The sequence below is a fragment of the Megascapheus bottae genome, chromosome 7 (genome assembly GCF_031878675.1).
Source record: "Megascapheus bottae isolate mThoBot1 chromosome 7, mThoBot2.hap1, whole genome shotgun sequence".
NCBI lineage: Eukaryota > Metazoa > Chordata > Mammalia > Rodentia > Geomyidae > Megascapheus > Megascapheus bottae.
This window is the reverse complement of record NC_143515.1, coordinates 1,496,420-1,568,508: the sequence shown is the minus strand read 5'-3', so window position 1 is coordinate 1,568,508 and position 72,089 is coordinate 1,496,420. Positions and strand designations below refer to the sequence as shown.

Genomic DNA, 72,089 nt, shown 5'->3' with positions numbered 1-72,089 from the left:
CCACCAACAGTGTAGTAGTGATCCCTCCTGGCCACATCCCTGCCAACATCTGTTGTTATTAGATGTCTTGATACTGGCACATGAACAGGCCTGAGGACCAATGGAATAGAACTGAGGACCCAGAAATCAACCCACAAACCTGTGGCCACCTAATCTTTGATAAGGGAACCAAAAAAATATAAGATGGAGGAAAGACAGCCTCTTCAACAAATGGTGCTGGCAGAATTGGTTAAGCACCTGCAGAAAACTAAAGTTGGATCCTTCTATGTCATCCTGAACCAAAATTAATTCCAAATGGATCAAAGACCTTGAGGTAAAAGCAAATACTCTGAAAACTTCACAAAAAGGAATAGGAGATACACTAGGACTCTTTGGCACAGGTCAAAACTTTCTTAATAAGAATCAAGAAACAGAAAAAATTAAAGAAAAGTTTGGAAAAATGGGATTGTATTAAACTGAAAAGTTTCTGTATGGCAAAGGACATAGCTAGCAAGTTAAATAGAAAGCCCACAGAGTGAGAAAATAACTTCACTAGCCATACATCAGAGGAAGGCCTCATATCTAAAATATACCTACAGCTCAAAAAATTGAATCTCTCAAAAACAAATCCTCAAAGAAACAATCATCCTATTAAAAGGTGGGCCAAAGACTTAAAGAGAAACTTCTCTGAAGAGGAAATAAAAATAACCTATAGACACATAAAGAAATGCAAATCAAGGGATTCCACCTCACTCCAGTTAGAATGGCCATTATCAAGAAATCTAACATCTTACCCATTTTATGCTTGTTGGTTTGTCAAGACAGGGTTTTAGTACAAGGTCTTGAACTTGAGGTGCTCCTGTCTCAGCCTTCCAGGCGACAGGATTACAGACATGTATTACCATGGCTCCTGCCTTTATGCCTTTTTACACATGTGGCTGTGTACATAGGAAGCACTGGGCTGGCGGTGGGAAAGGTTAGTGTAACATACATAACACATAACGAATATCATGTAGATCATTCGACCATCAGGTCAAGTCTGTCTTCATAAGAGATGAGTGCAGATTGAGTCAGAGGGGCTAGCTTGTTACAATTTCAAAGTCGAAATGTTTCACATTAATATTTCAGCTATTTCTCTTTTTTCTAACTGACACTACTGTCTGGCACCCAAGGCCTCTCATGCTCACTCAGTTTTATTATTCAGCTGGCACGCTGCTGCTTGAGCCACATCTCAAGCCCCACATTTTACTGAGTAATTGGAGACAGAGTCTCTTGAGCTTTTTCTGCCTAAGCTGCCTTTGAGCCATAATTCTCCAAGTCTTAGCCTCCTGAATCGCTATTAGTACAGGTATGAGTCATTGGCATTAGCTTATGTTTCATATTTTATATTAATGTTTATGTACTGCTTTTATATTTCCCTCTAATGGCAGATGGAAAACTTTAGCTGTAGAGATAATTTGGGGTTAAGATCACTTGGGTCACTTATAGCTTGGTGCAGGCCCTGTCCTGAGCAAAGATGTCCACATTTCCATTGTGCTGATACCGACAGGTCTCTGAGTGGCTGCGACATGATTTGTGTCTGACTCAACCACTTAGTGATCCATTCAAGTTTGGGGAAGAAGTTAATCACTCTGGGTTACAGTCTCCTTGTCTATAGTAGGGGGCTAGTGATTCCTGCCTCCAAAATTTTTTCCCAAAGATGAAATGAGACCACATACATTGAAGAGCAAATGCAAAGCTGTATGTAAGTGTTCGTTTCCTGGAAACACAAAGGGAGTCTTAGAAAATACTGCTGAGGCCGGGAGTTTGGCTTAGTGGTAGAGTGCTTGCCTAGCATGCATGAAGACCCAGGTTCGATTCCTCGGTACCACATACACAGAAAAAAAGCTGGAAGTGGTGCTGAGGTTCAAGTGGTAGAGCTCTAGCCTTGAGAAAGTCCAACGACAGTGCTCAGGCCCTGAGCTCAAGCCCAGGACTGGCAAAAAAAAAATACTGCTGAATATGAAGAAGAAGCTAAATACATCTGTAGAGAATTATCCGATGGGTGAGTTGACACTCGTTATGTTATTCACGAGAGAAGTAATGGATATTGTGCTGTAGTATTTCTCCTCATCAGCCACCTGCGTAACTTTTGATTGGGAATGATTCCATAAAGCAGACCGTGTGTTTAATCTTCTGTTGCATTTTAAATTTCAATTTTAGGTTTTTTTATTAAGAGGAAGGGAGAAAGAGGGCTCTTTCCAATGTATTCTAGTTTCATCAACCTAGACAAGGCCTATAAAACCACAAACCTAGCAAAGCAAACATTTTCCTTTATGAGAGCATAAAAATAAAATACCGATTACCGTGAACAGTAGTTTAAATTAACTGACGGTGATAGCTTTAATCACATTTCATGATTATATGAATGATCATTTATGGTCTCTTTGACTGCGAGGTTTCCTTCACTTGAGAGCCATGCATTTTTAAGTCTGCATGTATGATTTCTACACAGAAATTGTTGTGCCTGTATTTCGAATGATCCCCCGGTGAGTTTGTATAAGAAACATAACAACATATTAAACCATCCATACCTCACAAAAGCATAACTTCAACAAACTACCCAGAAGAGCAAAAACAAGCATAAATGGAGAGCCAGTGTTTGGAGTGTAGATCTGATTCAGTTCTGGGTGTGTGTGTGTGTGTGTGTGTGTGTGTGTGTGTGTGTGTGTGTGTGTGTGTTGGTACTAGGACTCAAACTTGAAGCTTTGCATGGTGATTTTGTTAAAAGTTGACAATCCCTTGAGCCACACCTTCAACTTTTGGGTGGTTAACTGGAGATAAGAGTATCACAGTCTTCTCTGCATGGGCTGGCTTCAAACTGTCACCCTACATCTCAGTCTCCTAAGTGGCTAGGGTTACACATGTGAGTCTTCAGCGCTCAGGGTGGCTATCTGTGATCCCTTCCGATCCTTACTCATTCTTTTTGCGATATAATGGGCTTGCTGATTTGGGGGGTTGAAATATAGGTATGTTTCACAGATTACAATGAAATAATGTGAAACATCTTAGAGTCTTTGGGATCTAGACATTGGTTTTCTGGATCACAAAACCAACACAAATAATTTAGGTCAGATTAGAAAGACTGTAACTCACAGTTCACCAGCAAGGCCCATGGCTGATTTATATTTTATGGAATATACATGTTTAATGAAAGAAAAGCATACTTCATTTCAAAATGGGGAGACATGCTGGGTGTTCTGTAATTAAAGGGAAAGGAGACCCCTTGCCTTTCACACACGGGCTTCCTGCAAGTAACCCTGACCCCAGAGGAAAGCCTCCCATTGCTTCCAACTTCCCAGTCACTTCTTCCTCTTAGAGCTGCAGGGAGAGGGTGGGACAGTTCACAGGCATCCTTTCAACATGCCTGCCAGCAGGTGTGGAGATCAGGGAAGAAGTCCTGACGGCCTTCTCTCTATGGGCTCATTTTCTATTCTTTTGTATTAGGCTTTGGCATTTCACTGAGGTAGAGTGGGGCAAGGCTTGGCCAGTACCAGATGTGAGACTAAACAAAGGTTATTTCAATCATAGCCTCTCATTTGTCATCTCCTAGGGAGAGATGCACTGAGCCAATGGGCAGAGACTGGGGCTCTTAGCACAGGGACACTGCTCACTGACGTTTCCATTAGAGGGGCTTTGCCCAAAATGTTGCAAAATGAAGCTCTCCACCTTCTGGGTACCAACATCCCCCAAATATACAGAGTCCCATAAATGCATAGATCAAAGCCTGAGGAATCCTTTATACACTGATGTGAATTAGTGAGCCAGTCACTCACTGGTTTCTGCTGGATGGAGCAACAGAACATGTGGGTGTTTCTGGAGAAGCCTGCACAGTGGAGGGATGCTTCTCTGCAAAGAGTCTGTGGGTGGGGCATGTGGTCAGTATGCAGTCCCTACAAATCAGCATGGAGACACAGACTCTTGGGATGGGGTGGAAAGAGTTCTATGAATGCAAAATCAATTCACCTACCCTCCCTACTGGATGGCCTTCCTGTTGCAATGCAAGGCATTAAACAAAGAGGTCTAAGTGATACAAGTCCAAATTTAAGTGATTTATTGGAGATGGAAAACTCATTAGAGAGAAAACAAGAGAGACACACAGAGCATTCAGTGAATTCAAGTGACAAAGACGTAATCCCTAACTATTCAGCTGATGCGCCAGAGACGTTACCAGAAAATTGAGGGCAGCTCACTATGTCTGACAACAGAAGGATTCAGGCAAAACAACATCATGAGTAAATATGATAGAAAAGTTTTTTTGATGAGGCCGGGAGTTTGGCCTAGTGGTTAAAGTGCTTGCCTAGCATGCATGAAGACCCGGGTTCAATTCCTCGGTACCACATACATAGAAAAAAGCCAGAAGTGGTGCTGAGGCTCAAGTGGTAGAGCTCTAGCCTTGAGAAAGTCCAAGGACAGTGCTCAAGCCCTGAGCTCAAGCCCAGGACTGGCAAAAAAAAAAGAAAAGTTTTTTTGAAGAGAAATAGGACAGAGACTCAGAGCACATGGCATACACACATCACAGAAAGGATGAGCTATTTAGCCCATGTCTGTCCTCTTGTCCTTGGGTTAAATAGTGAGAAGTGGATGGCTTTCTGATTGTTGGGTCTCCTTTCTGTTTCCTATACGATTCAGTTCCCAGTCTTTACTTACTTATTATTTTAACCTTTTTAGTTTCATCATCTTGTGTAGCCCCCTACCCTATCTTGTCCTTGGGTAGTTTTTGGTTTTCAGTTTGACCTGATGCCTCAAGTGACACAAGCCACAGTTCCCCTTCTGTTTTTCTAATAACCCCCAATCACTGCTACTAGGCTTGATCATGGTGATCAAAAGAGATAGAAAGAGAGTGAAAGAGGAAGAGAGGAGGACAGGAGAGAAAGAAGACCCTTTTTGGACATCAAATAAGAAAGAAGAAAGGAAGGAAAGAAGGAAGGGAGGGAGGGAGGGAAGGAGGGAGAAAGGGAAGGAGGGAGGGAAGATGCTTTCATGAACCGGAGAGATCTATCAGCCAGCTTGTCAGTCGCCTACCTAGACTCCGCTGGGCTACTACAGTCAGAATAAGTCTAGCCATTGAGACTTGCTTTGCTGTTAAGAAATGGAGTTGCTCAGGCATGCACATCAACCTCTTCAGAGAAAGGAGAGGATAAGGGAGGATGGGAAAGCTTGTCAAGACAGCAGAAGAGAACTAACTTCCAGGTGTCAACTCTCTGGCTAACTGAATGGAGGTCTTTTCTTTCCAAACTATAAACCCTCAGTCATATAATCCCTAGTCCCTAAGAGGGATAAGGAAAGGATTTAACCATGTAATTGGCTCATTGCCATATTACCTAATATGGTAGATGTACAGAAATTGTATTTATATGCTCATTCCTAACAAAGTGCGTGGCTGAATACCACCTTTAAGACTAAAAAAAGACATCTGGAGCACCCATAAGTAAAGTATTTTCATAGGACATTTCCAGTGCAAATTGAGTGACAGGAGAGCAGAAGGGAAGAAACATTCTTTGTGAGTGGTTTTAACTGACACCAAAACCAAAGATACCCAATTCAATCAATCAGCAATCCACCTCTAGCTAATGAATGCTTTGACTGAATGATCCATTGTATGTTGATACTCAAGATGAGGTGGGTGTGTGGGGGAACAAACATCTTAATTTTTTCTCATTAGATTTGACATTTATGCCCAAGTTGTTTTTAGGAAAGCCTAGAGACCACAAGGGCTTTTTTGCACAATTTCTAGCTTCTCTTCTTTGAAACCTTTTCCTCTAGCGCCCCTTAGTGAGCAAAAGGCAACAAAACAGAAGAAACACAAGCAGCCAGATTTTTGGAAAAGTTTAAAAACAGTATTAAAACAGAAATCAGAGATTCAAGACACATACCTGTAATCTTGACTACTCAGAAGGCTGAAATTCAAGGATCAAGTTCAAAGCCAGAGCAAGCAGGAAAGTCCATGAGACTCTTATCTACAATTAGCCACCAAAAAGCCAGAAGTAGAGTTATGACTCAAGGGTAGAATGCTAGCTTTGAATTAAAAAACTTCAGTTACAGGATCCAGACCTTGAGTTCAAGCCCCAGGACCAACAGAAAATAAGTAATGAAAAGAGAAATCTCAAAACTATGTTATCAATTGGGTAAGGTACCTTGCTATTTATTTCTACATATTAGGTATCATTCTACCTTCCTTAATTTTTGTGGAATTGTTTTAGAAGAGCAATAATAAGATCTTCCACAGTAGTGTACAATTTGAAATTTGAAGTAAAGACACCATAACAGGTTACCTGTAGTTTCTAAGAGATGATGACAAGTCTCTTCCAAGACAGAGCTCTCTTTGACAGAACCAAGAGTTTTATCCTGAAACACACTTAAGTTATTTCAAAACTGGATGCTAGGGCCGGGAGTTTGGCCTAGTGGTTAAAGTGCTTGCCTAGCATGCACGAAGACCCGGGTTCGATTCCTCGGTACCACATACATAGAAAAAAGCCGGAAGTGGTGCTGAGGCTCAAGTGGTAGAGCTCTAGCCTTGAGAAAGTTCAAGGACAGTGTTCAGGCCCTGAGCTCAAGCCCAGGACTGGAAAAAAAAAACTGGAGGATAGTAGCCCACGCCTGTAATCCTAGCTATTCAGGAGGCAAAGATCTGAGGCTCGCAATTCAAAGCCTGCCTGGGCAGGAAAAAACCATGAGACTCTTTTCTCCCGTTAACCACCAGAAAGCTGGTGGAAGTGGGAGCTATGGCTCAAAGTGGCAGAGCACTAGCCTTGAGCAAAAGAGCCCAAGGAGAGTGCTCAGGCCCTGAGTTCTAGCCCCACGACCAACAAAAAATAAGTAAATAAACTAGTTATTTCAGATACCCAGGGAGATGTGTCAATATTTAAGAAATGATCAACGGAACACAAAACAGGGAAAAGGCGAGTCACATGACTATGACTTCGGCTTTCTGGCAAGCGTCCAGGGCCTGAAGATCTCATGGCGTAAGTGTGCAGGAGCAGAAGCAGGTGAACTCCATATCAAGGGAATTCTGTCTAGGCTAAAAGTTGAAAGTAAGAAAAATTGGACTGGTGTTATGTCTCCCACTGCTCGGTGTGTGAGTCAGAGGGCTGGATGAAAACTAACTCCACTTTGACTAAGTCCCAAAAGGCTTCAAAGACATCTCATAAGCTCTCAGGCATGAGCACTGTACGAGCCCAGATTGTAAATGCAGAATATCAGGAGGTCACAGCAGCAAAACAAGATGAAAAATTGTGCTAAGAAGAGTGAATACTACTCCGTTTCCACCTGGCAGGGTTTTTACACTTTCACTCTGTATATGAATTTGGTAGTTCTGAATTAATTAACAAGGGCATTCCATAATGCCACAGTGTCCTTGGTTAAAAACTATGACTATGGGGACCAGGAGTTTGGCCTGGTGGTCGAGTGCTTGCGTAGCATGCACAAAGACCTGGGTTCAATTCCTTGGTACCATCTACATAGAAAAAAAGCCGGAAGTGGCGCTGAGGCTTAAATGGTAGAGTTCTAGCCTTGAGTGCTCATGCTCAGGCCCTGTGCTCAAGCCCAGGACTATTAAAAAAAAAAAAAGCTATGACTGTGGCAGTGAGTCCGTCTTTCTCAATGCATCATATATATGCATCTAAAAGACATATATCACACTGTACTGTACTGACCTTCAAAACCAAGCAAGAAGTGACCTTGACTATTAGAAACTTCAACCTACAAATCTAAACAATAACCACAATATTAACTAATCTAATCAACAATAAATAAACCCAGAGCTTAGGAAGACACACCGAAGAGGCAATCTAGTTTAGACGAGCATGCTGGGAACAACCGCAAATTTTCTTAGGCAGAGATCACTAGAGATGACTATTTTTCTTTTAGATCTAGAAAAATAACCAGTTATAAATGACACTTTTATACTGATTTTCAAGTTAAGAATTAAATTATTCTAAGTCTTATGGATATTAACAATCAGTATTTTCCTTTGTATCTACATTCTTTTATTAACAAATGACTATTAAATGTTGACTCTGCCAGAAACGCTCAGGTCTGTGGGTGCCACGGTGGACCAAAAAGACAAGGTCACTATTCTCAGGGAGCCCTCTGCTAGGGAGACAGGCAGGAAACAAGTGAATATTTCAACCAGGCAGTCTGACTTGCAGTTAAGCCTATTAGGATTAAACACTATGTTAGGCCAAGGAGACAAGGGAGATAGGACCGTGCAGGGTCTGGTCTAAGATAGCTTCTTCAAGCACTGATATCAGTGAGTAAGACCAGGACTAAAGATAAACAAGGAGCAGTGTGTAAATAATCAGGTGCGGGGGGGGAAGCAGGCTCACCAAAGGGAATGGCCGGCAACTAAAGCAAAGGAGAGCCAGTTGACACATACATGGCAGATGATGGCCAGTTGTAAAAGCCAGTGGGTAACGTAGCATTAAGCACTTAGGGGTTAATTTTAAGAGCAATGGACATGGACTGAAGATAATTAACCAGGAGAGGACTAGTTTGGTTTTTACACTGAAGGCACTGGATGGATAGTAGTAGTATCTACTAGCAAGGGATATTTTTTAATGATAGGCTTTAAAAAGATCCATGGAGAATCCAAGTTTGGCAGGAAGGAAGTGAGTAGCATCTTATATTGCACTTTCCCAAGAGGAGGAGTAATAGCTGTCTAAGATACAGAGCGATCGCAGTTGTCAAGAAGTCGAGTGTTAGGCCTGGGGCTGTGGCATCTGTCCTCAGAGGACTGGGTACACACCGGGACAGCCTTTTCTCGCCTTTCTCACTATGAGCAGAGGGCCACTGTTGGTGGCTGATGAAGGGAAGGGTAACATAGGGAGCAGGTAACTGCCGCTGTTCTAAAGCTGGGCCTTTAAAAAAGAATTTTAAGCTGGGCTCTTGGGCCACATCTATAACCCTAGCTTCTCAGGAGGCTGGGATTGAAGAAGGATCACAGTTTGACCCTACCTCAAGCAGGAAAAGCCGTAAGTTCTTATCTCCAACTAACCGCCAAAAAGCTGAAAGTGGAGCTGTGGCTCAAGTGAAAGTGTATGAGCCTTGAGCAAAAAAACAAAAATAAAAACTGACAGCGGCTGGACCTTGAGGGAGTTAAAAGCACATTAGCAGTGCACACATGGACATGTGTACGTGTTCACACACACACACACACACGTTCAGCTTTTCATTAGATGTACTGAGTAACTTAAAACACTCAGCAGACATAAGTTTGCATCATTTAAGAACAGTTTTTTAAGCAGGTGCTGTTAATTCACACCTATCATGATAAGTATTCAGGAGGCTCAGATCTGAAGGTCATGGGTCCAAGCCAGCCCACGCAGAAGGATTGGAGATTCTTATTACCAATTAATCACTCAAAAACTGGAAGTGGTTCTGTGGCTCCAAGTGGTAGAGCCCTAACCTTGAGAAAAAGAGCCTAAGGATAGCTCCTGGGCCTTGAGTTCAAGCCCCATGAGCAACAAAAATCAAAAACATCCCCAGTGGCTGTTTTTTTTATATATAAATGAGAAAATACATAGAGCTCAGTGATTGAAAAAAAAAGGCTCCATTACTATTTCTAAGAGAATCTGTGTTCCAAGGCTTCCTCGTCCTTCTGGAATTCAGGAGGTGAAATTTAAAAATCTTTCTTTTTTCCTTTATCCATTCAAATATGCCATATTGGCATACCTGTTTATGAAATACAGACATGCTTCCGTTTGAAACAAACTACACATTGGCTAAAGCAATAACATTGAAATAAATCAGCAAATTGACATTAAGATTTAGGGTCATTTTGAAATGATTGAGAAAGACCCCCTGGAACTTTGATTTAGTTAGCTGTAACAGAATGCATGTCCCAAAATCTTCACCTGCTTTCATTTCTTACATGGGATTACCAGCAGAGGGCACACAGATACTTCTTTTTTTCTTCCATTTCCTCCCAATTGGTTTAAAAGAAGTGGCCAGAAAAATCAGAATCCACTTGATCACATCTTGTTGTCCATTTACCAGACATACCAGAACTGGAGGATGGTCCAGAAAATAACACGTGTGCCCCTCTGGGCAAAGAGACACGACAAAGCTATTCTCTGGAGGACATACGGAGAGCTGCCAGGTGTTAGTAGCTCTTTCTTTCAATGCACATTTGGTATGAATTAATGAATTTGAAGTGATATGGTAAATCCACATTATTTAATATGAAAATTAGTTCTCATGGACAAGGGGGGGATCATTTTAAGAAGCTCATTTTATGCACCAAATATTATGTGGCCAAAATCATCTGTCTAACCATTCAGTATGAAAATGCTTGAAAATTATGCTTCAAAATTCAGATTTAAATGCTTGTTTCTAAAATGTATTTTGTTCCTCTATACGCTAAAAACTGAGGATTTGATAGACATATATTCATATTATAAAGTTTCTATGCATCTATATAATTTGTATATAATTATGCTTATATACATATGTATTAACTAAAGGGTGATATATGCAGAGGAGGATTCCAATGGTAAGACATTTTTTAACAACTTACAGTTTAAAAAATGAGTATCAGAAAAAAAAATGAGTAGCAGGAGGTAGGAATGTATATAGTCCATGAATAATTGGGAGCCAAAAGGTGAAGTGTGCTGACAAATGGAAAAGGGAACGGTGGGCAAAGCCAGTCATAATTCAATGTACATAGATGAAATTGAGCCAGTTTAATTAAAAGGATGGGTAGGGTTGGACGAGTTGAAGGAGAATGATGAAGTGACATTTATCAAGACACATTGTACTCAAAATGGACATACTGAATTGAAATCACTTTGTACAACTGCTTAGAAATTTTGTTTTAAAGAAAGGAATTTAGTCTCTAATCTTGGAGTATACACAATTGGTATGATTTGGGGCCAAGGAAAATCAGCTAAATTAAATATAATTTGTGTCCAGTCTATTTTTTTTTTGTCAGTTGTGGGGCTTGGACTCTGGGCCTGAGCTCTGTCCCTGAGCTCTTCAGCTCAAGGCTGCCTCCCTACCTCTGGGCCTGGGAACAGTCCCTGAGCTCATCAGCTCAAGGCTATCACCCTACCCCTTAAGCCACAGCACCACTTCCAGTTCTCTAGTGGTTAATCCAAGATAAGAGTCTCTCAGTCTTTAGTGCCCAAGCTGGCTTTGAACTGTAATCCTCAGATCCCAGCCCCCTGAGTAGCTAGGATTACAAGTGTGAGCCACTACGCCACACCCAATTTACTTTGCATGAGTAAAGTTGAACTTCTGAAATGCAATGTATTCTTATATTGTCTCTTTGGAAAATCATAAATGATCTTACTTCTTGAACTATACTTTGGGCCTCTCAAAGCATTTAGAGGTTATTAAAGATTTTGCTAACCACTGCCTCCGGGGAAAAAATCATAGTCTTCAAATTTTAATTAACTTAAAACTAAGTTCTGTGTTGTCTTTGGCACTATGTTGGTGGCTATGGGGCAATATGCAATCACCTAATACAGAATTCTAGAGCAGAAAGACCAAATCCTAATGTGAATTATAGACTTGAGGAAATAAAAATGAATGCATCAATATAAGCTCATTAATGCTGACAAATATACTACACTAAGCCAAGAAAATAATATACAGCAAAGTAAAAACAGTCTGTACTATCTGTCTACAAAAGTGTAATGACTCTAAAAATAAAGTCTACGTAAAAAGAAAGAAAGAGCAGGGTAGAGTGTTGTAGTTTAGATCTGGCTTGTTGCCAACAGCCACGCCAGCCCCCTGACCACTGCACGACATGACTGAGAAGCAGTGGAACTTAAGTGGAGAGCCTGATGGAGGGATTAAAGGCACTGGGATCAGACCCTGCAAGGGAATGCTGTGATACTCGCCCCTTCCTGTTCCTCCCTTTGAGTCCTGGCTGCCAGGAGGGGAAGAGCTTTTCTCTGCCATGCATCCCTGTCAAGAAGGACAGCTTTACCACTCGCCTAAATGAAACCATGCAGTGAAATGACCAGCAGTGAAATGACCAGCGTTGAAATGACCAGCAGTGAAATGACCAGCAGTGAAATGACCAGCAGTGAAATGACCAGCGTTGAAATGACCAGCAGTGAAATGACCAGCAGTGAAATGACCAGCAGTGAAATGACCAGCGTTGAAATGACCAGCATTGAAATGACCAGCAGTGAAATGACCAGCGTTGAAATGACCAGCGTTGAAATGGCCAGCGTTGAAATGACCAGCATTGAAATGACCAGCAGTGAAATGACCAGCGTTGAAATGACCAGCGTTGAAATGGCCAGCGTTGAAATGACCAGCAGTGAAATGACCAGCAGTGAAATGACCAGCAGTGAAATGACCAGCGTTGAAATGACCAGCAGTGAAATGACCAGCAGTGAAATGACCAGCAGTGAAATGACCAGCGTTGAAATGACCAGCGTTGAAATGACCAGCAGTGAAATGACCAGCAGTGAAATGACCAGCGTTGAAATGACCAGCAGTGAAATGACCAGCAGTGAAATGACCAGCAGTGAAATGACCAGCGTTGAAATGACCAGCGTTGAAATGGCCAGCGTTGAAATGACCAGCAGTGAAATGACCAGCAGTGAAATGACCAGCGTTGAAATGACCAGCGTTGAAATGGCCAGCGTTGAAATGACCAGCAGTGAAATGACCAGCAGTGAAATGACCAGCGTTGAAATGACCAGCGTTGAAATGACCAGCAGTGAAATGACCAGCAGTGAAATGACCAGCACTGCGAGTCAGCAATTTTGAGCTGATGACATCAGGTCTTTAGTTGCTTTGACAGAAATATAATTAATACAAAGAATAGCAATCTCTCCCCTCCTCCGCACCCCCCCCCCCCCCGATCTTGGGCTTGATCTCAGGGCCTAGGTGCTGTCCCTGAGCTTATTTTGCTCAAGGCTAGCACTCTACCACTTGAGTTTCTGGCTTTTTTCTGAATAGTTTATTGAAGATAAGAGTTTAATGGACTTTCCTACCCTGGCTGGATTTGAACCTTGACCCTCAGAATCACCTTATTATAACCTCCTACCTACCTAACCTAAAGTTTAAGCATCATTTGATCTATTGCAAATTAGCCTTGGCACACAGACACTAGCTGGCTTCAATTCAGACAGCCACAGCAATCCCAGCTGATAGCATGTCTCCTCGCACTTCCTACTTGCTGTGGAACTAGATAGAAGGAGGTAGTAGTGGAAGAGTGATGATTGTGTTGTGGTAGACAGGAACTTTCTGCTTCCTTGAATGAGCTGGATGAGCCAGTGTTTACTGTGTGAGCTTCTAAATAAAACTCTTTTCCCAGTATGCAATACACTAGCAGACCAACATGTTCTCTTGACTGAATCCTCCAAATCACATCCTTTGTCCACGCTAGCTTTTTTTCTCCAGGCAGGATGAGCCTCTAGTGTGGAATAATTAGGAAGCTATTTGATGTAAAGGGATAGACTTTGTGAGTCCTGTGATCTCTGCTGTAATACCTCCCTTTTCCCATTGCATTGTCAAAACAACTATAGATAGCACAGGCCCATGAGCATGACATCCTGATAAAACCACATTTACAAAAGCAAGCAGTGAGCTAGATTTGACCTGAAGGTAGATCCTTTGCCAACATCAGTTCTAAACCTACTTTAAAGAATCTTAGATGAATTCAAACACTTAAACAGAGCTTGGCAGGCACTAAGTGCTATGTAAGCTGATAAAAATGAATGAAGGAAAATCAAAACTGGAATATACAATCCTTTAAATACATCAGGTTCTCTATACTCCCTAACAACTCTTCCTGGAATTTGCTATCCTTACTTTGTATCTGGATAACTTTTGGAACCTTGAGGACAGGATTGAATGTTTCCCTCCTCCTTCAAGGAAACCTCAAGTGGTGATTTTCCTATCAAATTCTCCCATTGACTTGGAATTTTATGCATGAACCATGACCTGAATTGTCTGTTGAGATGGGATTTGCTGAACTGACCTGAAATCTCTCAGTACTCACCTCTGAAATAGCTGGGATTACAGACACATACTACCACCTCCATCCCCAACGATATTCTTATCAACAAAAAAAAATACTTTTATCATTGTGACAGAAATATTTTGAGAAGACAATAAGGGGCTGAGAAGGTTCAGAGATTCTTCACTAGTTTCATTTCAAAGGGCACCATGCCCTGACAACGCTTACCTAAAAAACATTTCATCAACACACTGAAAACATTACAAGAAGGAATAGGAGATACACTAGGCCTTCTTGGCACAGGTCGAAAGTTTCTCAGTAAGGACTAAGAAACACAACAAATCAGAGAAAGGCTGGATAAGTGGGACTGCATTAAACTGCAGAGCTTCTGTATAGAAAATGACATAGCTAGTAAATTAATTAGGAAGCCTACAGAGTGGGAGAAGATCTTCACCAACCACACAACGGACAAAGGCCTCATATCTAAAATATATCAACAACTCAAAAAATTGAATCACTCCAAAACTAATCTCCAAAGTAACAACCATCCCATTAAAAAATGGGCCAAAGACTTAAAGAGAGTCTTCTCTGAAGAAGAAACAAAAATGGTCTATAGACACATGAAGAAATGCTCAACATCTCTGGTCATAAAAGAAATGCAAATCAAAACAACTCTAAGATTCCACCTCACTCCAGTTAGAATGGCCAGGATCAGGAAAACGAATAATAACAGATGCTGGAGGGGATGTGGCCAGGAGGGATCACTACTACACTGTTGGTGGGAGTGCAAACTCATTCAACCACTATGGAAAGCAGTGTGGCAGTGCCTCAAAAGACTAAACATAGAGCTCCCCTATGACCCAGCAATTCCACTACTTGGCATTTACCCAACCATCCAGAAACTAGAGCATACTAAATCCACTAGCACAACAATGTTCATTGCAGCACTATTCACCATAGCAAAGATATGGAACCAACCTAGATGTCCCTCAGTTGATGAGTGGATCAACAAGATGTGGTATTTATACACAATGGAATTCTATGCTGCTGTCAGAAAGAACGACATTGCCCCATTTGTAAGGAAATGGAAAGACTTAGAAAAAATCATATTAAATGAAGTAAGCCAGACTCAAAGGAACTTAGGCTCAATGGTTTCCCTCATTTGTCATAATCAGTAGAAACCTTGGGCTCTACTAGCAGAGATCTGCAATAGAACAAAATCTAGAGACATTAGGCCAAAAAGTATGACACTAAATGTAAGGACCTCCAGGATAAGGAAACAAAAGCCATACAATGAGTGATTGCTGTCCTTACTGTACTGTTATCTTTCATCTCATTTGACATCCCTTGGTTATCTCATATTGTTACAATTTTTCTCCTTGTTATCTGATATATTTTACATGTGCTTAATTGGTTAGTTGAAATTGGATAGGGAAGGGGTAAATCAAGGTAAGCGGGGGGAGGGTGGGAGGGAAATGGGGACCATGTCATGAGAAAGGGTATCAATGTTTGTGAAGTAATGCACCTTCTATCTGGTGAATATAATGTAGCCCTTCTATTAATCACAATAAAGAAATTATTTATAAAACAAACATTTCATCATCAGTCACATGAGTCCAGATAGTGCTTGACTTGTATAAGATGAGAATGGCCATTAGGGAGATGTGAACCTTAGAGTAAGCATGAAGAGAAGAAGCTTGGTGACTAGCATCTGGAGCCTCTCAAATATAATGCAATCTTCAAACCTTAGTTACAAGATGATTCCATCAGGAATACCTGTGTTGATTCATTCTAAGCAACCGTGCCTGAATTATAGAATATGATGAGAAAGTGTTGGGGTTTTTAGTCCTTCCTGCCTCCTGACCCGCAAGAGGGACAGAGAGAACACACCCTACCAAGATGAGGCCAAGAAAGGTTAGGGCCAACTGGCCACCTTCACCTACCCCTCCCTCGCAGGAGGACAAGCAGACGAGCCAGGGAGATCCATCACGGCAGAAACTCATTTATTCCCGACGTACATTGGGTTAATATAGGATGCAGGAGCCAATCAACATAAAGGTGGGAAGGGCAGGTAGGATGCGTGTGCTGTCAGAGAGGGCCTTCCAACCGGTGACAGGCAGGCTGGGCCCCAAAACCAGGAAGTGAGCACTGGACCACGAGACAGGCCTTTTACAGCATTTCATTTCCTTGATGTGACGTGCCCCACAAGAAAGAGTGGAGGAGTAAAATGAGAGGAGGTAGGCAGAGCTATGGGCTTCAGTTATGACACCATGGGATAACAAAGGTAAACATTTAGTAAGGCCTTAACACAAGCTAGCATGTTCTGGGTATTTGGGGTAAACATTTCTAAAATTACCCTATATAAAATGGAAACATAAGATCACACGATCAACTAAGAAACACCTTTTCACAGTACTTCTGTTTATCCAAGGCTTCTTCAAGCTTGTCAGGCCTATAGTATGCAAATTTTAAACACCTATAGAATCCTTTCATTTTTCTCATAGCCCAGAGATATTTGAGGAAAGTGGCCCAAGGCTGATTTCATTTCTCATTCCAGAAATGGCATCAGTGGTTACTGAGCATCCTCATCCTCACCTTAGAATTTACTCATTGAACACCAGTTTTTAGAGATCCCGGCACAAAGGTATTATTCGGGATGGCTTTGTTATCCTGGGTGAAACTGGGTGTGCTGATCCAGAAGGTTTCACTGTGGAGATGTGGGGTGACCTAGACGCTAGAGTGGAAACCACGTGGGTACCATGAACCTCAGCGACTACTTGTATGTGAGGGAGTCCAGTTCAAGGACGGAGGAAGAAACAGTACACACTAGTTGTGAGGACACAGACCAAAGACTTTTTGGAGTCTTGCATAACCATCTTTAAATCTGGGTTCCTCCATTCCCATGTGGGAGATTGAGGACAATGTATTTCATTTTGAAAGATGATGCTATCATATGGTACTCTGGATACACCGAAAGAATGAATGGATATAGTCGCTCTCCCGCTTTCACTGGCATGAGTGACACTCAGTCAGTGGATATGATCCATCCTAGGTCATATCACACACAGGCAACTGGGCCATTGGCCAATCCATTATCAGTGGTGGTGAGGTAGAATCCTGAGATGGGGAAAGGTCCTTGGAAGAGCTTTGTAATCTTACTGAAAAGGGAAATAATAAAGTGGAGCACTAACACGAGTAGCCATGTAATGTTCAGTCTTTGCTATTGTTTGTTTTGTTTTGTTTGTGCTGGTACTGGGGCTTGAACTCAGAGATGAGATGCTTTCCTGTTAGCATTTTCTGCTCAAGGAAGGAATTCTGGCTGCAGATCCACTTTTTTATGGTGGCTTTAATTGGAAAGAAGACTCACAAACTTCCCTGGCCCAGCTGCCTTTGAACCACAATCTTCAGTTCTCCACCTCCTTAGTAGCTAGAATTACAGACAGGAGCCATTGACTCCCACCTTTAGCTTTTGATATGATATTCTAGTCAGCCAGTGCTTATGATCAGGAATCTGATCATTAATGCTCCTAACAAATGATGATGATTTACAGATGAAACTCAACATAAAAGAAAATTATTGCAAGGATCTTTTTTCTTGAAGAAAAGTATAAAGAAATCATTTTCCCAGTGAGGTTAACAGCATTATTTAAGCTATAAATCATATATTCTTTATACAGACTTTTTACATTCTCCAATGGCAGACAGGAGAAATGATATTGCAGTCAAGTTGTATGAAAACTTATTAAGCTGATCTGTGCTCTGAAGAGAACAAGACTATCATAAAAAGCAACACCACTACAGGACTAATTTCCTTTCAAAGACATACAAGTCATATTGCTTGCTAGCTTCTCCAACATGATCTTATGTTAGGAAAACTGTTTTGGCTTTGCTCACATGTAAGCAAGAATCATTTTAAGAGCAACAGGAACAAGAGCATAGCCTACAGCAGGAAAAGCGGGTTTCTGAGAGTCTTCTGAAGAATTTCTCTTTCTGACCTAACAGACAAGTCTCTGAATTGAGCAATAGAATTCTCCTTTAGCCTCACTCTTTTTCTCTGTAATAGAAGCTCTGGCCTCATCTTTAATGGAGGATTACCAGGCTCTCAGCAGAGTCATCATTTATGGCTTTAATCGGCAAGAGAAACAGCTAAGCCACTGCCATGGTGACTTATGAATTGACTTCTCCTTCAGGCTCTTCTGGCCAGAAGGATTAAGAAATAGAAAACCATCCTTCTGTGAATCCCCTGTGTATCATGGAAGTGCAGAAAGTGATGGTAGAGCCCTGCTACAGAAGATTGATGCCCCAATTCATTTCACTTGCTATCACTGACAATACTACAAATCCATCAGTGGTAAAGGAAATCTTATTGACTAAGACTGATCTTTAAATAAAAAATAATGTATTGGTCTGATAGGGTGTTTTCTTTCTTCTAGGTATCATCTTATAATTACCTTTCCCTTGGCAGAAATAACCTTATACCTCTTAACAAATCAGTTAGTGTGGTATTTGGCAGCAATTTGCAGACGAGTCAAAGGCATTTTTGAATTTGGAAATCCTAAATTTTTTGCTTCCATAAAAATGAGCACATGTGTGCCCTATGGCTAATGCTTGAGGGGCTCACTTCTGGTCCTGAGGATCATGATTCAGCTCGGGAGGAAGCCATGTCCACTGCAAAGAAAGCAGAATGGGTTAGGAAGCTTTCACTGAGAACTGATGCCACAGTTAACTAGAGCTTGTGCCCCTGTACAGCAATATAATGCCACCTCTTTCCTATGGCAATACTGGGATTTGAACGCAGGGCTTCCGCTTTCCAGGCAGATCTCTACTTGAGCCACATCCTCTGTCTTTCTTAGCTTCAGCTACTAAAAAAAAAAAAAAAACAGGATCCCAGATTTTTGTCAAGGAGCCAGCCTCAGACTACAGTCATGTTACTTGTCTCCAGAAGCAAGGATTACTGGCAGATGCCAGCACACCCCATTTGAGATGAGATGTTGCTTATTTTTTGCCCTGAGTGGTCAGAATCTGAAGCCCTTCTGATCTTTGTCTCCTGAATAGGTGGGATTCCAAACATCAGACACTGCACCGAACTCTTTTACTTCTCTACCCTCAACTCCAATCACAGCGTCTGACACGCAGTGACAAAATCCTATACTTAGGTGGGCGCTGGTGGCTCACACATGTAATCCTAGTTACTTAGGAAACTGAGATTTGAGGATTGAAGTTCAAAGCCAGCCCAGGCATGGGACTCTTATCTCCGATTTTCTACCAGAAAACCAGAAGTGGCGCTGTGTCTCTAGTGGTAGAGCAATAACCTTGAACTGAAGAGCCCAGGTACAATGCCCAGACCCAGAGTTTAAGCCCCATGTCTGACCCCTCCCCCGCCCCCTTCCCCCAGCAAGAAAATCCCTATAGTTAAGTTAAATTCTCCCATTGAGAATGTACTAAAAGACAAACAGTAAATTAAATTTATCATGGTTTATTTTAGAAAACAATGATTCAATAGTTGTAGAATACTTTGAACAAGTAGAGGTTCAGAGACAATGTCTAACAGCAAATGGGCAAAAAAAAACAGCATTTATAAAACAAACAAAAAAGGAACAATCTGCTTTGCTGCAGCTAGACAATTGGCTTATTGGGATATAGGGGCCTTATTCAGATTGCCTTATTCAGATAGAGTCCATAGTTTGCAGTCTATAATAGATGAAGCTTGACTGCTATGATTGGCTGAAACGTAGCTATTTCTTGGAGGAATATACTGATCTTGCTTATGTATTAAGTAAAGTATTAATTCACAAGATAGATGATGTTAGAAGCAAGTTTAAAAGCAACTTTGTAGGCAACTTTAGGCCAAATTTATTTAGCGAAGGCAAAGAAATAATCTCTCACCATGACAGTGTATCATCAGTTAGACAGTCACTGCTGATGTAATAAGAAAAATAAATGAAAGGTACATAGATTAAGAAGGAAGAAATGGGCTGTCTTTAATTCCAGAGAACAAAGCAACCTGTGTAAAAAAATCTGGGAAAATCTTCCTAAAACTGAAATTTATTTTATAAAAGGCTTATACAAAAGTTGGTTGCTTCCCTAGATTTTGGCAGAAAACAAGTGGGATCTGAAATTTTATACACGATACTTTAGGTAGCACACAAAATATCGAAATATTTACATATTTTTGTGCTGGCCCTGGAGCTTGAACTCAAGACTAAGCATTGTCCCTGAGCATTTTTTGCTCAAGGCTAGTGCTCTAATTCTTGAATTACAGTTCCATTTCTTGCTATTTGTGATTAACTTGAGGTAAAAGCCTCACAGACTTTTCTGCCCAGGCTGACCTTGAACCATAATCCTTAGACCTCAACCTTCCAAGTAACTAGAATTATGGTCATAACCCACTTTCACCTTGCTTTATACTTATATTTTCAAATGTACCAATGTATATAAGGAACACTACCAAAATTTGTAAAAAGAAATTGGAGAAAGAAACAGCCGGTGGGGAGGTAGTTCTATGTTTATTGATAGGAAGACTTAATATTGTCAATGGAAGTTCTTCCTGTACTTGATCCATAGATTTAATAGATTCTATTCAAAGACCATAGAAATTTTTACAGATTCAAGGAAATGATTCCTAATATTTCTATGGAAGGTAAAAGAATCAAAAATCTGCAACTCAATTCTAAAAGAGAACAAAATTGAAGAACTGGAATACCCATTTTCAAGTCTCACTACAGAACAACAGCAATCACCCTGTGGTAAAAATCAGTTGTCAATCCATTAAAAACACAATGAAAGCCCAGTGCTGGTGGCTCAACTTTGTAATCCTAGCTATAGTCAGGAAGCTGAGATCTGAGGATTCCAGTTCCAAGCCAAGCTAGCCCAGGCAGGAAATTCTGAGATTCTTATCTCCAATTAACCGGAAGTGGCCCTGTGGCTGAAAGTATTAGCCTTGAGAGAGAGAAGAAAAACCCTCAGGGCAGCACTCAAGCCATGAGTTCAGTCCCTCTGATAAGAAAGAAAGAAAGAAAGAAAGAAAGAAAGAAAGAAAGAAAGAAAGAAAGAAAGAAAGAAAGAAAGAAAGAAAGAAAGGAAGAAGGAAAGAAGGAAGGAAGGAAGGAAGGAAGGAAGGAAGGAAGGAAGGAAGGAAGGAAGGAAGGAAGGAAGGAAGGAAGGAAGGGAAGGAAGGGAAGGAAGGAAGGAAGGAAGGAAGGAAGGAAGGAAGGAAGGAAGGAAGGAAAGAAAGAAAGAAAGAAAGAAAGAAATAGGCAGGAAGGGATGGAGTGAGGAAGGAAGGAAGGAAGGAAGGAAGGAAGGAAGGAAGGAAGGAAGGAAGGAAGGAAGGAAGGAAGGAATTGTTAAGGACCATCAGTCACAGTCCGGGTATCTAGTTAGTATCAAATTAGTCTGTCTAAAAAAGTTATTTAACATTCTGAAAATGCCAAAAATTATGGCACACAACAGTAAATAAATTCATGGTAGCAGGTCACCAGTGACTCAGACCTATAATCCTAGCTACTTAGGTGGTTGTGATATGGAGTACCCAGCTTTGAAGCCATCCCTGGTGAAAAAACTCTGCAAGATCCCCAGAGAAGTAAAATGTTGGACTGGTGGTATGATTCAAGTGGTAGAGTCCCAGTGGTAAACAAACCATGCAAGTAGAAGTCCAAAGCTGGTGTATACACACACACACACACACACACACACACACACACACACACACACACACACACACAGGTTTCTAGGAGTTAGAGGCAAGAAAAAAATAAGTAGGCAGATTTTAAGTAGGAAGATTTTTAGGACAGTGAAACCATTGAGTTGATAATCATAGACAGATGTCATTGTACATTTGCAAAACCAAGACTTGGATCCTAAAGTGAGTTAAGAGCTTTGTGATTCATCAGTATAAGAAATGTATCACTCTGGTAGGAGATGTTAAAATTGGTGAGGTTATGGGCACCTAGAATAAGGGATATATGAGAAATCCCTATATTTAATACTTAATTTTGCCATAAACATAACATTATTCTAAAAACTAGGGTATTAAAAAATCCAGCATTACTGTTTTCATCTTAAACTAATGAATGCTCCATGTACTCAGATGACTCAACCATTCATTCTTAGTTGCTTTTGTGACAGCTTATTTAAGTCATTTGACATCTCATACATTATAGATCATAAAAAATACTATTTTTTCTGTAAATGGAATCTTCTGCAATCAATAAAAAGGCATATGTAAAGCTACATACAGAAGCCTAATTTAAATTTAATAGAGAACATTCTCAAATAAAATGAAAGGAAATGTTATTCTTCAGGTCTTTTCTTTTTAAAGTAATATACAGTATAATAGACCTGGCTTCACATATTCATAGAGAGGGAAATCAATATTATTATTATGCATATAGAATTCTGTTTTCTGTTTGGTATTTTAACTGAAAAAGAAAAGGCACAGTATTTTATATAAAGAACCAACATTTAAAGGAATGAAATAAAATATTATTGCCTTACAGTAGTATCAAAACTTACTAAATTGCATTTTATTAACTGAGAAATAGCCTATACTCGGAAGTGTCCAGGTCTTAGGCTGACTATTGTAAAATGCAAGCAAACAATTTGGACAAAGTCCCTCCTTTTTTAATATTGTATCCAGTTATTTTGAAAAGCACTAGGGCTTGATCTCAGGGCCTGATCATTGTCCCTTAGCTGTAATGCTCAAGACTAGCACCCTGTCACTTGAGCCATAGCTCAATGTCCAGTGTTTTAATAATTAGAGATAAGAGTCTCACAGACTTCCCAACCCCAGGGGGTTTCAAACTACAATCCTCAGATCTCAACCTTCTGAGCCACTGACAGCCAGCTGGTAGACTTTTATACTGAACCATTAAATAATAAAATAGACGTATAGATTCTATATGAATATAACTAAAATTGAACCAAGAAAATATAAACCAAACCAAACTTAGGTATAAGAAGCAATTGATCTTCAGCAGTAATAGTCTCCCAACAAAAAAGGACCCCACAGGCCGGGAGTTTGGCCTAGTGGTTAAAGTGCTTGCCTAGCATGCACGAAGACCCGGGTTCGATTCCTTGGTACCACATACATAGAAAAAAGCCAGAAGTGGTGCTGAGGCTCAAGTGGTAGAGCTCTAGCCTTGAGAAAGTCCAAGGACAGTGCTCAGGCCCTGAGCTCAAGCCCAGGACTGGTAAAAAAAAAAAAAGAACCCCACTATTGAGTTCTACCAGGATAAAAAACAGAGAGGGAAAGAATTACGTCAAATTCATCCTATGAAACCAGTATTGTCTTAGTGTCAAAACTGAATAAGGATTTGGGAAAAGAAAAATAGACTCATTTTTCCTGATGGAAACAGATGTGAAATTTTTCAACAAAATACATACAAACCAAATTTAACAGCACACTAAAAAGATCATACACCATGGTCAAGTTTGCTTCATTCTAAGAACATGAGGATGGTTATGGAAATCAACTAAACTACTACAAAACAGAAATAGAATTAAAGATAAAAATTATTCCATCAATGAATGTAGAAATAGCCTCTGACAAAACAAAGTCTCAGAAACTGCTTTGTTAAATGGCTTCTCCTTTGTACAACCACTTAAGGATAATAACAAAAATTTACAAAGAAGCTAGGGGATTAAGAACCATTCCTCAGCACAGTGGAGCTGTGATAAACCTATAGTCAATATAATCTTTTTGTTTTTTAATTGTGTTTTATTGTCAGGGTAACATATTGGGGTTACAGTTACATTTGTCAGGTGATAGATAAGTTACTTCTTGAACATTGATACCCCTCCTCATGTTTTTGTCCCTCTTACTACTCCCTTCCAATCATCTTGTTTTTCCCCTTCCCTTTCCTTTCAAATAAACCAACAAATGTGTATACAATATACCAGGTAACAAAAGTCAGATACAGTAACAACATGAGTAAAACCAGAAGGGGAAAAACGAGAAAAGTAATAACTTCACCTATCACATTAAGAACAACAATCACAAAAAGAAAGCTCTTGTTTCCATATCCTAGAGTTCATTTCTTTAGCCTCATCCAGTAAGAACATATGTACATAGCTTTTGAGCTATTGTGATCCTCTGCTACAGGAATCCTAGATGTGTACTAATTATTACAAATGAGGGAAACCATGGAGCCTATGTTCCTTTGAGTCTGGCTTACCTCACTTGATATGATTTTTTCCCAAATCTTTCTAATTTCAATATAACCTTAATTGGCAAAAATCTAAAATCATCTCTAAAGTCAATATACTTTCCTATATGAATTCATTAAAGTATTGGAATTATTAGCCTGAACAATAAGGCAAGTAAAAGAAATACAGGCAAGAAAAAAGAATGAATTCAACAAATCCCAATTTTCATATGATTGATTTTGTGCTTAGATCATATGATAGATTCTATAGTAAAAGAACTTTAAAGAATCCAGTAAAATGTTCTTTGATTTAATAAACACTTGCAGCAAAGTTGCAAAATATGAAACCAACATCAAAAAATGACTGGTTTTTCTAATAAGAAAGATGCTGACACAGAAATCAAGAAAAACTCCCATTTATAATTTCTTCAAATAAGCAATGTACTCATAGCCAGGCACAGCAGCTCATGCCTGTAATCCTAGCTACTCAGGAAGCTGAGATCTGAGGATCAAGGTTCAAAGCCAGCCCTGGCAAAAAAAGGACCTGAGACTCTTATCTCCAATTAACCTCTAGAAAACGGGAAGTGGGGCTTGGCTCGAGGGTAGGGTGATAGCCTTGAGCTAAAGAGCTCAAGGATAGTGCCCAGGCTGAGTTCAAGACCCATTACCCACTAAAAAAAAAGAAAGAAAGAAAGAAAGAAAGAAAGAAAGAAAGAAAGAAAGAAAGAAAGAAAGAAAGAAAGAAAGGTACTCATTATCCGACTTACATACTGCAATCCCTACGTACATCACCTTTACAATAATTGTTTTTTTAATTTAAACCTCCATGAAGAAACCGTATATACATATATTCTTCCAAAAATTAATTCAAAATAAACCTGATATGGTGAAAGGCATCTATAATGAAAACTTCAAAACATGAAAGAAAAAAATTGCAGGAGACACTAGAAGTTGGGAAAATCTTCCATGTTTATATCTGTAGACTTCACATTGTGAAAATGGCTATTTAAAAAAACAACTCATCAATTCAAAGAAATGCCTACAAAAATGAAAATATTCTATTTACAATCTGAAGATACACAAGTCTCTATTAAATGTAACTATACAGGTAAATAAGTATATAACTTATATGTTGGTTTATAGCTCTACATTTTATTTTGTACAGTTTTTCAAAAGCAAATACCTAAAATGATAGGCCTGTTATTGTGCCCACATGTATGATAATATAATTTGTGACCTCAATAACATAAATGGGAAAATAGCAATAGAGAATAGTCTTAGTGTGTAATTAAAGTTGTTATTGCTTAAAAGTGATATTATGATAACTTTCGGGTTTTATATGTAATCCCTATGGTAATCATAAAAGTATCTATAGAGAGCCAGGCACCAGTGGCTCCCGCCTGTAATCCTAGCTACTCAGAGGACTGAGATCTGAGAACGGTGGTTGGAAGCCAGCCTGGGCAGAAAAGTCCCCGTGAGACTCTTATCTCCAATGAGCCACTCAAAAATCAAAAGTGGTGCTGTGGCTCATGTCACGTGGTAGAGCACTAGCTTTGCACGCTGAGAGGCTCCAGGATAGTGCCCAGGCCCTGAGTTCAAACTCCACAATCAAAAAAAAATCCATAGAATAAATACCAAGAAAATGAGATCTATTGAACAATTTGGGATCCCATAACACACTGGGTGACCTAAGCACAGAAATTTGTTTCACAGGCCTGAAGGCTGCCTGTCTAAGCTCAAGTGCTACCAAGGTTGATTGCCAGGATGGTGGCTGGGAAAACGTTCTATCATGTTCTATCAAGGGGCAACCTTCATGCTCCTTCACGGGGCCTATCTTTTCATAGTACATGGCAAGAGACAGAGTTCAGATTTCTCTCACTCTTTGTAAGAACAATAGATCTATCATATTAAGGCTTGCTCCATGATTTCATTTAACCTTAAGTATCAGCTTAAATCCCTGCATATAAATCATTATCTTGGTCATCGGGGTTTTTACATAAGAAATTTAGATGGAAGCAATCCATACCAGTCCACTATCCTCTACCAAGTCCATGCCCTTCTCACTGTCACCTCTTTTTAACAACCCCAAAGGCTTAATCTATTTCACACCATTCCATCATCAGTTCCCTCCTCTAAACAGTGCCTGTATCAGCTATACTACTTGGTGCAGTATGATTCAAGCTGTGAAACTGTGAACCCAGACCAATGTGTGACTAAAAGCACAGTTACATAAAAGCACATAATAGACATTCCCAACCCCACATGGGAAGAACTGAGCAGAAGAAAGAGATAATGGGTCCAAAGCAAATAAGCAAATCCAGACTCTGGAAAAACACATTCAATGCATCTTAAGACAATCCTTTGTTGGCCTGATACTCAGCCCTCCAGGGTTTCGAAAGCCCTAACTGCAACTCTGATGCTCATGTTTTCACTAGTATTTTTTTCTAGATGACATATATATTCTTTTCTGTAGTTTTATTGTAAAGGTGACGTACAAAGGATTACAGTTACATAACTCAGGTACTGAGCAAATTTCTTTTTGAACAGTGTCACCTTTTCCCTTTTTTTCTCCCAGTTTTTTTCCCTCACAACCTTTCCTCCTCCACAAGTTGTATTGTTCATTTTCAACATAGTTTCTACTGAGTATCACTGCTGAATTCGTTCACCCTCGTCCCCTTCTCCTCAAATCAAATCGACTTACATACAAGACAAAAAGTACAGAAATCAAAAACAGTGACAAAAGGAGGAAAGCAGAAAAAAAACACAAAAGGTAAAATAACAAACCTTCTGTTCCCATTTCTTGGAATTCCTTTTGATTGGCATCACTTTCAGTATTCATATACACATGGCTATTTAACCCTTGTGATCCTCTCAGATGTAGCTCAGGGGCAAAGCACTTGCCTGGCACTTGCCTAGCAAGTGCAAAGGCATGGGTTCAATTCCCAGTATCAAAAAAAGAAAAGGCAAAAAATAAGGTTAAAAGAAAGAGATATATATTCTTGAAAAAAAAGGCTATCTCTACAGCTCCCTTTTTTTCTTTCTGCCAGAATTGACTTTAATGTCCATTTTGGTTATCACCAATCACTTTAGTATAATAGAGATTTTTTTTTCTAGCTGTGTCTCAAACCTCTCACAAATGCACTGTTCCAAAACCAATTCAAAAATTTAAGGTTTTTGTCATAGCAGCAATCCTGTCCATAGTTGGAAATCTATATTAGATAGCTTGTGCCACAATAACTGACTAAATATTTTAGGAACAAACATTTACTTTCTTACAGTTATTGAGGCTGGAAGTTTAAGATCAAGGTGCTAGAATGTTCATTTTATAGCAGACTTGTTTTCCTAGCTGGCATACAGCTTACTGTTGATGGATCCCAGACCCACATTAATGAGTAATGAGAAACCAGTAAGTCTTGAGTTAAAATTGTAAGGTACAGAAGGACCCAAAGGCTGTCTGAGATGATTCCAGGAAAGAAAACATTCTAAGCTATTTGGCCTTCTAGTTGCACTAATATGTTTATGTTACACAAAATTACAAGGCTAACCGCCAATTTTTGCTTTTGTCACTGCTTGCTTACTTGCTTGAGCAGAATCTGCCTGGTAACCTGCAAGTAGTTCTTGCTTTTATAAACCCAACCTCACTGATTCTCAGGGCTGTTCTCTGCTATCCCAATAGTGGGGAACAGTCACCATATGGCTATTAAAAGATTCCTAGCCCAATCGACTGAGAATTGGTGTCTGCTTTGGAATTTGGGGATACTTCAACTGTGTCCTCATATGGCCTTCTCTGTACATGGAGAGCGAAGGGGGAGAGAGAGAAATAGGCAGAAACAGACACCAAGGAAAGAGAGAAGAAAGAGAATGGCAGAAGAAAGATAAAAAGGGAAAGAGTAAGAGAAAGAGACAGACAGACAAAGAAAGAGGAAGAAAAGAGAAAAAGAAATAGAAAGTGGTACTCTGGTAGCTTTTTCTCTAGTCCTATCTGAATAGAGCCCTCTATCAAAATAGAAATTAAATAACTTCACTTAACCTCAATTACTTTTTTAAAAAATCTACCTCCTCATACAGTCCCATTTGAGGTACTTTTGAAATACATGAATTGGGAAGGGCACAGAAAGAAAGAAAACATGTCACCATTAAAAAGTCCACCAATGAAAAAGAGGAAAATAAGGAAGAAATGAGGGACTAAAGCTATAAGACCTATAGAAAATAAGTAGCAAAATCTCCCAAGGTAAGTCCTAGTTTGCTGGCTGTGCTGTGCACACCTCTAACCCCACCATTTGCAGGCTGAGACCAAAGGATAAAGGGAATAACCTCATTCACCCAGAGACCCTGTCTCAAAACATGTTTCCAAACATCCTTTTCTTATTAGTGATCACTCTAAAGGTAAATAGATTAAACTATTGAAATCAAAAGGCAGAGATTTCCAAAACAAATCTTTTCAAATCTCTCTCTACAATAGAGAACATTCCATTTAACCTGAGCACATACATCAGAAATGATTACAACAACTGTGGTTATATAAAAAAGCAACTTAAAGTCATGCAGATATTCGACAAGCCAAATTTCAAACTAAAAGCTGTTACAAGAGTCAAACTAAGACCTAACCTAAAAATAAAAGGGCCCAAGAAACCAGGTATAGTCTATCGAATATTCTGAGACACTCAAAAACATGAAAACAGAAATTGTCACAAATACCTAAACTTTACCATCTACCCACTTTCATCAGTCAGCAGCCACCAACAGGGAGTTAAGGCCATCAGCAAAGACTAGGACTCACTGGTGACCGAGGCAATTGCTAGCATTTCTTGGCAAAGAAGTGTTTTTAAATTGAGATATGTACATTTTTAGACACAATACTATTGTGCACATAATAGATCACAGTAGAGCAAGAACATAACTTTCACAGCACTGGGAAACAGGAAAAAAATCATATGACCCACTTTATTGCAATATTTGCTTCGTTTTGATATGGAGCCAAACCCGAAATATCTCCAAGGTACCCTAAAGAAGATAGACAAATGAGCGTCAAAGAAAATACATGAATGATCAGCAGGCCAAGAGAAGATGTGTCAGGATTAGTGTCCTAGAAATGCAAGTGAAAACCATTTTCCTCTGAATGATAGCTGTGAAGATTGACTCATGAAAAACAATAAGAGAGGGCAGGAGTGTGGCCTAGTGTCATGAAGTCCTGGGTTCGATTCCTCCATAACACATACACAGAAAAAGGTGAAAGGTTACTGTGGCTCAAGTGGTAGATTGCTAGCCTTGAGAAAGCTCAAGGACTGTGGGCTGGCCCTGAGTTCAAGCCCCAGGACTTGCAAAACAATAATAATAATAATAATAATAATAATAATAATAATAATAATAGAATTTATGGGGCAGAGGTCTTGTTTGCTATCTTGGTCAGAATCTGCGTTACTTTGACAGTTTCAAAATCTTGTAACCACAAGATTCATGCACATTAGTTTCTACTTTGATAGAAGAAAAGTATACAACCACTGAACTGTAATTAATAATGCACTGGCTGATGTCAATTTATGCCATTATCACTGAGATGCATCAGGCAAATGAAAACTGATGGATGGGATAGAAAGATGAACCAATGAATATGAGTTTTAAACATGTCAATGATTAAATCCTGCTGGCAGGTATACAAGTGCTAACTGTGGTATGTTTCAAGCCTGAGTCTGAGTAGTCACATAATAAAATGTTACAAACGTGACTTCTGCAATTACCAAGAACTATAACAACGGTGGTACTGAAGGATGATGATACCATCATAGAAAAGAACTTATTGACCCTAAAATGCATTATTCATGACCACTATTACCACCATGAACATATACAACTATGAAATTCTTATATAACTGTTCATTTTTAAAATTTGAGTTTTAGCCATCATATGCCACTCATTTACATGGACACAAGTAGGAAAAATTGGCATTTGTTGGGCAATTTCATTTCCTTTGAAATCAAGTGATTCATACCAGTGCTATTGTGATTATCAGTAGCAAGGTACTCAGTTCTGTGTAATAGATGCTTTGCCAGATGCCACCCACTTCCCTTCCTAACTAATCACTACACTATTTCTTCTTCCTTGCCACGTTGTCTTTCCAGTTACAACTTTGCTTTTTGCCCTCAATATCTTTATTGCAATAATTACAAAACTAAATATGAGAGCTGAAGATTTTAAGTGGAAACTATGTATAATTTGGTTGGGGTGCAGAAATATCAAACAGTGTAGAAATACTACTTACATATCAGGTGGAACTCTGTCTTCCAGTTTCTATCTGCCATTAGCTGTTTCTGTGATTTTATGCAAACTAATGCAAATCAAACCTACAATGATGTGTGTGTGTACTGTGGTAAACTTGCCATTCACTGTGACAGAATATGTGACATAACAACTTAAAGATGAAAAGTTTATTTTGTTCATGGTTCTAGAAGTTTCCATCCATTAGGTTGGATGTGTGACAGAGCAGAAAGCTCATACCATGACAGACTGGAAGCAGAGCAGAACCATAGCAAGAAGGGGTCAGGGCAAGACTTGGCCCCATTGACATGTCCACTTCCCATAGCCAGGCGTCACTTGCCATAGTCCACTTCCCAATAGTCCATTCAAAACTTGAATTCATCTAGAAATTAAACTATTCACTAGGACAGAGCCCTCAGTTACACCCAGGTGTGTGTTTTGTGTGCTTTCCTGGACTCCTAGTTGTCGGAGACCATTGCTTTCCGCCTCCTGAGGAAGTAAGATTATGAGATGGCCCCTGGCAGCTCGCTAATGAGTCGGTACTTGCTGATCAGGAAGTTTCTTTGCATTTGTTGATTTGTTTCTTCCGCGCTTGTGGATAGAGTGGATCGCTAGATTTCTTCCAGGTTTGTTTGCTGCTTTGCAGATGACCTTTACTGTGATTGGCTGCTTAAGGTTATAAACAGTGTGGGGTTTCCAGGGAACAGGAAGAAGAGAGAAAAGATGGAGGAGGGAGAAGAGGGAAGGAAAAAGGAGAGAGGCAGAGAAGAGAGGAGAGAGAAATAAACGACCTCTGCTTGCAGCGATTTGAGTCTGTGATCATTCCCAGTCCACCTCCGAAGTGACGTGTCGTTGCAGCGGGCCATCCAATCAAGTTGATTCTTGATTACCCATCATATGCACATGAGTACTGGAATGGCCACTTGTGTGTGTGTGTGTGTGTGTGTGTGTGTGTGTGTGTGTGCCACACTGAGGCTTGAATGTGGGTCCCTGTGCTCTTATTGGCTTTCTTACTCAAGGTTGGCACACTACCACTTGAGCTACAGCTCCACTTTCGGCTCTTTGGTAGTTAATTGGAGATAGGAGTCTCATTGACATCTCTTCCCAGGCTGGCTTCAAGCCTCAATACTTAGATCTCAGCCTCTTAAGATTTTCCTGACTCTATTCCAGGTCCTGTGATGAAGATGAATAGGGTGTGACTTTTCCCCTTTTCAGAGTTCACACCCTCACAGAGAACCACTTGTAATCAAACCGAAATCCATAGCTGAGAAAGACATAGCTCCATGCCTGCTTCCAAAAAGATCAAGGACGATCTTTGATTCCTATCTGGGATGACTCTGCTTTAGAACAGTGAAAAGAGTTAGCATTCCATTTGTTAGGAAATGGAAAGACTTAGAAAAAAATCATATTAAGTGAAGTAAGCCAGACTCAAAGGAACTTAGGCTCAATGGTTTCCCTCATTCGTCATAATCAGTAGAAACCTTGGGCTCTCCTAGCAGAGATTTGCAATAGAGCAAAACCTTGATACATAAGGCCATATAATGTGAAGCTAATTGAAAGGACCTCCAGGATAGTGAAACAAAAGCCATATAATGAATGATTGTTGTCCTTAATGTACTATGTTGTCTCTCATCTCCTTTCTGTCCCTTGGTTATCTCATATTGTTACAGTATCTCACTTTGTTATCTGATATATTGAATTTATTTGTATTTGGTTATTTGAAATTTGATAGGGAAGGGGGAAAACCAAGACGGGTGGGGGGTGTGGGGGGGGAGGGAAATGGGTACCAAGACATGTGAAAGGATATCAATGTATGTGAATTAATGCACCTTCTATCTGGCAAATATCATGTAACCCTTTTACTAATTACAATAAAAATGCAAAAAAAAAAGAGCATCATACAAGGCAGCATGGAGAAAGGATATCATTCAAACAGAGCTGGGGACTGTGGATGAGGCCTGAGCATAATACAAAGGAAGAAGAAGAAAGGAAACACATGTACCTTCTACCCAGCTGGGGAAGGAAGAACAGAGATGAGCTACATGTCCCTCGCATATGTCTCTAGCAGGTGGATTCCTGCCAGCCGCCCGCTCAGTCCAACCTATGATAGCACACAACTGACCAAGAACTTAGTCGACAATATGGCTCATAGTATTTGAGGCACATGCTCTTCTTGGGTCTCTGGAACATCTTGATTTGTTGGCAAAACATTAAGCTCATTTAGGATGACTTGCTACTCAGGTTCTCTTCCTAGAGGAATTAAAAGTGATTTACTTGAGGATCTGAGAGGCTGTTGTCATGATTCCTGACATGCAGCAGGTGCCTCCATGTGTTTGTTGAGTGAACCAATCTTTTCTACCTCCAGGAGGAATACCTCAGTCTGATTAAGGCCTTTTCCTTATGCTTTCCATTGAAATCTGTGTGTACAAAGTGTATCACATTGTACAGAACTAGAAGGTTGGCTTGCTTTTCTCCTTTTTCCTTTCATAGGAGATGTGTGCTTATGACAGGAACTTTCTGTGTTTGGGACATAAAAGGCATAAAGAAGATGTGCAATAAATAGGTAGATGGTTCATGAATGCAAAACCTGCCTTTTAGTTCCTAAAACTGGAAGTAATCTCTCACTGATGTGCATTCCTAGTCCACGCATGAGAAGAGGAATGTACACGGAAAACAACAAAGAAAGAGATGCCTTCAAGGGGACACCCTGGGACAGAAAACACATACAGCATCATCCTTAGACCAGACACAGCAGCTCACAGGACCAAGCGAATGAGAAAATGTCTCCTCGGAACTAGACTCAATACATCATTAGGTGTCATTCTTCAACTGGGGCATTTTGTCATGAAGGACAGCTGCTCTGCCAAGCCAGAGATTTGTTTGGGGCCATTTTCAAGGTCACTGTCCCTACTTGGATCTGGCACCAAATCTAGAGCCTGGCGTGTCTGGGTTCTCAAAGTGGATTAGGTGTGCTGCTCCCGTCTTTCCCCAGAGTGCAGGCCCTGGCTGGACTCCTGAATCTCAGACCTAAATTTGTGGTGACATTTTCTGAGGACAGCCACTCCTCCAGTCTGTCTCTGGGCCTGCATCAGGCTCCCTACCTTAGCCACTGCACTGTTTCAGACAGACTTGGCTGACTCTGCCCTCCAACAGCCATAAGCTTGTGTGTCACCATTACATTTAAGTATATTTTGAATATACATATATATATATATATATATATATAGAGAGAGAGAGAGAGAGAGAGAGAGAGAGACTTGTGACCAGAATCAGAATCAGTATAACTGTCAACAATCACCCAAAGGATGAATGAGTGAATTTCTTTTAAAACACTTGAATAGTTCCATAGAACATCACTCTGTTAACTCCTTAACGTTGTTTGCATTACTCCCTTGATTTGTACAAACAGGGTGATTTTCATTTGCTGTTGTTTTCTTAAAAAGCAGTTATCTAATCATAAAACCCTGCATGGAGATCTCAGAACTTTGATTCCATCTTCATTTTTATTTGAACTTCATTAAGCTTCCTCACTTTAAACAAGGCAGCTGGATGCACTCGTTATTTGTATTAAGAGGAAAGAAAAGGAAAGATTGTGCCAACTTGAAAGATCATTATCCATCATGGATGGATAATGTGAGCCCATGGAAGCTGGTCAGCTGTTTGATGTAGCTGGGCATTCCCTACTTTCTTCAGCTCATTCTGAGGGGTTCACGGCATAAAAGGCTGCGGTGGAATATAAAGAGAAGACAGGTGGCCATGGCTGGTCACCCTGTGGTGTGTCTCTTACACATAATTCTCTTTCCCACACCCATATATACACATACACAGATATCTAGGTCGTTAGACATGTAAAGACATCTCTCAGTGTGGATTTATGCTCGTAGATATATAACTAATCTAGATACAAAACATACACATCGCTACACATAGGTGTTTTAAAGTGACTCAGTGGAACTGGAATAGAGAATATTCAAACTAGCAAGTAACCTAAGGAAGCCATTTGGTTTGGCTTGTGTGCTAACCTCATTCTTGTTTGGGGAAACTTCTGGAGTCTTTCCTTGTGGTCTTGTTTCATAAACGGAAGGGAAATAAATGCTTAGGAACAACAAAAAAGTGCATTCTAACCCTTCTCAACATGGCTTCTTCAAGGATTCCATCAAAGGGACGCTGGATGCGCTTTGCACCAGAACTTGGCCCTCTCCCCTCTCCCTCTTCCTCTCCGCAGCAACTCGCCCGGTGTGTCCTTTTGTCCCTCTTCTCCGTCTTGCTCTCTCGGTCCCGGTCTCCCTCCCCTCCCCTCCCCCGCTCCTGTGCACACAGGTCTAGGAGGCTTCCCCTCCTCTGCTTCTGCATCTGGTCCTCCGGGCCCCCCCTCACCCTCCCCCTTCCCCTCCCTCCCCTGCCAGGGAAGTTGGTGCTGGGAATGACACCTGCGGTGGGACGGGGCGGTCCCTGCGCCCCGGAGCCCCGGCTCTGCCCCCTTCCTCCGCCCCCGCGGCGTCGTCCCCTGGCACCCCGCACCCCACCCGGGGAGGGCGCGATCCCCAGCCCCCGCCAGCACCTCGCTCCTCTGACGTCCGCAGCCCGGCTCTGACGCTCGCCCCGCCCGGCGCTCTTATAAGAGACTTTGCCCAATAATCCGGCGGATCCCAGGCTCGCCCGCGCTTCGCCCTCCGCGGCGCCCCCGCCCGGCCCGCCCGCAGACGGCCGGCACCCCGCGGCTCCGCACGGCCCGGGGACGGGCGGAGCGCGTCCAGCTCGGCGGCCGCAGCTGCAGGTAGGCGCGGCGGAGGGTCGCCGGGCGGGCGGGCGGCCCCGGGTTCCCGGGCGGGGGCGCAGGGCCGGGGCGCAGGGCCGGGGCGCAGGTCCTCGCTCCGGGGCTGTGCAGCGGCCGCTCCGCGCGGCACACTTGTGGCTCTTGGCTGGAGAGCCGGGTACGAAGTCAGGGTGCGGTAGAGTCGCCGCGGGGCCGGGCGGGACGCGGGGGCCGGGACGCCTGGGGACCCGGGCGAGGCGATTCGCCGCCCCGCACAAAGCCCGAGCCCACCGCGCCCGCCAGGGGCCGGGTGGTCGGCGCCGTCCGGTCCCTCCACCGGCCACCTGCACGCGCGAATGTCGCGACTGTGCCCCCAAACTCACAGGTGTGAGGCGAGGTGGGGTGCGGGGAAGGGCTGTCAGAAAAGAACAGGATTTAGAACTTGTCTTTGCCTTCCCAGACACGTGCGCGTGCCCCTCTGCCGTGGCGTTAGGCCCTCGCCCTTGTACATCTTTTCCTCAAAGAGAGCACTCAGGAGGAGGGGAGACCTTGACAAAGGAAAAAAAGGCCATCTGGGGGTGGACCCCTTAACAACACAATCCCGCGTCTCAGAAATCTGAATCGGGGGGCTTGTGGGAAATAGTGGAGTAACATTCTTTAAAAAAAATTGGAGTATTCCTTCAGATGTTTTTCTATCCGATTTCTTTTGTAGTCATTTCCTGAAATAGGAAGGAGAGAGAGAGAGAGAGAGAGAGAGAGAGAGAGAGAGAGAGAGAGAGAGAGAGAGAGAGAGAGACAGACAGACAGACAGACAGACAGACAGACAGACAGACAGACAGAACTGGGCTCATATTGTTTAACTGTTCTTGTATCCCTTTGTGAGGCATGTATACTTCTGAGTAATTTGGGAAGAGTAACTTAATTCCACAAAGGGAACATAGAGTTCTCGTCGAGAATCACCTCTTCACTGATCCAAGATGAGATGAGTTTTTACATTGGGAGGATTTATGAAATACTAAATCGTGCCATGTGTTCAACAGTACTTCCTTTTTGGGGTCTCTTGAAAACTCAGGATGATACTAACTTGTCAGGTAGAACTAAGGTAACTTGGTGGCCACTTGTTGGGCAGGAAGCTGGGGTTCCAATTTCCCTGCAGTCCTTCTTCAAGCGGGGATCTCTCTCGTGAGCCATCTGCTCCGTTCCTGGCTGTCTGGGTTTGCATCAGTGCTTGGCTCCTTTACAGCGCATCCCTGTATTTTCTCCAGAAGTCTTAATGAAGTAGCCAGCTGCGGAGGAACCTGGATCTTCTCTTAGATTTAAAAAAATGGCTTTCCACGTGGAAGGATTGATAGCTATTATCGTGTTCTACCTCCTCATATTGCTGGTTGGAATTTGGGCCGCCTGGAGAACCAAAAACAGCGGTAGCGCGCAAGAGCGCAGTGAAGCCATAATCGTTGGTGGCCGGGACATTGGTTTGCTGGTTGGTGGATTTACCATGACAGGTAGGTTTTGGGGCTCCCTGCCTGGTTCCAGTTCACCTCTCGCTTAGTTTGTATGCCTATACAGCAAGTGGTTTCAGAGTGACAGAGGTCTACATTGCTCTTTGTTCTCTGGTGATTCTTTGTGTTCACTAGTTATGTTTTTTAAAAATATATATTTAAATTAAAACTAGAAAACAGGGTCATTTTAACTCTGTAGTACTTAAAATGACCTTTTCACTGGGTCAAATATCAGTGAAACAAGCACAGAACTGACTCATGGGAGGAAACATGAAAAACAAAGAGGGAGAGGATGCCAAAGGGTCCTAGGCTTTCAAGTCATGCTTCTGGGTGGTTGTGTCCCAACATAATCCCTCATGCATGCATGAAGTGGTGACTGGGTTCTCTTAAGGGATGAATGTCGGCAAATGTTTTACTAATGATGGATTTCAGCAGGAACAAATCAACTTGTAGTTAGTAAACCATTTCAAATGGAATGATGCCCTGTTCAGGAACTCTGTGATCGGATAACTAATTTCCTGCAGGAAGTATTCATAGGTTAGAACTTGGCAGTATTAATTAAAAGTGGGATTTCAGTGAGCCTGGTATAAAAGGGAGAAACTAGGGTGTGTCCTTACAGGAATTCACCAGCCAGCATCAATTGCAATGCCTTCCCTCACTGATCTTTGTGTTTAGAGGTTCCTTAGCCATGAGCTGGCTGTTTTTTCACAGCTGATTTCTCTTTTTATCTTTGTCTTGAACACTGAATATAATTCTGACTTTAAACAATACTTAAAATGATATCTTAAACAAATTTGCTGTACTTGTCACTAAGACACATTAAATTTGGGTCTTAGAAGTCACACATTTAGCCATAGCCTAAGCTGACAGAAACTCTGAGCACTCATTGGAAAAATAGCCCATTGGAAATCATAACCAAATAGTGCTCAGGTTCCATCCTGAAATGCTGTGTAAGATTGATTCATGCATATCAGATTGATACCTAGCTATTTTGTGAAGTACTATTCTGAGTCACTAAACTGATCATCTGAAATCTACAGGTTCTATAAGGACTGTGTATTTTACCTTTCAAACACTCACATTGTGCTTAACACAATCATAGATTGTGTCCATGTAGTTATTTTAATAGTACTATGAAAGGACTCTAGGACAAGAAAAGATCAAGGAGTGTTCAGTTAGCAAGAACAAGAGCCAGGTCTTCTGGCAGCCACGCCCTGAACACCTCCATGTTACCACACACACAGCCCTCATTGGTCTCTCTGAGATTCTGTATAAAAACACTTAGGTTGCAAACACAACTTAGAAGAATAAAAGAGTTTCTCTACAGCAAACTGTTGTCTTCATTGCAAATGATTGTACTTTTCTAGGATTTTATTGTTCTATTCATATGGTACAAAGATAATAGTTCAGAATTTATTCTTTTACCACAGACTTTATTTTCAATCTTATGCACTATTAAAATGTATTTTAAAAACAAGGTGTGGGGGTGAGTCTTGGCAGTAAAGCCCTACCAAGTGCAGAGAACTGAGTTCAAACTACAATACTACCAGAAAATAAAAAATAATAAAAGTATGTAAAAATACTCAAATGATACTATTTCTTATAAACTGACATGATAGTTGAGATGACTTTTAAAAGTATTTTTCTGCCTCAAAACTCAGAAGAACCTTGGGTTAATATCATATATTGCATATAGTTGTTAATAAATAACAGATGTTAAAGATGTTGATTCCTTTAAAATGCATGTTGTTTGAAAGAATTTAATTCCTCATTCATGATTTGACATAAAATATGCAAGCATGGGGAACAAATTCTACTATAGAAAGGAGATCAATAAATGATAGAGTCTTATTTAGTCATGATAAATAGCCCGGATTTCACTTCTGGTCTAATAGACGCAATCATTCAGGCACCAATTTCTTTTTGAATAAGAGACAGAAAAGCTGTCCTATGAAAAATAATCACTAGTAAGCCTTTTGCTTGTGAGATCACTGGACCGTCTATTTTATGCAGGGAGACACTGATCGTGTGCTAGCACTACTTACCTCAGCAGGAAGACAAAGTCTCCTGCCTAGAAAAAATTCATTTCTTCTAGAGTCCATGTTATACAGAATTAAAAAGTAAATGAATTTTCAATTGAATTAAAAGGCAAACAACCTAAGCACTGGTACTAGCTACTCAGGTGGCTGAGAACCGAAGATGAAAGCTAGCTATGGCAGGAGTGTCTGTGAGACTCTTATCTCCAGTTATCCATGAAAAAGGCCTGAAGTAAAGATGTGGCTTAAGTGGTAAAATGCTAGCCTTGGGTGGAAGAGCTAAGGGACAGAGACCAGGCCCTAAGTACCAACACACACACACACACACACACACACACACACACACACAGGAATGAAAACAACAGATATGCTCATCTTAGATGATATTGAGTACCTGTGATTTATTTAATTAATAATGTCTAAGAGAATTCTTCAGAATTAATTTATATTCCCAATGGGGTGATATAGCTGAGAATGGAGTTGCACATCTGATAAGCACAGCATGAGCCAGTGAGTAGCCATGAGTAGCCAGTGAGCCTCCATACAAGGGTCATTTTGAGTATTTTGACTATATTTTTAAAGCTCTAAACTGGAAGACTTAATGTTCTCTACCTTGTGTTTTTCATAATGAATCAAATACTATATAGTCTTCTGAGACAACTTGGTGATTTGTAGATCATTCTTGTGACAAATGTATGAGCAAAGCCTGCTTTCTTTGATTCCCTGACTCCCTCCCCCCTCTAGAAAGTTAGTATGATGTAGGTATTTGATGTATCTGAAGAAATCTGAATCTTATTATTCTCATGAAATATCAGTACCAAGTTAAAAGATACAGATTAGGATAGAGATATGAGTGGGTGTGTAGACAACATTCTACCGTCTCAAAGTTGGTTTCAGCTCTAAGTGTAAACTGGATACCTGGGAAGAGAGAGAAAAACAAATCCATTTCAGGATGCTTTGAAGACATCTAGCAGTTTATTTATGGTGTTGAGTGTAACTTAATTGTGATTAAGATCACATTTGCTTGATGCCCTGTTCTTGCTGAAACATACATACACGCATACACACACACACCAACTCTCATACTTGTAGACACATACCTACATTCACATATGCCCGTGCCTCAAAGAAAATAGTCATGATCAGTGACTATAAACCAATGATACAGAGGGACGGGAAAGGTTGTACACTTACTGAGAACAGAAATAGCCCCATTATATATTATATATAGTCTTGAACTTTACAACATATAAAATTGGTTTAAAAAATGTTGTTGTCTAAACATTTCTGGACAGCCCTAAGAAAGCACAGTCCAATAGAAATCTAAAAGGGGCTATAATCTAATGACAAATTTTCCATAAATTTGTTTTGAAGACATAAGAAGAATAAAGTACAGTAAGAAACAAAGGTTCATAATGTAATTTGCTTAATGCATTTAAGACATTTACATTTCAATATATGATCAGTACAAGATGATGTTTTAAGGCCCAGCATGTCAATCATTCTTATTTAACCAGTGCTTGCTTGCTTTGATTCCTTGACCTCTTTCTTTCCATTGTGATGTGCTACAGAAATTGTAACTATTCGAAGAAGACATTTCTTTCACAGAACACTAAAGTGTGTTCCAGCTGTATCGCAGACACTGGCTGCAAGATGCCAGCAGCTCAGGTGAACAGTCAGCTCTGAAATATGACAGTTTCCACTGTGTTTCAGCCACCTGGGTCGGAGGAGGCTACATCAATGGGACAGCTGAAGCCGTTTACGTTCCAGATTATGGTCTTGCCTGGGCTCAGGCACCCATTGGTTATTCTCTCAGTCTGATTTTAGGTAAGTGGAGGTTGACATCGTAGTGACTCATCAGCGGAAGTATGTAAAGAACAGGAGTACAAAAAACAAGAGGGAGCACAGGTCCAGCAATGTGAATAACTATTATGGGTCAAAAACGGTACCAGAAATCTCTGAATAGCTTTTAGCCAGAAATTAGCATGTAGAAGAACACAACAGATTACATGATTTTTCAATTATATAACATGGTTTTTTTAATCCTTTGCTCTTTGGATGATCAGAACAGTGAATTCTTAATGTAATTATGTTTTATTTCTTCCCTCCAATGATATGGGCATACCATTTAAAAAATGAATCAAGGCCGGGAGTTTGGCCTAGTGGTTAAAGTGCTTGCCTAGCATGCATGAAGACCCGGGTTCGATTCCTCGGTACCACATACATAGAAAAAAGCCGGAAGTGGTGCTGAGGCTCAAGTGGTAGAGCTCTAGCCTTGAGAAAGTCCAAGGACAGTGCTCAGGCCCTGAGCTCAAACCCAGGACTGGCAAAAAAAAAAAAAATGAATCAACTCTATTGTACCTGAATTGCTTTATTGTAAATCAAACCAATAAGAAGTCAAGAGCGTTATATAACAGAATCCCTCTTCTTACACTCAAAATACTATTCTTGGGTCTTGTGTATATTCAGAATGTCTAAACATAGCGGTGGGAGATGGACGTGCATCAGGTACATTAGTCATCACTAGCCTGCCTTGTGTTCTTCAGCTCAAGTGTTCCATTTTTGTTATCCAAGTAGCCATTGGCTATACCAATGAGGTAATATAATGTGTGTGTGTGTGTGTGTGTGTGTGTGTGTGTGTGTGTGTGTGTTAAATATTTCCTTGGTACTGTATCCAAAGGATTCATCGCTGGAAATAGGTTGGCAATGGCTTATATTGCAATTCTTTCACTTTTATGCGAACACCTGTATAATTTCTTTTAGGTGGTCTCTTCTTTGCCAAACCTATGCGTTCCAAGGGATATGTGACCATGTTAGACCCATTTCAGCAAATCTACGGCAAGCGCATGGGTGGGCTCCTGTTCATTCCTGCCTTGATGGGAGAGATGTTCTGGGCTGCAGCCATTTTTTCTGCACTAGGTAAGGATTAATGAAGCTAGGTCCCCACTACATCTCTAAGTTCCAGGATACCTGATACATGATCTAGCGTTCTTTTCCTTGCTGTCCTAGAAATCCTTAACATCATGTCCAGAGCCATGTTTGTATTTTGAAGTCTCCAAGGAAATTCTACATTTATTTGCAAGACAGCTACAATCTTTTGCATCACTTTTGATTTGCATTTTATTTTTGCAATGATGATCAATAGTTACTTTCAAGCAAGATACTGATGGCTCACACCTGTAATCCTAGCAATTCAGTAGGCTGAGTCTTGACGATACAGTTTCAAATCTGACCCAGGCAGGAAAGTCTATGACACTAATCTCCAAGCAAAGCCGGGAGTGATAGAGTGCTAACCCCGATCAAAAAGCTAAGGGACAGTGCCTAGGCCCTAAGTTCAACCCCAGTACCAGAATTTAAAAAGTTGCCTTCTTTGACACCAGCCCAGACAGAAAAGTCCATGAGACTCTTATCTCCAGTTAACCACCGAAAAGCAACAAGTGGAACTATGGCTCAATGTTAGTGTATTCGTCCTGATGAGAAATGCTCAGGGACAGTTCTCAGGCCTTGAGTTCAAGCCTCACTACTGGCACAAAACAGAAAAAGAAAAAAAATGTGTCAAACACAAACACTTGCTATTTAATCATAAGGCGGGGCGATTTGGCATTCATTGTTATATACGATTAATCATAACTTTGTATTGTCATTTATCATAACTGTATTGCTATTTATTATTGTTTATTGTATTCTTTTATTGTTATTTTCATTCTTTATTTTATTACTTTTGGTATTGTTATTCATTACATGGTAATCTTATCTATAACAAAACACCTTTTACACTGTAACGGCAAAAAAAAGTTGCCTTTATCTTTTATAACACATACACACACACATATATATATATATATGATTTTGAACAAAGCACAAGTAGTTAAACTAATTGATGCAGTTTATATCATTTTTTGAAAACTGAAATGAATATTAGTATTAAGTTTAAACTGTTGAGTTATACCTCATTTCTTCCATTTTCTGTGAACTGACAATTTTTTAATGTAACTCTCTGAGTTTCCCTCTAATAGTGATGTTACTGAATGATATGAAAGCATATTTAACCCAACTACAAGAGATTCTCACCTATAATCCTATCTACATGGGAAGATGAGATCAGAAGGATCATAGTTTGAGACCAGACCAGACACAAAGGTTCAGGAAACTTGTCCCTAACCATAAGCTATGACAGGAAGCCCAACATAAGTGGTTCTCACCCAGGTACATTCCAGGCAAAAACCAAGACCCTGTTGCAAAAATAACCATCAGGGGCCAGAAGCATAGCCTAGTGGTAGAATGCTTACACAACATGCATGAAGCCCTGGGTTCCATTCCTCAGTATCACAATACACAGAAAAAAAACCCAGACGTGATGCTGTGGCTCAAATGGTAGAGTGCTAGCCTTGAGAAAACCCCAAAACGGTGCCCAGGCCCTGAGTTCAAGCACCTAGACTGGCAAAAATAATACAAAAATATCCATGAAAAAATAAGGACTGAACGGGTGATTCAGCAGTAAGAGCACCTACTTAAACAAGTTTGAGACCTAAGTTTAAACCTTTAATACCTTCCTTAATAGGTGTGTGTGTGCAATAGAAAACGTATACATATCATATATATGCAAAACTATCCAAACTCCTCAGTATTGCATGCATTTTAACAAGCAGCAATATGTCTAGAGATACTGGCCTTGTATATAAAATATATCCTTGGAAACAAGTATAAAACCAAGCTTGTCTCCCAAAAGAATATAATATTTCAGATATGTCGCCGACCCCCTGTTGACAGAATAGGCAAGTAATACAAACAAAACTCTGTAACTTCAGGCAGCTGGGAGATGCATGCTGTCCTGTGAAGGTGTGCACAGACTCACCGGCCATCGACTCACCTGCATCTTGCATGCTGATGGGCTCGGCTCAACAGCCCATCCTTAACTACCCACAGTCCTCTGCTCACCCTGGCTTCTGCCCTGCCACAGGCAGGCCACTCCACAGCCTCCTTACCCAGATCAGTGAGGCCCTCTCCAAGCGTGCAATTCTTCCCCTCACCTCCTGTGGACTCCATGTGATTGGCAGACTCCCCTTCTCAATTCGGATCTCTTTGTTGTGTATCTTTTTCACTTCAAACCAAACTCCATAACGGGTCTTATAAGTTTAATTAGGGTCTTGATTTCTGTCCCCTTATTATCCTGTTGCCCTCTTTCTTCTTTCTAAGGGGTTCACCTTTTCTCTGGCCTCTGACACTTGGCAGGCCCTGGTATCTCTGCTTCCTTTGTCAACCCTGGCTCCCGTGGGATTGTGGGAGATTTTTCAGGCTCAGCTTGCTCAAGGGCAAAGATGTGCCTTGGCTGAGGGTGGAGAATTTGCTGAAGGTCAACAGAGCTTCACAGCCCTTCAGCCTTTCTCTGGGAACTATGGCTCTCCTTGGCCCTTTGGGGATTCAACCACAGGAGATTTTCATCTCTTTTATCAAGTAGAAGTTCAGGGCTTAAATCTCCTGTGGCTCAGAGTAAAAGTAAAGTCTGATGTGTTTTCTTCTATGTTATATATTCCAGACTGTAAATTTGTCTTTGGTATTATTATCTTATGTGGCCTCTATGATATCAAATTTTAGTTTTATATCCTCCCAAAATGTAATCTAACATTTTTTGGTCTCCTCCTGTAAAAACAAGTCGGGGGTTATAGAAGAGAAGAGAATTTGATACGGTGAGTTGGTGGGAAATGTTTCCTCCACTGTGCTTGGTGACCATTCTACTCAATTGAAATCCTAATAAAATTACGTGTAAAATTATACCTCTCCTCCCACCCCACTCTCATTAGCTAAGAAGCAATGGAATTTGTTCACCATTGATGTCAACAACAGAAGGTTTGGTTTTGAAAATGAGATGCCTGCTGAGCAATCGAACAAGATGCGGGCTAAATATCTAACCCAAAACAAAATGTTCACTCTGACTGAATAAAGATCAATTTGTATAAGAGAACCCTGAAAGGAGCATAGCATTAATGAGCTAATGTGCCTAAAACATTTCAGAAGTATGAAATATAGAGGTTAACCTCTACACTTGGTTAAATTGGTTATTCCTATATGTATGTGCATTTGCCAGGGTGTATTTCCATGTGTTGGTGAACATGTTCAAGTCTTTCATTTTGTCTCTTTAAACATACAGACATGCTCATATACACATATTAGACAACATATATAAACCATATGTATATACACATTACTTCTCTGCGTGAAATCTGTGGGCATTTAAAAATTATTTCTTTAAACAGAATTGCTGGACATAATTTAAAGTTAATGTTTATAAAAATAGCTTGAGATGCTTAAGAATAGACAAGAATAAGATTTATAAATTTTTAGTTCACTATAAATTTGTAGAACTCATCACAGAAACATAGAAGAAATTTTATAATTGTATCTGCTTATTTACTTATTTACTCAGTACTGGTGTATGAACTCAGAGCCTACCACTTGCTCAGCTTGTTCAGGTGGTGCTCTACCACTTGAGTCACACTGCCCAAACCTGATTTTTGCTGATTATTTTGGAGATGACGGTTAGTGTATTTTTCTGCCTAGGCAGGTTCTAAACCATGATCCTTCAGATCTCAGCCTCCTAAATTTCTAGGATTATAAACATGAGCCACCAGTGCCTGGCTCAATAGATACTTATTTAAAATAATGCCACTACAGAACAAATACTTGTTGAACTGTAAGATTCAACAATAATTATCTTAATTAAAAAGAACTAGTTCAAAGACAGCTGTATTCACAGATGGTAACTACATGTTTACTTACTAACCCATTCCTTTTTTACTCTTCTCTCCTAAGTAGGCTTTTTTACACACAGTTCAAGGTGAGATTTATTCTGCCCAGTTTGTCCACCACTTGTTGGTCAGGATCTGCTGTTCATAATAAGACCCAGTTCAAGGACTTCAGGATTCCATCACTATAAAGTCCTCACAGAGCCTTCTGTTGCTCCTTTCCCACCTTCCTCCCCACGTGCTGTGTCATCTGGCTCTCAGGACCTCATTTTGTTGATGTATTCCAAAACCATTTTGGATCACCATCCAGCCAGGCCAGGCTTGCTTGCCATTTTGACCCAAAAGTAAAGCATCTACACTGGAGCATCTTAGACTTCTTAGTTTGAATGGAGGATAACTAGCAATGATTGAACAAAATGTATACTTAAAATTCTATCATCTCTAAGACAGCAGATCTGTTTTTATATCTTCATAAGTAGCCTATTACTTCCGAGCAGATTTGGAAGTATAACTCCTTTGTTCGTTTACTGTTGTCCTCATCATCCAAGAAATATAGTAGAGAAAAATTCAACCAAATGGTAAGAGTGATAAGGAAAAAAGTGAGAATTCTATAACAAAACAGTAGCACCTATAAAGAGTACAAACCTTAGTCCTGTGATTTTTCTTCTGTAATCAAACTACACCAAACATGAGCACTAATGCTTCAACATGAAGAGAAACACTTCAGGAGGACAAGAATCTGTTTAAAATCTCTATGCAGTAGCTCAGTTTTCTGAGGTTCATAACAAGTGATTGACCTCTTCTTTATATGAATCCCACAACACTGTGCTATATTTCTCTTTTTGTTTTTATTTGAGGGTATAATTTGATTTCATTGCCATAGCCAAACTACAAAAATATTTATTTTGCTACCTTACATCAAAAGGTCTTGAATTTTCCTTAGAAAAAATGGATTTTCATACCTGGTCAATATGTACACCATTAATATAACAATTATGGAAGAAAAAAAGGATAGTGGGTAGCTATTGATGATACATAAAAGAACAAAGATTTGTTGCATTCACGCTAGTATACCTATCACTGCTGCTTTAATAATAGGAAATGTATACTATGTGGTTTTGAAGGCAATAGAAAAAACGGATTTGTTCAGCAATGAGTAAGTTATGAGGCATCAAACCAAGAACTTCAGACATCAAAAAACATCATATAGACATCACCAAACACAACAAACAATGTAAGAAAACCTTGAGGTATTTAAGTTACGATATGCAAGGATGGGATCGCATCCTGGAGTAGAACTAACACATTCCACCAACAGAATAAAATTAAAGTGATTTTCTGTGAATTCGAGGAAGAAAATTGATAAATATAGAAATATATATTGTTAATACATATTGTAAATATAGAAATAGAGAAAAGCTTCTCTTTCTAATGGGTTGTTGCATATACTTAGGGAAGTCAAAGTTATATACCTTGTTAATGAAATACTTGCAAATTCTTAAAATTGAATTAAATTTATGAGTATATCAAGCTACTTATTCTATTATCATATCAATCTACGATGTTTGTTGTCAGCCAAACACCAATTTCTTTAAAAAAATCTCTTTAGATCTCTAGATCTCTTTAGATAGGTAGGTAGATAGGTAGATAGATAGATAGATAGATAGATAGATAGATAGATAGATAGATAATGATATATTAATCTCTCTCCATATATATATATATATATACTCAATTTATCAATACATGCAAATGTCCATCTAACAATTCACTTTGGCTGTTGTCACCCACTGCATTTCTATGACACAAGGAGCACAGTAGCCGTCACGAAGTGTTTAGTCTGTGCTGTCAATGAAGCAGAACCCACTGAGCCCTCTGATGGCGGCACTCACTTGTCTCTTATCTTCAGGGGCCACCATCAGCGTGATCATAGATGTGGACGTGCATGCATCTGTCATCATCTCAGCACTCATTGCCACTCTGTACACCCTGGTGGGTGGTCTCTATTCCGTGGCCTACACAGATGTGGTCCAGCTCTTCTGCATCTTTGTGGGACTAGTAAGTGAAACTACCACAGATTCTTTTATCCTTCTTCCTTTCTTTTTCAGGTAAAAGATAGCATGGCATTTTATACAAACTCAGCATGAATTAGTAGACTTGCCCTTCCTATCATAGCAAGTTGAATGCTATTAGAATTTTTTAAATTTCTCTCTGAACTGAGTAGTTTGAAAAGAAAAAAACCTTAGTGATTACCTATGCAGGTTTCTTACCTTCCCTTAGAACATAGAAATTGTCCTACTGGAAAAACTGTAGATGTCAAATATTAATCATAGTTATCAAGAGCTTAAAAAAAGTACTTGCCGGGTACCATGGCTCACTCCTGTAATCCTAGCTATTCAGGAGGCTGAGACCTGAGGATCAAGGTTCAAAGCTAACCCGGACACAAGAAAACCTGAGACTCTTATCTGCAATTAACATCTAGAAAATAGGAAGTGGGGCTTGGTTCAAGAGTAGGGTGATAGTCTTGAGCTGAAGAGCTCAGGGACAGTGCCAAGACCAAGTTCAAGCCCCATGACCCACAAAAAAATAAAAAATAAATAAAATAAAATACTTAATGATGTAAGGACTTAGAAATCTTTATTATCTGTTGCTCTTAAATCCTAGATCAAATTATGTTGTAGTGAGTACTATACCATTATGATACATGAATATGATTAATACTACATTTTAAAGCACCTTTGGATGTGTTGGATATAATCTAGTGCATGTTGAATCTTGGGATTCATTTTAAAACATGGAGGTTATAAAAATTATTATATTGTATATCATAATCTCAATACCAAACATGTGTTAAACAAAGTATAAAGGAAAAGATGGAGCCATCACGGGTCCCCATAAGTGATTGCAGTAGACACCTACATTCATACAAAGGCTACAGATAGAGCCAGCAAATACTGCAGGCTCTAAGATGGCCAGTGTAGTTCCGTGGCTTCTTATAATAAAGTTTTTACTTTTCATTTGCTTTTTACTTTCTGCACTAGCAACTGAGATATTAAAAGTGAAGAATGACTCTCCTCTTTCTTTTAACTTTCTAGCGTCTGTAATAATATCCTGAAGGAAATTTTTCAAAGAACTGACTATAATTATGTTCATAGTTTAACCATAAATTTATACGTACTAGTAAAATCACATCTCCCCTTCTTCTCTTGAACATCATTTTTTTTTCCATTTTCTGTAGTCTTGGTCATTCATATATAATTGAATTTGAGAATATTGACTTGGCTCAAGAATGTTTACTCTTTTAAAATTACCAAAATCAAATTGACAGTACAGAAATTCTGATTTTTTTACTTGGCATCATCATAAATAATCAGAAGTAAAATAACACGCAGAAAATAAGACACAAGGTCAGTTTGGCAATGACAGTGCCCCTAACTGATGTGCTTGTTATTCCAAGAAACTCAACCCCAGGGAGTGAATCTACTCGTCGATGATATATGTGATGTCTTGTTGCTTTGCATGAAAACCAGAACTTAAAACACACAGGTGCATAAATCAAATGTGCAAGGGTAAAGATGGCAAGGCAAATACAGAAATGGGTGGATGATCGAATATGTTTCTATTACAAAATGTAACCACATTGATAAGGAAGGGGATATTCTGTGCGTTACTTGAAAGCACCGTTGAATTGACTGACTAAATACATTTTGCTTCCAAGCTTTCATTGCTGTTCATGCATACATAATTAATTAAACCAACCTGTACATTGAAACATCTCTTCTCAAATTCTCTATTTCTGTAAGTTTTACCATCACCCTTGGAGCTCCCAAGAGGCACACTTGAATTTCTCCTAGCTTTTTGTCTCTGGCCTCTGGCCTCTCATCCCTACCATAAGTGAAAGGTTATTGATGTACCATCCCTTCAGTTCCAGGGTCAACCGTTCCCCTTGTCAGTGTTAGAGGCCATATCCTCCATTCTTCTAAACCTGCTGCTCATATCTGTGACACCAAAATTACGAAGACATTTCACTGGAATCTTTTTTTAAGTATGAATAAATTCTTCTAGCTCCTAGTTACCTATAAAACAAAAATACCAACTCTAGCAGATAACTCAGAATTCTCTCCACTCACCTATCTTTATCTCTCCCATTTCCCCAAGCCCATGCCAGCAAAACTTGACAGTCAGCAGATGTGGGATCATGCACACACAGCACGCCATCTATACACGTGTGCAAAGGTCATCCCCGACTTTTAGTAGTTCAACTGACAGAGTTATTTTTTTACATGATGCAAAACCAAATGCATTCTTTAGAAATCATAATTTTGAGCTTAAATTCTAGTCCTTTTCTGGACTAACAAAATACAGCATGATAAATGCAGCTTTTCAAATCAGCACTTCATAATGTCCTCAGAAACGATGACATCAGGCCTTATAAAGCATGAGTAGAAGGAACTTCTGAGCTATGCCATCTATGAGAAAATAAATCCAGTGATGAATCTTGCCTCGACTAGATCATAGCCTAAAACTGCAATGTCACTCTTTATTCCAGTGGATCAGCGTCCCTTTTGCCCTGTCACATCCTGCTGTCAGCGACATTGGGTTCACCGCCGTGCATGCCAAATACCAGGAGCCCTGGCTGGGGACCATTGAATCCTACGAAGTCTACAATTGGCTTGATAGCTTTCTGTTGTTGGTAAGTGACACTCTGACGTGAGGTATACAATCTGCTTGTTTCGGAACTCAAAGGCATTGCCAACGTTTTCATATGTATACTTTAAATTTTGTTTTGTGCTTCATGGCTACTTCTAAATTGACTCTTCTATACTGGAAGCTGGCGCCATGTGCTTACTGTGTGGCTGACAGTGGCAAAGGAGGTCAGAAAGGAGCAGCGCTGTGCTGCTAGGGGTGGTGTGACCATATCTCTGTTGTGATGTAACTATATACCCAAAGAATCCATGCCTGCCTGGGAACCTCCACCAGCAGAAGCAAACCAACTCAGCTAGAGATTTTAATTGTGCTTTGGGTCAAGGCATTGAAAGACAATTGACTCTGAAATTAATAACTCGTTCAGTCTTGAATCACAAAGTAAGTGCCTCAGTGGTGCTGGAGCCCTAAGTGCATGAGGCAAGTTGGGGAGGTGTTGCCACTCAGGAAACAACCCCAAGACAGAGGCCCTTGGGAGAAAGAGGCTATTTGAAAGCATGCAGAGCCGGGTGCCCGTGGCTCACAATTGTAATCCTAGCTACTCAGGAGATGGAGATCTGAGGGTCAAGGTTCAAATCTTAATGGGGGCATGAAAAGTCCACGAGATTTTTATCTCCAGTTAACTGCCAAGAAACCTGCAAGTGGCACTGTGGCTCAAGTGGTAGAGTGCTAACCTTGAGCTGAAGAGCTCAAGGACAATGCTCAGGCAGAGTTCAAGCCCCATGACCGACAAAAAAAAAATAGCACACAGAATCCTAGGAAGAAGGGTGTTGTCAGGGAACAAGGCCCGGGGGAAACCATAACAGAGCACACTTGGAAGAAGAGGGAACCCCAAAAGAACCTACCAGATTCCTGATTTTACTAGTTAGAGAAAGTATGTATGACAATAGCACGCTGTGTTTGATATCAGCAGAAGAAACAACTTACTTCTAATATCAAAATGAAAAGGAACTGGTTATTTTTGTTTCCTCTTTCTGACACTGTTAAAGTGTAGGCTCGTCTCAGCACTCCAAATGAGCTTGCCTTTCTCAAAGAAAGATTTGCTAGTAGAAAGGCAGGAAGTTGGGGTAGAGGCTGAGAGACAGATGCTTTTAGTAGTCTAGTTCATTTAAGAGGCTTCTCTTCCTGAGGATTGTGAGAGAAATCCCTTGGTTTCATTCTCCGAAGTAGTTTTCAATTGTGATTTGTCCTAACCATAAAGAGTTCATTGCATGCATACAATGAAACACAATGACAAGTGTGTTTATAGTTTCATGCAGTAGATGACAGGGAGATGACACAGAAAAAAAGTGTGTTGACAAACACGGCACTGCCTAATCTGAGGGTCAAAACAGAACATCGAGCTCTCACTGCCTTTTCCACTCTGCCAGACAACTCCTCCTTAATTTAAACATACGCACTGACTGCTCAGTGCCTCCCAGCAATAAATCCTTTCTGATTCCAATTGTGAGACACATTGAAATGAAATACCAGATACTGAATGAGTGAGAAAACTGAAACTGTGTTCTTACGTCTTGAACCAAGCACTGGTGGCTCATACTAATAATCCTATCTACTTGGGAAGGAAGATCACAGTGCAACACCAGGGAAAATGTGCAAGCTATCTCATCATAGCCAATAGCTAGATGTGATGATGTACACCTATTATCCCAGCTGTACAAGAGGTTAAGATCAGGATGATTTCAGTTTCAGGCCAACCTGGGTAAAAAAAGGAAGAATCTATCCTAAAAATAATAAGAGAAGAGAAGGCTGGACGCCCTGGCTCAAGTAGTTGAGTGCCTGCCTAGCAAGTGAAAACTCTGAGTTCAAATCTCAATGTGACAAAACAAACAAACAAACAAACAAACAAAAACCAGAGAACTTCACCAGTGATCTCTGATCTTCCAGGTATCATGTGTGCCTCTCTGCATGAGTGATGGTCAAGTCTTGCTAATGATGTCCAAGTCTCTTCCAGCTGCATTAGCTCTGTATTTGGTTTCTGGCTCCCTTCACCTGGTCTATTATGATGGCCTCACTCTGGCCTCCCAGCTGGGAGCCTGCCCACCTGTCATTCCTCCAAGATCATTTCTCAAATTCCCAGCAGCCTTACCCAGTACAGCTGCTGTAGCCATGCACCATAAACACAAGTTTTTTCACTCTGTGCTGGGGGCTGACAATCCAAGGTTCAAAGCACCAGAGTGTCTGGATTCTGATGAGAGCCCTCTTCAGAGTACACAGTGCTGGGCTCTCATTGTGTCTTCAGGTGGTGAAATCAAGACAAGGAGGCTTCCAGAATTCTTCATGAAGGACACTGGTTCCATTCCTGTGGGCCCCACACACTGCCATAATCTCTCAAAGTCTAAAAGTCTGACATTATCTTATTGGGATCAGGTTTTCACCACGGGAGGTTTGGAAGTGGAGACGTGGAAGCGACACAGATGTCCCCTCATAAGCAGAGGTCAAGTTGTACCTTTTTAAAAACTCTAATGACCTTAATGTCCAGAAGTGATTGGTATACAGGTCACACTGCATTGGTTCATGGAAGATGTTAGTGATAGATAAAGGTAGAATATGAAAGAAAAGGTGGAAATGAAAGAAAAGTTTGGGAAGAATGTAGACTTGAACCAGGAGCCAGTGGGTCACGCCTATAATTCCAGCTATAGAAGAGGCTGATTCATTCTACATAATTGATGTCATCATTCTCTCCCATCCCCCCCAACCAAACCCCTCCTCTCAGTTTTCTAAATTTCATAGGATATGCATTGAATTATTATGACTCCCTCCTTCCTCTCTTCATTTTATCTGCTTCTGCCTATTGTCCTTCTTGAACACCTTTCAAGTACCAGTTTCTGGTATTCATATTTTTACTTTATGTTAACAATTAGAATGTCAAGCACAGTTTTGGTGTAGTTATATATATTTATTAACTGTTTGCATACACTTTACTAACATATGATATGTCATTTAATTTTAATGTCATATAGCACTAGGGTATAAGGATTAAATTAGTATGAATAGAAGTTTGGGTATTCCCTTTTACGGCCCACTGTATTCTCTTGATTTCACCTTTAGAAAACACCATAAGGCATTGATTCTCACGAAGGAGTGCAACATTCCAATGCAACATGCAGGCCTTGTGTCCTTGAAATCATTACATTACCCCCTATATTACTAGAATATATAAAATGTTTGTCAGGTTACACTGATTCACATTTTACTTCATACCTTCAAGTTCAGTATTTCAGTTCTTTCCTGAAAATCCTTTAAAATGGTTGGAACTTCTAGATGAGAACAAATTGAAGACTTGTAGGTGATTTTAATACTGATTCAAGTAGATAAGGGAAAAACAAGATTGTCCCGTGTAATTGAAAAGGAACACAATTTGAGAAATGTGTAATCAGAAGCATGGCAATAGTATTACCATTGCCTATTCAGAATATTGTAGCAAATTGTCTTTGGGTAATTTCTAAACTATAGGAATTTTTTTTTTTAGTCTGGAGACTAAAAGACCAAGATCAAAACACTGACAGAATAAATGTCTGACAGGGTCCAATACCTCACACACGGAAACTTTGTGCTATGGTGGAAAATGGAAACAAATTCCCTGGGTCTTTTACATAAGGGCAATATTAACATTCATGGGGACTGCACCCCTCAAAATGGAATCATCCCCCAAAGGCCCCCATGTAGTACCTAATTCAAAATTGCAACAAACACGGGAGAAAGCCAAAACTTCAGATCATAGCAGAGAACCATGGCAATTGATATCTGTGGCCTACAAAGCATTTTCTGTTCATAGCCCTATACTGTGACGGTTATAAATTGTTAAGAACTTCTTTCTGAAAATAATGCAATAGACATTAATTGCTTCCAATTCACTCTCCACCCCTTGGTTCTCCTGCAGATGCTGGGCGGAATCCCATGGCAAGCCTACTTCCAGAGAGTTCTGTCTTCATCCTCAGCCACCTATGCTCAGGTGCTGTCCTTTCTGGCGGCCTTTGGGTGCCTCATAATGGCTCTACCACCCATACTCATAGGAGCCATTGGAGCATCAACAGGTAAACCTCTATATCTTCACCAGTGGCTGGTTTGTCTCCCACTCCCGGTCCCACTTCTCTCCGAACCTGCCCCCCAGGGTTAATTCATTCTCATTCATGCTTCCATCTATGCTTCGTTATTTGCCAACAATATTATTGTTCAGTGGTGTCCACAGTTTTTGATTGTTCGTTCAATGAGAAGACATTTGTGAGTACATCTGTCTCTCCAACTCTGGAATATTCACAACTGTTTCCTTGTGAGCTATTCTCAGTGTTTCACAGCCTTGTTTCCGCCTGATATCACCTGGCTCTTAAAAATATTTCCTTCTTTCCATTGTACAGTGAGTTTATTTTTTTTTGTGGGTCATGGAGCTTGAACTCAGCCTGGGCGCTGTCTTTGAGCTCTTCAGCTCAAGGCTACCACCCTACCCTTGAGCCAAGCCCCACTTCTCATTTTCTAGATATTAATTGGAGATAAGAGTCTCAGGTCCTTTCGTGCCCAGGCTGGCTTTGAACCTTGATCCTCAGATCTCAGCCTCCTGGGTAGCTAGGATTACAGACATGAGCCACCACACCCAGCCAGTGAGTTTATTTTTAATAACGATCTAAATTCAGGCCAGGCACCAGTGTTACCTACCTACTATACTGGCTATTCAGGAGCTGAGATCTGAGTATTACAGTTCAAAGCTAACCCAGGCAGTAAAATCCATGAGACTCTTATCTCCAAATAGCTACCCAAAAGCTTAAAGTGGAGCTGTAGCTCAAAGTGATAGAGCTCTATCCTCAAGCAAAAAAGCTCAGTGATAGCACCCAGGCCTTGAATTCAAGTCCTAGTCCAACTAAAGAAAATTAAAAGATATCCAGTTAGGGCTAGGAATATGACTCAGAGGACAACCAGCAATTAAAAAGTCCTGTGTTCAAATCCTAGTACTACTAATGAAAAAGAGAAAAGATAGAGCCAGACAGATGTGAGAGAAAGCCAAAGCCAAAAGCTACTAGCTCAGGAGAAATGTGCCTATGGACCACTTTTAAATCTGATACTGGCACTTTCAATAGTTCATTAAGGGGGGTTGATTCCTCCCTTAGAGGAATCAGTCAGTAATTATGTAAGTTAAGATAAAGAAATATCATCAGTGTGAAAACTGGTATTTCTATGAATTGAGAGAGTCATATACTTCATGCCATAATGAACATAATGATAGCTATTGAGATTTGTAGCATGTAGAGCATTTTCTCTACTTTGGAGACATACTTATAACATTTCTTTACAGTACTGGGATTTGAATTCAGGCACTCTACCACTTGAGTCACATCTCTATCCCCCTACAATTACCTTAAATGTTAATATGAAATGAAATTTTAAAAGCATTTAATGTATTATATTAAGCTAAATTCAGAATTCGCTAGGTATAGGTAATTCAAACAGGTTAGGAAAGACTACCCTCCATCCGATTGTGTTTTATAAAGATAATGCATACATGGAGACTTTGATTTTTTGACTAGCAGAGCTACTTATTGGATCATTTGGTTTTTAAAAGCAGTCTCATTCATAGCAACTTTGCTTTCCATTGTTCATCCATGATATGAGTAAAACACTCAAAAGATAAACAGGTACAGACAAGAGGTATGGCACCAGTGATAAAGTTGGCTAGAACAGCCAAGCAAGAGCCTTAGGTTAGGACTGGCACACACACATACACATACACATACACACACATACACACACATACACACACACACACACACACACAGTTGAACCAACAACATTGTACCAGTGGTTCATGCCTATATTCCTAGTTACTCCAGACTGAGGTCAGATGGTTGAGGTTCAAAAACAGTCTAACTGGAAAAGTTTACAAGACTCCAAAACAGCTGGCATGCAGTCATGGTTGAAGTGGTTGAGTTCTTGCCCAAGCTCAAGATCTTGAGTTCAAATCTTGATACCACCAAATAAGTTTTTTTCTTGTTTTTTTAAAGGTTGTGCAAAACTATTGTATTTACAAAAATGGCACAAAAGTGAATGCAACAGTCACTGCTCATGCATGCTTCATTCACATCTTCCACAATGAAAGGGTTGTCACGCCACAAAACCAGGGACAAGCTTCACCAACAGCTACTAAGCATTGAAGCCACTAGAGTTGCCCAAGGGAGAGTCTACTGTTGAAGGCCATTCAAAGTTAAGCACAGTTATTCCAATCTTTTGGAACCCCATCAACTTGTTGAGTTAGGTGACTTTTCTTCTAACTTGTCCTCTTACAACTTCCATTTTACAAAATCCAGAAGGAAAATACAAAAGAAAATCTACACAACAGAGGTCATATTAAACAGGAGTTAGTGTATGAAGCGATAATTAAGATGAAGAAAGAAAACCAGATCATTAAAATGGTACAACTTGCTTTGTTGCTTGTTGGAACCAGTCCTACATTAGAAGTTAGGTAATATATACAATTATTTTCAAGTAGATTACTTATGTTGCTCTAACATGTCCTTTTCATCAGTGCACTGGTAAGCTAATCAAAACCTCTACACAGGAATAGTCCCTTACAATAGCAGCACACACTACCGCTACCTGCAAAGCTGTCAGTCTCAAAAGACTTAGTGAATGAAAGGAAACAGAAGTGGGTAAGTAACATATTGAGGAGAAAGAATGGGAATCAGAAGATTCATGCAGTTCAGCTCTTTTCATCAGCCAGCCAGCTTTCTAGCGACGAGGGATGGTTTCTGCTGAGGAAGGCCCCGTGGAGTGGGAATGTGGTCCCCAGTGACCTCTGTCTTGTCCGGGGCTGCGGTGGGCAGTTGCTTGTTTTTCATCTTTGCTTTAGCCATGTTGTAATCTCCAGAATCAAACTATTTTTGCCTTTCTACAATCATTTCCTTAAAAAATCTGAACTTCCAGGCTTTTGTCCCAGGTAAGGATATCTTGCTTTTAATTTTGCTTCTTCAGCTTTCTCTGAACTAGTCACTTTATCTTCCATTTCCTTCTGCTCCTCCACCAAGGCTGCCTCAGGGACTTCTGTGTACAGGATGCTCCCTCTAATCTTGTTCTTAAACCTCGGTGACATCTGAGCCTTTTTTTCCTTCAAAAGTTTTTTTTTTCCATCAAATAATTTTTTTGCCAGTCCTGGGCTTGAGTTCAGGGCCTGAACACCGTCGTTGGACTTTCTCAAAGTTAGAGCTCTACCACTTGACCCTCAGCACCCTTTCCAGCTTTTTTCTATGTATGTGGTACCAAGGAATCAAACCCGGGTCTTCGTGCATGCTTGGCAAGCACTCTACCACCAGGCTAAGCTCTGGGCCCCACCAAATAATTTTTTAAGATTAAAAAAATTTAAAGGTGACTGACAAAGGTGGTATGTATGTGATGAATACTTTTGGGGGAAAATATAGCATTTATTTCAAAAGCAGAACACAAACTTGAAATGGACATATATATATATATGGTGGTAGGTTTATATTATATATATGTATATGTATAGATATATAGATGACATGTGGGTGTTAGAACATCAAACTGATCAGACTGACAAAAATAGCATACAACCTATTTTTTTTCTTGTATTGAGTATGTATTCTGGGTTATTTTTCATTTCATAAGTTTTCAGTTATGGCTTTAGAATTGACATCATCCAAGCCTAGCTTTCATGCCAGTTGTAATGGGAAATTATGGAAGAATAAACAGTAAGACCCAAAGGAAATCACCTATGCTTGGTGACATTAAGGAAGTTCAGCAAACAAAAATGTATATTACAGAGCTGGGCCTGGGGGCTCACGCCTGTAATACTAGCTACTCAGGAGGCTGAGATCTGAGGATCACAGTTCAAAGCCAGCCCAGGCACTAAAGAACATGAGGCTGTTATCTCCAATTAATCACTAGAAAAAAGGAAGTGGGGCTGTGGCTCCAGGGGTCAGGCGATAGCCTTGAGCTGAACAGCTCAGGACAGCACCCAGGCTGAGTTCAAGCCCCATGACCCACAAAAAAACAACAAAAAAGTGTATACTATAGGTATCTCACATTCTTCAACAGAGACTATAAACAGCACAAAAACAGAATACGAAATACAGACTCATGTTTTAAGTTTCCTATGGCTGTTTTCTCTACTCCGCAGACTGGAACCAGACTACATACGGGTTTCCAGATCCCAAAACCAATGAAGAAGCTGACATGATTCTCCCAATTGTGCTCCAGTACCTGTGCCCTGTGTACATTTCCTTCTTTGGCCTTGGTGCCGTTTCTGCTGCGGTTATGTCATCAGCTGACTCCTCCATCCTGTCAGCAAGCTCAATGTTTGCTCGGAATATCTACCAGCTTTCCTTCAGACAAAATGTAAGACTTATTTCTCACTCTGGCATCTATTGTGTTTGTTGTTTTTGTCGCTACAACCATCATGTCATATTTATTGGGCATATATTATTTGTTGTATCTATTATTCATTTATATGTATATATTTTTCATTGCATGTATCACATGTGGTATTTCAAATTAGTGATGTTGGACATCTCAAGTGTGAAAATATGAAATTTGAAATGCTTCAAAATCCAAAACCTTATGAGCCCTGGGATGCCAGAAGAGGAAATTCCACATTGTAAAATTTTGCTTTATGCATGAAATTATTCAAAATGGTGTATAAGATTATGTTGGGGTTATATGTATAAAGTATATGTGAAATGTAAATTATTTTATTTGAATATGACTCTCAAGGTATCTCACTATGCATATGTGAATATTCAGGAAAGAAGGAAGGAAGAAAGGAAAGAAGGAAGGAAGGAAGTAAAAAGAAAGAACAAAGGAAAAAAGAATAGAGGGAGGAAGAGAGGGAAGAAAAGGAAGGAAGGAAAGAAGGAAGGAAGGAAGGAAGGAAGGAATTCAAATCACTTTGGTTCCTAACCATTTTTTATTAAAGAATTTATTAACATTGATTTTTACATCTTATTTCAAATGACATGTTTAACAATCAAGTATTCAAGAATGGAATCTCTATATATAACCACTGGCACTTAGATTTTAGAACATAATTAAAATTAAGCTTAGGGTTTGTATGTCATAGAATTTTTAAGCATTTTTAAGTGATGCTCAATCTATATGTATGTTTTAATAATCTATACCAAAATCTGATGCTACCTTTGCATACAGTCAACTTATGCTATAAATAGACATTATCAGTACATGCTATCGGATATGTTAATACTAGAGGGAACATATTACTGTTTCCCTGGAACTCAGTCATGATGTTATAAACTTCTCCTTCTGAGACGTGGCACTGTGGCTCAAGTGGTAGAGTATTATTAGACTTGAGCCAAAGACACTCACAGACAATGTCCAGGCTCTGAGATGAAGCCCCAGGGCCAACACACCTAGAAATGTGTCTCTGATAACAGAGTAGGGTAGCTTAAGCTACACAGGAAAACCCTTAGTCTGACTGCAAATATTAGGAGATGGAAGATTCTGGCAGAGACACAGCATGATACATTTTCATACATATTTTGGTGGGATCTAGAATGTTCTTCATTCAAACCCCCAAGTCCACCTTTATCACAAGGTAAGTCCTCCTTGTTAGATTCTCTCTCCTGAGTCAAGTGGTTGCAGAACAGCTCACCACTGTGGTCCTGGGTGAACTGCAAGTCTTTCTTCCCTGACTAGCCCTTGGCCTCTCCTTAGGTTTCCCAAATCGCCAAAGGAGTACTCTGGAAAAACATCTCTATGGCCCCAGAAAGTGGTCAGCCCTGAAGATGTTAGCTTGTCCATGAAGGATGCAGTGAGGAGCATTGAGTTTTCTCAGGCACGGAACGATCCCTCCGGTGTAAGGGAATCCTTCCTTTGTCTCTTGAGGCTTGGATGCCGCCTCTTTAACTCATCCTCCCTCAACTCCTATGCTCTCAAGGAAACATTCCCGTGGCCTAACTTCATGCATACAGAAACAGATACCCACCAAAATTACCATAGAACAGGAGTGGGAGAAGCCACTCAGATTGTGCATTTCAGTGTTATAGCTTAGATAGGGTTGGCTCATAGACTGATCCATTTGACCCAGGGGACAGAAATGTCTCCTGTCCTTCCCCTCCGACATTAGGTACAAAGCTGACCCTATGTCTGTCTTTTTCAGGCATCAGACAAAGAAATTGTATGGGTCATGCGAATCACCGTGTTTGTATTTGGAGCTTCGGCAACAGCCATGGCCTTGCTCACGAAGACAGTGTATGGGCTGTGGTACCTCAGCTCTGACCTGATCTACATCATCATCTTCCCGCAGCTGCTGTGTGTGCTGTTCGTGAAGGGCACCAACACATACGGGGCTGCGGCTGGTTATGTTTCTGGGCTTTTCCTGAGGATAACTGGAGGGGAACCATACCTGTACCTACAACCTTTGATCTTCTACCCCGGTTATTATTCTGATAAGAACGGTATTTATAACCAGCGATTCCCATTCAAAACACTCGCTATGGCTACCTCATTCTTAGTCAACATTGGGGTCTCTTATCTAGCCAAATACCTATTTGAAAGTGGAACTTTACCACCCAAATTAGATGTATTTGATGCTGTTGTTGCAAGACACAGTGAAGAAAATATGGATAAGACGATTCTGGTGAGACATGAAAATATTAAGTTAGATGAACTTGCACCCGTGAAGCCTCGACAGAGCCTAACTCTCAGCTCAACTTTCACCAATAAAGAGGCCCTGCTAGACGTCAATTCCAGTCCTGAAGGGTCTGGGGCTGAAGATAATTTACAATGACCCCCATCTAAACAGAATGCTGTTTTCCCCATATCATAGGCTAGTCACAGGAAGATGGTGTGTGCACCATATTAAACCACCCATTTTACAAACAGAAACAACCTTCAGACAAAAATCCTGCAGAGAGTAAAGATCATCCCAGAGGAAAAGTTCAGGGACGATCACGTGCAATTGTACAAGCTTTGAAAGCAACAATTTTTAATCTTAATGCTAGATAATCATATTAGATATATAAAAATAAACAACATCCCCAATTGGAAACATGTGACCAAACAGTATGTATCTTTATTAGGAAAATAGAGAATACAATGACAAGGAGTGGAAAGAAAGGAGATTGGATAGTCTCTCATTCTCTCCTCTCTCTCTCTCTCTCTCTCTCTCTCTCTCTCTCTCTCTCTCTCTCTCTCTCTCTCTCTCTCTTTTTCTCTCTCTCTTTCTCTTTCCCTGTTTCTTTTATGCTCATTATTGGGGCTTAAACTCAAGGCCTGGGCACTGTCTTCTAGCTTTTTCCCTCAAAGCTGGTGCTCTACCATTTGAGCCACAGCTCCACTTCTAGTTTTTCACTGGCTAAATGAAGATAAGAGTCTTTTAGACTTTCTTGCCCAGGATGGTTTCAACCTGTGATGGTCAGATCTTAGTCTCTTGATTAGGATTGGTTAGGATTCTAGGCATGAGTTGCTGGCACCCAGATTGCAATTGGATAGTCTAAATCAGCTTCGCTGGCCAATGCACTACTGAGTCAGTAGACTATTGGATACTTCCCAGGTTTTTCCAATGAACAGTGCATTGAGTTAGCCAGTTGAATTTTCTTCATTAAACTCTTTTTTCCATGGTCTGGATAACACCATTTGCTAAATGTGCAACCTGTGACTCTTTTGTGTGGGAGGAGGGTCTCCAGGCTTGTACGTGGTAGGCAAGCACTCTCTCTCCCACTGAGGTAGAGCCCCAACCCCACAGTCTGTTATTCTTCTGATAATAGTGTATATTATACTGAACATCATAAGCAAAACCAACACACACAAATCATTGTGCAGTGGCATTTTTCATGTGTAAATTGATAGGGAAATCGAAACTAATAGGCTTGGCTAAGAGGACCTGGAATATGGAAAGGTGAACCTCCAGCAATAATAAGGAAGGATATTATGATAAGCAAGAGAGGAAGAGCAGATTTTTGTCTTCAGCAGGAGTATATAAGGTTTTGCTGCATGTCTTGGCTTACTATTTAAATCAGTATTGGAACTGAAGTTGAACCATATGTAAAGAGAGTTAGCTATAACAAGTTATGTTTGATAAGTGCTAAACTGCTAAATTAACATATATTTCATTGAATATTTATTTACCACCTGTTTCTAAATCACCACCTCATAGTAAACGTTAAAAAAAAACATTTTTTAGATATAACCTGATGGAAAGTTTAGTGTTAGGTATCTGCATGGTGACATGTTTTACATCAGTCAGTTTCCAGATCTAGACAGATTGCCACCACAAAAAGTACCTATTGACTTATAAAACATGTGATAGAAAAGGAAGAAGCCATAAATGTCAACATGTGGTATATATATAACTTTTTTGAGGTTGATCACTGAATATTATTTTGCTCCTTTTCTGGAGTTAAAACTTGTATGTATATATACATACACATAAAAATACATATATACATACATACATACATACATATGCTAACCCCTAATATTGACCTTTAATCAGGTACTATAGAAATAACTAGAGCTGTGTCCACAAAACTAGAGAGAACAGAGAAGACAAAAATTTATCTGGACATTTGATCCTGTATAAGAAGCCAGTCTGAATTGTAGAAACAAAAGCACCTTTTTTAAAACAGCATTTCTTCTTTTTCCATTCATAAATGAAGTGATATTAACTGAATTTCTAGCACCAAGTATAAAATCTGTGTTCCTGACTCTTAGAATTCTTTTTTATAGGTTTCAATTGGAATTTATCTCAAAATGTCGAATATATCTCCTTTGTTACAAAGCATGAATTAAATTGACAGGGTAATTTTTACAATGTGAAATTAAATCATCTTGCATGCTATAATAATGTCTCTTTTCAGTGCTTTGCCAAAACTTGATGAGAATCATGACATCATACTCAAAATCTTTACTAATCATCACATATGCCTAGATAAAAAGAAAATTCTGTTGGTCAATTTGCTCAGCACCAGCTCAGTATCAGGATGTACTTGCAAGTATTCAGACATAGGTTGAGGAAAGAGTCAGGGAAAGGAAATCAACAACAGAAAAAATAAACATTAAATATGTAAAAGGAATTAACTGATGTGAATGTAGTTCCTGGCAAACACGGTATTTCAGAAACACTGTGCTTTTCAGGACACTTCCCAAATAATAATTCTTATCTGCTCCACCACCGCAATTTTTTCTTCAACTTGAGACACTTTTGTCTATTATATATTACCCTTCTGTACAACAATCAAATAATTATCCAAACAAATAACCATATATAAATCCAGTAGAAAAAATTAGGAATATTTATACTAAAGAATTCTTATATTAAATTCATTTATAACAATAGAAAAACATGAGGGAAGTATTTTTCCTGTCCCCAAAATTAAAACCAGATAAAATACTCGAAGTTAATAAACAATGTTTTTTTATTTCTCTTTTTTCCTACAGATTCTCAGACTTTATTTTTAAATCCACAAATACTTAATAAATACTAAAATGATGGTATTTAAAAAACAAAAAAATCACAAGGACTAAAATAAGAGTTTCAATGTCTTTATTTGTTTATGCATATTTATGGGTAGATTTCCCACCAGTTTCCAAGGAGGTGGAAACTCTATGGATGGAGAATATCAGCTCTGTAGTGACATCATAGGTCATGTCCAGGCCCTGAACTCTTACTACCACTTTAGGGACCTGATTTTCTAAGTCCATCTTCAAGCAGTTCAAATCCTGGCTGTCTTAACCCTTGAAGGTAAAACCTGTGGATATAGAGTTAAACCAATATTTTATTTTCATACTTTTCCAGTAACATTTTCTTATGTCATTTTAGTGTGTTCTCATGCAATCAGACTCTCGAGCTTGTAGCTAGACTCAATTAAGTCTTCAAATGTGCCAAAACATACTTTCATTACTGCATTTATAAATAATGAATTTTATCTAAACATCAAATGAATGTAAGCTTGAAATGAATGAATCTAATATAATGGCTATTAGCTTTTCATTTGGAAATAGTGAGTTAACATATTTTAAAGATAAGTTGTGACCTTTCCTTTTTTCTTAGTCTTCAAGAAATTTTTAATGTATAATTTATTAGAAATTTGCTGTAATGTATAATTTAAGTTTGCTACTGAACAGACAGATGCATATAATGGTCTTAAAACGTATATTTTTCTCTGTCAAAATATTATATAAAGCTATGCTTAAAATAAGTAGATTTGCCTATATATGTAAATGTTTTAAATGTAATGATATTATATTAAACTGTGCTATTGCAATTTGGAATATCATTCTTTGGGTTTGATTTAGGAGGCCATCTTTCAAGGTAAATATAATTAGTGCTTAGAGTACTCAGTGAAATTGAAATAAACCTCCTCATTCCTGAAGGATATTCACATGTCCAGTAGAAATATTGTACCTCACACCAGTCTTGAGGCAATATATACTATCATCTCTCAGAACAATATATAAATTGTCTTTCTTGGATGACATTCTGGCACCTTACAGAGGACATTAATGGAATCAAGAAAATCAGTACCCATGGCCATATACAGTGGTTCATGTCTATAAACCCAGCTACTTGGGACACAATAAGTTAATGAGATCCCATCTTGACCAATAAACTATTCATGGAAGCATGAACCTGTTACCCCAGAGAAGGGGAGATGGCTTGGGCTAAAACACAAAACCCTATCTGGCAAAATAACTATAGTCAAAAGAGCGGAAGGGATGGTTCAATTGATAAAGTGGCCTTGACAGTCATATGGTCTTAGCCAGTTGTGGCCTCTATTTCTTTTTTTTTTTTTTTGCCAGGCTTAGGCTTAGGCTCAGGGTCTGAGCACTGTCCTTGGATTTTCACAAGGGTAGAGCTCTACCACTTGAGCCAGAGCACCACTCTGGCTTCTTTTTTTTCCATATATGTGGTACCAAGGAATCGAATCCGGGTCTTCGTGCATGCTAGGCAAGCACTCTACCACTAGGCCAAACTCCCAGCCCTGGCCTCCATTTCTTTAATGGGAGTGGTACTTCCCCGTTATTAGCAAATTATAGTCGGCATTTCAAGTTACAGGGTAAAAAAACCATTAAAGAGCAGGGAAATACAAAACTAGAAAAATTATGTTAAAACTTGCCTAGCTCTTAGGGAAGTGATTTTGACTCTGGATCCTACCATGCGAGGAAGGGAGTTTTAAAGTGCAGTCACCTTTAGAGCATGCCTTCTGTGCCTGTATTTTAAAAATACTTAACAAGTAGAGGCTCTAGCAAAGTTTACTCGTTGTATCAGGTGTGGGGACGAGACCAACAGGGCATGTGAATACACTGAAGTCAAGAAAGCATTCCACCGTATCATTCTATTTGGGTGAAAATAGCCCAGGTACAGGGAATGGCCATCAGCATACCATGTGAGCTCTGGTTTAAGCGCAGGGAACAATGTGGCTGGATCCAAGCAAATCCATTACAGTCCTGAAACATTTGTTCACGTTCACAGAGCTTGAGCACACACAATGCCTGCCACACAATCCAGTTTCTGTTCACCAACATCAAGCCCAGATTTTGCCATTGGAAATAATTTAACCTACATAGCATTCAGTTTTACAGGACACTTCTTTGCATTGTATTTTAGTTGATACAGTAAAATGTCCATTAAGTAACGGCACTTTTCACAAACATTTCCTACATTTCCTATGACTACAAAGACCCAGAAAGTACATTTTTAAAGCTAAAGATATAAAAATATAACATAAAATTAGAACCCTTAATTGGGATACACACTTGACTCAGCTTCCTTGCCTTTCAAAATAAATCTGACATCACAATTATCTAATTAGAAGTATATCTAAACCAAACAACACACCCTAAAATTATGTTATCTTCAATCATTTACTTTCTTTACGACAAAAAATAAAACACTGAAAGTGAAATGAAAAGGTCAGTTTTCCGCGTTCATGCTGACGCTCCTCCATGCTACTGCAGAGACGCCAGGCTTTCATCTCCTGAACCTGGGGGTGGAAGAGATGGCACCCTTAGCACTGGTTTCATCTCCTGTTTGATCTTGGCGTTTCTTGGTTTCAAGTCTTTCCCTGTAAATAATATAGATGTCTGCATCTCTTTGGCTTGAAATTTGACAACTGCATTGGTGAACGTCTCTCTCCCATGTGAATCCAGACATACTTCTTTACACCTACTGCAACAATAATGAGTTTCCTTCTTTACCGCTTCACATGCCAGGTGAAGACATTTGCCTGTGGCTCATGCCTGTAATTATAGCTATTCAGGAGGCTCAGATCATGGTTCAAAGCCAGCCAAGCCCAAGCAAGAAAATCTGTGAGGGTCTTAACTCCAATTAATCAGTAATAATGATAATAATAGTAATCATAAAAATAGCCAGAAGTGTAAGTATATATAGCTCAAATGGTAGAGTGCTAGCGTTGATTCAGCGATAGCACCCAGGTCTTGAGTTCAAGACCCAGGATTTGTACAGAAAATGATGTATGTGTGCAAATTTAGGAATATATAAAGGGAAAGATGAAAGTAGTGAACCAGATGGAAAATAATTGTAAAGTGGAAGAGGAGACAGAACAAGATTTGAATGAGGGCAGTGCCCCTGGCATGTGAAGGACAGAATGGATTAGAGACAGCTCTCTAGAGGAGCAGTAGTCAGACTCCAACGATTTCTTTCAGGTAGGATGCAAGCTCTCTAACATACATGAGAAAGCCAGAATCGAGGCAGGGGGGTTAGTGGGTAACTCATTTGCAAGTGTCCCTCAAGATTCAGGGGATTTGCTGCAGGACTCAGCCTCTCCACCACCATATAAATACCAAAAAGACTGGATGTCTAACCCTTTATCTAAACTGGCAACTATGCCCTAGGTTCTTTATTATTATTATTATTATTATTATTATTATTATTATTATTTTATTGTAAACCTATGCCCTAGGTTCTTTATTATTATTATTATTATTATTATTATTATTTTATTGTAAACCTATGCCCTAGGTTCTTTATTATTATTATTATTATTATTATTTTATTGTAAACCTATGCCCTAGGTTCTTTATTATTATTATTATTATTATTATTATTATTTTATTGTAAACCTATGCCCTAGGTTCTTTATTATTATTATTATTTTATTGTAAACCTATGCCCTAGGTTCTTTATTATTATTATTATTATTTTATTGATGATGTGCAGAAGGGTTACAGTTACCTAAGTCAAGAAATGAGTACATTTCCTTTTCACTAGTGTCACTCCCTCCCTCATTCTTTCCCAGCTTTTCCCCTCCTCGCTCCCCTCTCCCACCCCCTGTGCAAAGTTGTATAGTTCATTTCTAACACAGTGTCAAGTGTTTGTGGTTCTTTTCTTCGTAGGCAGATTACTATTTCCGAGGGAAAGTTTTGGATGGTTTGTAAAACTCCAGAGCTCCAGTTCTCTCCTCACACTTCATAAATCAGAACCTCCTACCAGCATCCAGGAATCAGGATTCCTTGCTCTTCATTAATCTAATCAAATACTTTTGTGAAAAAATTGTAGAATAAATGACAAGTCACATATCAAGAGACCAAATTCATGCTTATAAAGATTGGGGAGGGGTGGGTATTCAGTCATAGAGCTTAAACTCTGGGCCTGGGCACTGACCCTGAGCTCTTTTGCTCAAGGGTAATGTTCTACCATTTTGATCCACAGTTCCCCTTCTGGTTTTCTGGTGGTTAGTTGGAGATAAGAGACTTGCAGACTTTCTTGCCTAGGCTAGCTTTGAACCACAATCCTCAGATCTCAGCCTTCCAAGTAGCTGGAATTACTAGCATGAACCACCACCATCCAGCCTTTTTCCCTCTCTTTGAGAACCATCTATGGAACACTCTTAGGGTAGATATATTCTCTTCACTTGAAACAACAATGACTAAAAAGTGACTCAGGGTGAATCTTGAATGACGTGTTTACTCTCAGAATATGCAACCTCTAGTGAAGTATTCCGCAATACTTCCCTGATGGTAGGTGGACGTGGGTGTGGAGGCAGAAGCAGAGGGCAAGATCAGCAACTGTAATGCGGAAGGCAAAGACATGGACCAAGGAGGACTGACCGACCTCTCATCCTGCAACCACTGTCCTTCTGAGAAAGCATGTGCTGCTTGTCATGCTAACATGAAATAAGAACAGATTACAATAACAGCAACATTGAAAGACTTCTTCATAATACAGTTAAAAGCTCCAGCTATTGCCCAGGATAAGAACTCAGTTATCTCCTGTCTCTCACCACTGACATTGAGATTCAAGCCCAGAGATTCAAGCTGCTTTTTGAGAGATTATGAGACTGTTTTATGGTCATAGGCATTCTCTTCTTTGTCTCCTGTTGAAGGTCAGTTTAAGTATCTAAAAATGTTGATGTGCTGGTTGTCTGTACACAGTGGAATCACTAAGATCATGGATGCTGGAGCCTGGCTACCATTCTCAGCATTACTTTGTTTTTTAATGCCAGTCCTGGAAACTGAACTCAGGGCCTCAGCACTGTCCTTGGACTTTCTCAAGCTCTACCACATGAGCTACGGCAAACCTGTGTCTTCGTGTATGGTAGGCAAGCACTCTACCATTGGCCAAACTCCTGGTCCCTATTACTGCGTTACTGTTATTCTCTAAGCCATACTTTTCATGTTGATCAAACAAATGAATGAAAGATGATGTTGAGTGAGATAAGCTAAGCTCAAAAAAACAAACATTGGGGCCAGGAGTTTGGCCTAGTGGTAGAGTGCTTGCCTGGCATGCATGAAGACCGGGCTTCGATTCCTCAGTACCACATACATAGAAAAAAGCTGCAAGTGGTTCTGTGGCTCAAGTGGTAGAGCTCCAGCCCTGAGAAAGCCCAAGGACAGTGCTCATGCCCTGAGTTCAAGCCAGGACCAACCAAAAAAAACAACCTTGGTACAATATCCAATTGGATAAGAAGGATAACTTGAGGCCAAGAGCCCTAGATCTGATTCCTCAGTACCACATATGTGGAAAAAGCCAGAAGTAGAACTGTGACTCAAGTGGTAGAGGGCTAGCCTTCAGCAAAAAGTGTCCAAGGACAATGCACGGTCCCTGAGTTCAAACTCCAGGACTGGCAAAAACAAAAACAAAACTTTTGTTTTGGTTTTGGTTTTTTATGATAATGCAGGTATTTCCCCCTCCCCTAATGTAACCAAATCTGAACTACAATTCTGGATCCTCTCAAGCTTTGGATAACACCTATTGTTCTGTAGAAAATATATGAAAATCCTTCAAAAATGTGTCTCAAAATAACTTATTACTCAGTACTCCAGAGGATTCTTCTGTTTCTGAGGCATGCTCGATCCTCTGCTCTGCAGGGTGTAGAGGTTGCCTCTTACAGACCTAAGGAGGGCAGCTCAATTAACAAATCAGTCATCGCACAGCAGAAGTTGGCAAAGAACTGGGTGTTTTGTCCTGGCACAGGGCTCCACCCGCCCTTCCTTCCTAAGTGTGCTCTCAGGGACACAGTATTTTGAAAATGAGTCCTGGGTAGCTAGGTAATAATAAGTAGGTAATAATTTTTTTCTTAAATATTTGGAGAATTAAATTTGGAATTTGAAGTCTATGTACATTGGCACGCGTGTACACCTGTGTGTGTGTGTGTGTGTGTGTGTGTGTGTGTACATGCTAAAACTGAGGCTTGACTTTTTCACTCAAGACTGGTACTCTGCCACTTGAACCACACCTCCGTTTCCAGCTTTTTGCTGGTTAATTGAAAATGAGAGTCTCATAGGCTTTCCTTCATGGCCTGGCTTTGAACCACAATCCTCAAATCTCAGCCTATTGGGTAGCTAGGATGATAGAGCCACTGGCATCTGACTGATTTTGTTTCATGTAACAGATATTCAGATTTGGGGACATTTGTACATACATAATCCACTATCTTTAGAGTGATAACCAGGTTTAAATACAAAATACATTTATATTTCACACATACTTTATGCAAAGATTGAAGAAAATTTTATTCAGTATTTTCAGTGCTTGCATTTCATGTACAATCTTTCATGGGAATCCAGGCATGGATTTTCATCTCATCAAAATCATATCATTGTTCAAAATTTGCAGATTCTGAAACATTTTTTCATTATCAAAATAGGCATGCTCAACCTGTGGGTGCAGCTAAATAAAGTTTATAACGACGCAAAGTGGATATGTACGTATCTTAACTGATAAGGATGGACATCTTCCTTCAATCTTGGGTGACAAACCTTCCCTCTCCCCTTGTCCCAGTTCATGTGGCTGGCTCCATTTCCCAACAGCTCAGGAAAATCGCCAGACGAGATTTTTAGTACTTATTATCTTCCCGTTAATGCTGGTGAGCCTGCAGATCACAATTTGATGAAAAGAAAAAGATGCGTAACTCCTTGGTTAAATCAGCTTGCTTACTTTCTTGCTTCAATTCTGGGGCTTGAACTCAGGAACTCCATCTCCTCCCTCGCTTTTTCACCCAAGGCTCGTACTCTCTCTACCACTTGAGCCACAACTTTACTTCTGACATTTTGCTAGTTTATCTCAGACTTTCTTTCCTAGGCTAGCTTCAAACTACCATCTTCATATCTCAGCCTCCTGAGTAGTGAAGACCACAGGCATAAGCTAACAGAGCTCAGCTTTTAGTTCAATTTTCAGAAAAAAAAGTAGTTATATGGGAGAGAGAGAGAGAGAGAGAGAGAGAGAGAGAGAGAGAGAGAGAGAGAGAGAGAGAGAGAGAGAGAGAGAAGAGACAAAGAGAGACAGACAGAGACAGACAGAGACAGACAGAGAGAAAGAGAGAGAGAGAGACAGAGACAGAGACAGAGAGAGGAATACTCCCTCCTGGTTGTCTCTTCGAATTTAACTTTCTGCACTATTGAAACAATCCTGGAACCCACCTCAACATAGTCTTACAAAGACCCCTTAATTCAGATATTATTTCTTCCCAAAGCAATTTTGTTTGATTTACAGAGATAATAATAGTGCATGGCCAATTGTCATTAAACAAATGAAAGTTAGAAGTTTCTTTATAATTCTACCAGCTTGTTTGGTTCTAACTAATGTGAATTTTCAACCTTTTATTCATTTTTTACCATATTAAGACCTCATTTTATTAAAAAGTCAATTTTGCCGTAAAAGTCACACACAAAAGCTTTCCCTGGTATAGTCCTAAACAGAAACCATAGAATTATAATTGATATAAACATAAGTATAAGAATATATCAATATGTATTTAGAGAGCTTTATTTCTTTATATAGCTTTATATTTATGTAGCTTATATTCTCGGGAATGCAAAGAAGTACAACTATAGAAATATTTATTTAAATATCTTAGACTGTAAATTAGAAGTCGGAGTTCTGACCATTTTTTCCCACAAAGGTAATTTACTGAAAGATTGGAGCAGTCATCTAAAGAAAATGTTAGTGAACTAGCTGCCTCCACAGCCCATGTTGCTGTTATGTTATATTGCACGTATTTCCCATACTTTGACATCTCAGAACCTTCCTGCTGAAGCTCAAATGTTTCTCCTGCCCTTCTCTTCATTCCCTACCATTTTGTCTTGCTTCCCTTTCTGATTCTTAATACGGACAGTCCTGTATGGCCAACACATGCACTGAAAATAGCTGCTCACAAGGGAGAGTTTTTATGAAAAACCATGTGTTCGAGCTAGGAAATTCAGGCAACTTAAAACCGGATTGGTTGCCATTCAGTGTCATTACTATTTCATTGCAGCACGTCTCACGTAATACATTTCCTGACCACCATGACAGTGTATAATTTCTGTGGCAACTCCCAGAACCGGTTAACCATGGGTAAGCAGGAAAGGCTGGACAGAATTCTTGCAGACATACAGAATCCTTCCTGGAAGTCCTACATGCTCTCCCTGATTAAGACTCGCCTGAGTCCTGCCATCCTAAGGAAGCCTCTTCCCTTATTTCCTTCCTCTGCTAGAAGAGAAATGATCAAAGAGTTTGAATCCTGGTTCCTACTCTTCTTCACTGGACAGTGAATGAAATCCTACCTCTTTGTTCAAACAACCTCAGGTGTGATCAGAGCTCTGGATTGA

The 72,089-nt window shown here is 40.0% G+C and overlaps 1 protein-coding gene and 1 pseudogene across 1 annotated transcript; one reads left to right on the top strand and one right to left on the bottom strand.

The window, feature by feature from the left end:
• Positions 1–36,420: 36,420 nt before the first annotated feature.
• On the top strand, positions 36,421–60,979 carry Slc5a7 (solute carrier family 5 member 7). Its single transcript, XM_090336075.1, has 8 exons — positions 36,421–36,598; positions 40,345–40,458; positions 41,395–41,550; positions 47,284–47,432; positions 49,924–50,067; positions 53,962–54,115; positions 58,201–58,418; positions 60,196–60,979. Exons 1-8 carry the CDS (start codon positions 36,421–36,423, stop codon positions 60,823–60,825), a joined length of 1,743 nt encoding a protein of 580 aa, XP_090192201.1. The 3' UTR covers positions 60,826–60,979.
• LOC150060171 (cAMP-regulated phosphoprotein 19 pseudogene) lies at positions 56,780–57,084 on the bottom strand (annotated as a pseudogene).
• Positions 60,980–72,089: the final 11,110 nt, after the last annotated feature.

Bases quoted from the DNA above. Each gene is read 5' to 3' on its own strand.
- Slc5a7 (XM_090336075.1), top strand. From the start codon at position 36,421: ATGGCTTTCCACGTGGAAGGATTGATAGCTATTATCGTGTTCTACCTC. The intron at 50,068-53,961 runs GTAAGTGACACT...GTTCTCCTGCAG, and splicing joins TTGATAGCTTTCTGTTGTTG to ATGCTGGGCGGAATCCCATG. The intron at 58,419-60,195 runs GTAAGACTTATT...TGTCTTTTTCAG, and splicing joins AGCTTTCCTTCAGACAAAAT to GCATCAGACAAAGAAATTGT.